The sequence below is a fragment of the Gymnoscopelus braueri genome (genome assembly GCF_963280865.1).
Source record: "Gymnoscopelus braueri genome assembly, chromosome: 6".
Classification (NCBI taxonomy): domain Eukaryota; kingdom Metazoa; phylum Chordata; class Actinopteri; order Myctophiformes; family Myctophidae; genus Gymnoscopelus; species Gymnoscopelus braueri.
Window position 1 is genome coordinate 39,075,799 of NC_137607.1, and position 52,265 is coordinate 39,128,063.

At 41.6% G+C, this 52,265-nt stretch overlaps 2 protein-coding genes across 4 annotated transcripts; one reads left to right on the forward strand and one right to left on the reverse strand.

Annotated features, from left to right (window-relative positions):
- Nucleotides 1–6,008: 6,008 nt before the first annotated feature.
- On the forward strand, nt 6,009–26,894 carry LOC308087080 (guanine nucleotide-binding protein subunit beta-4). 3 transcript variants are annotated; one of them, XM_080430742.1, is made up of 12 exons: nt 6,009–6,256; nt 7,534–7,613; nt 15,685–15,883; nt 16,761–16,799; nt 16,951–17,057; nt 17,707–17,721; nt 19,312–19,375; nt 19,868–20,030; nt 21,074–21,140; nt 22,042–22,243; nt 23,303–23,519; nt 24,734–26,894. In XM_080430742.1, the coding sequence occupies exons 3-12, from the start codon at nt 15,827–15,829 to the stop codon at nt 24,838–24,840; spliced, it is 1,038 nt and encodes a 345-aa protein (XP_080286868.1). In that variant the 5' UTR covers nt 6,009–6,256; nt 7,534–7,613; nt 15,685–15,826; the 3' UTR covers nt 24,841–26,894. The 3 variants fall into 3 exon arrangements, with proteins under 3 accessions (XP_080286868.1, XP_080286867.1, XP_080286869.1); XM_080430741.1 differs by lacking the exon at nt 7,534–7,613; XM_080430743.1 differs by lacking the exons at nt 7,534–7,613; nt 17,707–17,721.
- Nucleotides 26,895–29,937: 3,043 nt separating this feature from the next.
- mfn1b (mitofusin 1b) lies at nt 29,938–51,880 on the reverse strand. The gene is made up of 18 exons (XM_080430744.1): nt 51,723–51,880; nt 50,442–50,599; nt 48,901–49,036; nt 48,229–48,391; nt 45,915–46,039; nt 45,269–45,377; nt 43,195–43,302; nt 42,376–42,529; nt 41,172–41,239; nt 39,118–39,239; nt 38,295–38,421; nt 38,022–38,126; nt 37,231–37,333; nt 35,675–35,901; nt 33,268–33,438; nt 32,641–32,837; nt 31,159–31,293; nt 29,938–30,771 (listed from the first exon to the last, which is right to left on the reverse strand). Exons 2-18 carry the CDS (start codon nt 50,587–50,589, stop codon nt 30,702–30,704), a joined length of 2,268 nt encoding a protein of 755 aa, XP_080286870.1. The 5' UTR covers nt 50,590–50,599; nt 51,723–51,880; the 3' UTR covers nt 29,938–30,701.
- Nucleotides 51,881–52,265: the final 385 nt, after the last annotated feature.

Genomic DNA, 52,265 nt, shown 5'->3' on the forward strand with positions numbered 1-52,265 from the left:
GGACACGTTTCAACCAGTCTTCCTCAGCGTTGTCAACCAACCAAATTATAAGCTAATTTAATTTAATGGCTCATCATTTCTATAATGAGCTGGTAAATTTGTCTTGGTGAAATTGTTTTGTTTTTGTTTTTAGAATCACCAGACTCACCTGAATATAGTGATATATATATATGCAGCATACTATAAATTCAACTCTTGCAGTGAGAGCTAATCAGCTGTATCACTATTCATTCACAGTATGAGTGTATAACAACTGTCATTATCAAAAAGACAATACACTTCAGAAATATTCCTGTCTCTTTAATAGAAATACTCCATCTCCCATCCTCCATGAGGATGGGAGATGGACACACACACACACACACACACACACACACACACACACACACACACACACACAGACACACACACACGCACACACACACGCACACACACACACGCACACACTCACACACAAACACACACATACATACACCCTCCCTCCCTCTTCTCTCCTCTTCTCCCCCTCTCCCCATCAGCCCACTCCCTCATACACCAACTCAACTCTCCACTCTGTCGCTTTCTCTCCATATACAGCTCCTGGCGACTACTCTGAGCTGAGAGTAAGAACAGAAACACATCGCTGTCCATACTACTCACAATCCATGCACTTTAGGAGTAGGACGTCTGCGGAATACGCCCACCTCCTCCCTGATCTGTTTTCACTGGAAAAAGGTAAAAAGAATTGTATAAATAATATGCCTTGCGTTTCTGTGAGTTAATTAAAGTGTCCAGTGGTTTTGTTGTATTTCATTCATGGGTAGCAGCACCATTGCTAGATTGAAAACTGAAATCAAAATAAGGGTAGGCCTACCGTAGTTTAATTTCCCTTTATAATACAGACATGTATTTTATTTTTTTTGAAATACATCCAAAGCAATGTTTTTAGCACTGAAAGCAGTATTAGAAGCTTGGCTCAAAACATGGATGGATGTAGAGGCAAAATCTAAAAGAATCATTAAGTGCTCCTGCTATAGAAATTACAACGTAATGTGACATTTTGGCAATGGGTTGGAAACAGACCTCTGTGTATGCTATAAAGTGTGGGTGGTGGGTGCATTTGATTTTGTTTTGTGCTATCAGACAATTAGGAGGTAATGCCATGATCTTATCTAGTGTTTTGAACGTGGGGCGCCCCAATATGTCAACTCATAAATTATAGTCTAATATCACAGTGATTCAGCTGTGAGGTGAACCATTTGAAGAGGGCAGAATTAGCACACCAATCAAACAAGCCACAGGCATAAAGTCTTCGTGATGACATCACATGCACTGACATTTCCAAAGATTGGGAGTTTTCTATATGCTAGACTTGAATGAGTCAGTCACATTTGAGGACATTTACAGCAAGTTAATTCATGTTCCTTGTTGTTTGTCGCACCCCTGATTTAAGGAAGTCACTGGGATTCCCCTGGACCGATATGCTCTCACTTCTTCTCTTTCCATTTCCTCCGCAACCTCTTCTCTCAAACCAAAGCTGAGCATCAGGCATACTCCTACTGCAGTTACTAATTGATTTATATTTTAAGCAATTTTTGTTGACATTCTTATTCAAAGTGATGTACCAAGAGATTGAGAAGGAATTTGAGCACCATGTGTCTTTAATGATGGGACACACGTTGGCTGTTGTGGGGATCGGTGCTATGACATTGCAGTTAGAAGGCCATGCTACAGCACCACTTGCCCACCACATTTTATTCATTACAATAATTTAACATGAAAAAAAAGAATTTCTCAAATATTTCATTAAACCAGACAAATAGTTTAAAAAAATGGAATCTTGTTTTTAAATGGAAATCGTTCAATTCTTCCATAGTATGTGTGCATGTTTCTGTCCATCTGTATTCATTTGGATAGATACAGTACTTGGCCTTTCACATCGGCAAACTGGGATACACAATCGCTGTCACGCTTCTCGAGAGTGTGACTCCAACACTACATGAGAGGCATTATCACAGAAATGATGAGGAGAGCACTTCAGCAAGCTGCCACTGTGACTGTCTCTCATGGGCCAACAATAGCATAGAGATTAGACAACAACCATATACAGGGACAAAGTAAACGGTATGCAGTTATGCTGTAGTTTCTAGCAGACTTTATCGCCATCCACAGATTCCGCACAGAGCCTGACAGAGGTAGTCTATTCTCAACAGAAACAGAGCTTGAGCGTCAATGTGGATCCATTTTACATTTGCTAATTGGGGATTTTATGGTCTGGGTCATAAAAGATGTGTTGTCTTTTCAATCTTTGTTTAGTTATTGAGCCAGTTAGAGTCTGATTATCAAGTACTGTCATTTGAATACAATAGGGAAAAACATTTGGTCTGGAGAAACAAAAGAACATCTTTGCTATATTGCTATTTGGGACGGCTGTAGCTGAAAAAAGAAAGAAAAAGAAAAAGTAGCTGAGTGTGTAGAGAGGACATCTGGCAAACAGAAGGTCACCGGTTCGCCTCCCAGCTTGCCCAGTATACGTGTCAAAGAAAGTGTCCCTGAGCAAGACACTTAACCCCTAACATCTACCCCTGAGTGCTCATCATGACCATCTGAGCAGCCATCAGCTGGGTGAAGCTGAAACTGAATCCCCCCTCCCCCCCCACCCCCACAGCATTAACAAAGGTCTCCCCTTCTCCCTTCCCTTCTGATCCAATCACAGCAGGTCATATTCCATCTCAGAAGAAGTGCACCTATGATTACAATAATGCATGTAAGAGGAAGCTGCTGCAGCTTCTAAATACCATGAATGATCTAGAATCTCGGAGTCGGGGACCATCATCAGAGTTGGTGGACGAGTGGCTGGTAAACTAGTCCTGTCTGAGCCGTGCCACTCCCAGTCAGCAAGCAAAACCCTGAAATTGTCCACATTTATTTTCCTCATTTGAGAGAGAAAGAGAGAGAGACAGATTGAGAGAGACACACAGATGGACAGAAAGAGGAAGAGAGATGTGGTGATGGCGAGCCCAGCAAGGCATGCATATTTTAAGTCACTTCAGTACTCTTCAAGAGGGGCCTTTTTTTCAATGATCCATTATGCATAGCAGCTCTGGTTCTCCCTGGTATTTCTCCTACCTTCTTGACGTCAGTTGCCATTTGTAAGGGTTGCCCTGGCAACGGCCAGCCTCCCCTGGAGATATGTCTGGCGGATAATACGGCCCTGATAAAGCCTTTTAAGGCTTTACTGTTGCTACATCTTTTAATTGCCTTTGATACACTGGAAGTATTACACGGAGGTCGATGAGGTGCATCGCCACACAAAGAAACAGAATGGGAATGTGTGGATAAAAATAGGTGCAGAGAAGCTGCTTTAGATTGACGTCCCATTATCCCCTCTTGATTCCATCACCCATGTATTGGGACTTGTAGCTGTCCTGTGCAACTGATTTAGATATTATTATAGATAATATTGTATTTACTGTATTTCTTTACATTACATGTGCCATATACATGCATGTTGATAATCTGACACTTGGAAATAATGTTGAGCTCAATGTGAGGTTATAACAATAATCAAATATTATGTCAAGATGATATAACATTCAAGTTATTCCATAGACCCTCACACTCCCAGCTGTTCTAGAGTACATTCAAATCTGTTACCACAACACAGGCCGTAGTATGTTTGCATAATGGACAGAGCAACAAATGAGATACTGTGCACACAAAAAGCCTGTACCTGTTGTGTATACAGGAAAATCTCTACAACGGAATGGAACAGCATACATTCAAATCATTCCACAGAGCTGATTTGAGCGTTACTGTACATTTAGGTCTACAGTAATATTAGTTGACCAGCTAGGTTGAGTTTTCATATATGCAAAAAGAAAAGAAAAAACATTTCATGGAAGGACAGGAGACAGATGAGATGTGCTTAATTTATAGTCCAATACATGAAGCGCACCAAAAATATCAGACCTAAAAGCTTACAACATGTTGCATCGATGAAATATAAATTGGGCTAGACTGTACATTGAAGGATACCTGGTCCAAGCTCCCAGGGGCTATTTATAGAACAGGCAGCATGTGTGTTTTTTTCAAACACCAGGCTATTGATGTGCTATTTTTACAGTGTCAATTCGTTCCCTCCCTCTCCTTTTGGTTGCCAAGCAATGGTGTAAGGGACCCGATTGGCTGCGGATGTGCTCTTGGACACCTTGACTCTGATTCTCAGTTGGCTAATGAATTCTCTCTCTCTGCTGCTCTCTAGAGAGTAATGCACAGCAGCAATGAGAGTTTACTGGTTTATAGACATGAAGGATCATTTAAATCACTTTTCTTCACTAAGCCAAAATATGAATATGACATGGGTTAGTAGTATACAGTACAAAATGTGACAAAATCAAGGAATATGTACCGTAGGTACAGGTGTGATTCAGTTGGAAATGACTGATATGTTCATTGAGCAACCATACAGCTGTGGATTTATGGATTGAGCAACTTCAGACATGAACTGAAAGAAAGCTTGTCTTGATCCATTCCAAAGTGATGTCATCCTCGGGTTATTGTCACATCTTGTTTTATTTTACAATACCTCCTTACTATGTCAGTGTATATCCTTTTAAAACGATGTAAATATAATGAATGCATGGCTACATTTATATCAATCAGCAGATTGATTTTGTTGACCCGGAGACTTTTTTTTAAATAGCTTAAATATGTTATTATTGTGTTCTCAGTTCTCAGCCATGAAAACTGCATGGGTCTAAAGTAGGATGAATTAGGAATAGTAGGGAATGTGCCTCATTTACCACACCTTCTAATTCATCCTATACTGTATGAAACAGCAAATTAAGTTTCTAAATGGGCATTGGTCATCTTCAGAAATACGGATCCAGCTCTCCAAAGTGTTTAATACAATCATAATAGTATATTTATAAGCCAACAAAAGACTAAGCACTACTAAATAGGGCTTTCTGCTATCATCTCTAAATCCTAATCCTCATAAAGCATGTCAGTGGAAGTGGGATTGGCGTGCTTAATCTATTGCTGCCTGTGTGCGAATTCAATTAGGCTTCATCTGACCTCATGCTATTCCAAAAGGAAGCCAGGGAACTTTCATCTGTCCCTCATTGATTATGGCTCGTGCAGAGATAAGGAAAAGCCTATCCCACTGCTCTCTTTCATTGGGCACATTAAAAATTCATCTTTTCCTAATGGAGAGATCTTCTTCAATGAGCCTACTTTCCATTACATAGTGGGGGGGGGGGGGGGGGGGTGAGAGTACATAGTGGGGTGAGTGCACAATCCTCTTTGTTACAATGGAAAAGTTGTACAGCTTTATGTTTTGCGACATACTGACTACAGACTTACTGTAACTGTACTGTGGTGTTGTGACTTGTGATGCATACTGGATGGCCCCTTTTGCCATCTTTTTAATCTACATTGTACAGATATTGGTGTTCTTAGATGTGACTCAGTTTTATATAGTCAGGAACATATTATGTTAGTAAATGATGTTGACAGTTTAAATAAATTCAATACTCTCACAGAGAAGGCAAGACTTCTACACACTTTAATTTTCCCTTATACAATCAAGATATTAAAAAACATCAGTTACACCACTCTTAAGTATATATATATATAGTCTTAACTTAAACGTTTTAGACTAAAGGGGTTGGCTTAATTGGCAAACCCAAGTCCATCTGATTGACCACTACTACAATGTTGCAACTGGGTTTACAATTTGTTTCCTGTGTGTCCCATTCTGTGTTTCTTTTTGTTGAGGGGGCTGACGGGCGATACCATTCTTCGCGTAGGGTGACCCACTCTATCTCAGCGCCTCATTCTTGCACACAGCAGGCGCAATTTAAACACAGCTGTCGTGTGGAATAATACTACTAATAGTATAATAACGGTACATGTATTGTGGTGTTTCAAAAGGCACTATCAGCTTCGAAAAGTAAGCGGTTTATGCGAGCGCACCCCTCGGGCGTAAGCTGTTGCTATGTTCCCACTTTCATGGGTGTGGTGATTAGGCTGCTTTGGTGGTGAAAAAAGAATTACTCAAATCTTCTTCTTGCCCCCGTGGTGTCGCGCGTCCTAGAAGCCTCTGTCTCTTTAATTAACCCCCGTTTTTAATCGTCCTAGAACTAATACAGATAATCCTGCCGTTTCTCTCACAGCTGGAGCCATGATTGTCATTTGAAAAACGGATTATTTGGCAGCGACGAGATTCGGAGCGACGGGCAGCCCGGATAATAAAAGAGCCAGATTGTTTCAGGTAAGAAGAGCCTGGTGTTTATTGCCTAATTTACCACGGTGTCGCTTGCCGACAAGAACCCGGAGGCCTTAAGACCCCTGGCTTCTTGTCGGCAAGCGACATCGTGGTGTGATGGATTTATTAATGGAAGCTTATCTCTCTGGTCTGTCTTGACATTTTCTTTTGCCTTTTATTTCCTGCTTGGCTCACGTCGGAATGAATACCAAAAAGCTCGCCCCAAAACACAGTCGCTCCGGGGCAAATCCGGCGACCTCGGAACGGTCGCCACCAGGTATTCCTGAACGTAACGTAACCTTTGTAAAACTATGCCGGCCCGGCTAACCTTATTCCTAAACGTAACCTCAGTAAAACTATGCTTAGACCTAGCCTTATTCCTAACCTTAACCTCAGTAAAACTATGGCTAACAACACCCTAAACTTATTTCTAACCGTATCCTCAGTCAAACTAATACAAGAATACAAGAACCGCTATGGGCGAGCGGTCCGCGAAAAAAAGGGGGTGAGCGTGTTTTGGGGCGAGTGTTCCGATTACCGTCGGGAATTTGTTATGTATATTTGTAAATATCTGCTGCCAAACCTGTAGGAAAGCATAAGTGCCCGTACTTATAAATGACCGTTGGGAGGGTCTATGGATGCTATATTCTCTCTCTCTATGCTATAGTATACTGTATTTATACATGTTTTTTCTTTCATTTGCTGAAATGTCTCTGTTGTCAAAGCGCGGCCTTGTTGCAGCACGGCTGTCAAATGACTCTCAGACAGGCGGAAATGTACTCTAGTCTCTAACGTTACAATAATCATAATAAGATCACTGCGTGCGACCGGTTCCATTGATTGTTGGTAGGTCTGTTCGTTTATGGAGCAAGAAGATGATCTGGGGCGTTTTAAAAATGTCCCATGTTATCAATAATACATGATTTCTGCCTTCATTCGAGCGGCAACTGTCTGGTACCTCGTTCATGTAGTCTCAGATCAGGAGGCGATGTGTTGCTTAATCTATAATACGAGTTATTTATATTTCTCCAGACATCAAAGATGTAGTGGTATTGTAATTAGGCGCAGTTTAAACACTACAATCTAATGACTTATGTTTAAAAACATTTTTTTTAATTACCAATAAGATTCATTAAAGAAGATTAAAGATGTCCATAAGACTTGGGCTACCTGGGTTCTGACTGTGATGGTCTGGTTTCTGAGGTATTATGGCAGACTTTTATCAAAACGTGGTAATCCAGTTCGTTTGACAAATTTAGATGTTAAACATGTTTTACTTGCAGTTCCGGTAGACTGTCTGTCTGGAAGGGATGCCTGTTAGCCTACATCTGCCAGGATCTTCATTCTCCACATGTTTGGAATAGTGAGTGGACAAGTTTACACCTGGTGGTGCTGCCCTGCCAAGCTACTTTCACTTTCATGCACTTTACCCTAGTTGCTGGACCCCCACCCCTATGCCTTCTCATTCTAGGTGGTGACAGTGACACTAACATTCATGATGACTTAAAAATTAGGGTGACATGGGAAAAATGTATAAAGATAACCATAGGGCACTTTTTTTATCAGTATGTGATGGGAAAATATTCTAACCAAAATCTCATTCCCAGGCGATAGGCTAGTCACTAGACTAGATACACTAGCCGCTTGTAGTCCCATATTACAAAATTGATATACATTTTCAAACTATTGGGGAGTATGATACAAAACGGAAGCTGTATTTTTCAACTATTTCAGTGATTGCATTTTTTAAACTTATTTACTGACTATGTAAGCCTAATTTAGACTACTATATAGTTTATGATAGTTTTCTAACAGTGACACATTGCAATCACACAGATAGTTGATATATTCAATATATTGCTCATGCCTAGCTTAGGAGATATACTATAGAAAGAACAGATGGGGTGAATAGTAGTCTCATGTGGTCAGACCTACCAACTCATGTCATGTGTGTGTGTGTGTGTGTGTGTGTGTGTCCACTGTCCAGTTATGGAGGGTCTGAAGTTATGACTGGGTTTTGCCAGAGAACATCTCAGGTAAAGCCTCTGCTTGGCTGAGCTCTAACGGAAGTCCATGGTTTGTCTAAGGAGATCTGTAGTTAGTTAATCCATACAGTATGTCTGACACACTTGTTGTTTTTGTCTTGAGGGTGGTCCTTAATACACTTTTAATAGTTGTGCCCCAAAAGTTATATATCTCATTATTTGGCTGCTGGGAGACTAGAAAACTTGGTACTTAATAGCCAGATTCAAACCAAAGGCAGCATGATTATGTGGGAAACAAGCTAACTGGTTGAACCAAGGCACCCCTGAAGGGGACAATTATTTATCCAAAGAGGGGCTCGCTCTTTCTCTATCTAGCACCATGCCTTAATGTCTTCTGTATTCTGTTTAGGTCATTCATAAATGTTTAACATTTTCATCAATGACATTTTACTGTAACAGAGGTGTAAAGGTGACTGTAGACCTCAAAGTCAACTGTAATACTGCCATACTGAGAGTATGCTGGGTAGGGCTGAATTTTTATAAATAACAGTAATGCCTATATAATAATTATGTGGGTAATGGCAAATCATAAAACGGCTAGAGCAGTTAGATAAGTTCAGAAAATGACATTGCATTACTGTACTGCAGACTTTAACCCATTAATATCGGGAAAGCATCTGTCATTTTAGATTTTAGAGTTGGCTATTCAAAAATGGAAGATCTACAAGCTCACAGTGCGTCACTTCGTACCACGCTGAGAGCTTGTACATCTGCTATTTTTGGAAGTTTAAAAAAAAATCTTAAGTGTTTGAAAAATGTTAAGAATTCTTAAAGATGTTTGACAACTACTGATTTTAGAAGGCATTTGTAGAATTGGCCTCAGGTCTTAATGGGTTAAAACCAGGAAAAGACGACACTTGGGCCTATGTAATATCACAATATTATGATACCCAAAATCCCAGACGATGGCCTCATATCATGATATTGATTTGATATCGATATATTGCGCAGCCCTAATTCTGGGTTGTGAGTAATGCCCCGACACCAAGAACTTGAATATTTTGGATTCAGTTCATTTACATTGAATCCATGTGTGGAGTATACAGATCCTTCTCAAAAACATTGAATATCGTGGAAAACCTATTCCGTAATATCATTCAAAAAGTGAAACCTTCATATATTCTAGATTCATTCATTGCGCATAAAGTGAAATATTTAAGACCTTTTTTGTTTTTAGCCTGTGGCACTGTTACGGAAGCTCAGGTTTGCTTTGATAGCAGCCGTAAGCTCATTTGTATGGTTGAGTCTAGTGTCTCACACCTTCCTCTTGACAAATGACAATACAACATAGATTCTCTGTGGGGTTCAGGTCAGGCCAGTTGGCTGGTCAGTTAAGCACTTAACACAGTAATACATTACCATGGTCTGTACACCAATTGCAATTACTAATAGTTTTGGCACTGTGGGCAGGTGCCAAGTCCTGCTGGAAAAGGAAATCAGCATCTATATAAAGCTTGTCAACATGCAGAAGCACGAGGTGCTCTAAAATATCCTGATGGATAACTTTATGCGCAATTAATCAAGAATATATGAAAGATTCACTTTTTGAATTATATTATGGAGAAAAAAAAATGTACTTATATATTTTCTTTTGGGAAGGATCTGTAAATTAAGCTTCGGACCTTCTGTTGCTGAACTCAGACTAGCACTGTGACAGGGTCATCAGGGGCAGCGTGTCCTGTGACTAATCTGTACTACTCTTCAGTATGACCAAGGTCCATTATAGCAACCTGAGAGTCTGAGACTACAGTAGGATACTTTGTTATTAGGTTGTTGTATTGCACGACACTCTTGACCTTCCTGGGGAGAGGTCAAGGCTCTGTGTGTGTGTGTGTTGCATAAACATTAACCTAAAGTGTGTATCATGCCGTCATTTCATATTTGTTTTATTCTCATAACTGTACAATTTATAGAAACAATTTATTTCCATTATTGCTATGCTAATTTTCAGCAACACACAGCATATTCATAGTTTTACACGCGCACACGCACACTCTGAGGAACACACTGGGGAACTATCTGGTGTAACACCTGTCTTCCACTGTTTACCAGCGAACAGCCCCAGTTCAGGCTTGAAGAAGTTGGTTGGGTAGTAGGTGGTTGGTAGTAGTGGGTCATGGCAATAGAGCTGCGACTGAGCCTCCCATGGCTAGGCTTAGCCCCACAGAGACCTGCCAGTGGTGGTGCCAAGCAGCGCTAGCTACTGTAGCTGGCTGCCACACTCTAAACAATAGGCATCTCCAATACACACAGCCCCTCCTTTGTCATCCCTGTCACTGTGCCATGCTCTGTGGCTGCATGGGCCTGGCTGGCATGACTGGTGGTTGGTTGATAGGCCGACTGACTGACTGCAGCCTGGAGAAATGATACACATGCACACTATCTGCTCTTAGATTAACGTAATTGCCAGCAAGTAAAAAAAAACCACACACACACACACACACACACACACACACACACACACACTTAAAGCATAGAAAGTACATATCTATGTATGCACCACTTTTATGATTCTGTAGATTCTCGTCATTCTGAGGTGATAATCACATTTTTGATGTAACGTTATCCTAAACTTAATTTATACTCCATCACGCAACTGTTGCTTGACAAATAGAACAAATCTACAAGGTGTACAAATCTACCCTATGTTTGTTATAATATGCTGAGATGATCGGGTAAGCAGACTAAGCACAAAGTTAATTGACCTGAATATGAAGCGATATGCATGTACAGTACAAACGGACAGAGCCCCAGAGCTATTGAGAGAGTCCCATAGACGCTTCGCCAATCCGTTAAGCTGGCGGTTTGAGTTGGCCAATCGGGAAAGCCGATGCATACAATCTCCCAAACACTCTGAGAATGTCTGTTCTCCTTAGACTCGCAGGCTGACGGATACATATATTTGTGATTTTTCTGTTTTTTGAAGAATTGCGTTCAGCACTGTACGGCAAGTTTGAGAGTGAGACTCGGACGCTTTCCGAGTCGCACCGGCCACGGAGTCACACACACACACACACACAGAGATTTGGTTTATTACAGTATAGATTATCTATTTTGTAACGATTTAAGACTGCTTCGTCTTATGCCTTCATGAACAAAACTAACATTATTTTGCGCTACCAGTACGGACGCTTCTTACCCAGGCATTTACATACTTAAGAGGAGAGAAGGGGGCTCCGTCCAGACCCATCTATGACCCGACACCATCACAGTACATAATACATTAACCCTTTTGGCCATGTTTTATGTTAATATTCTCCGTTTGCAACAGAAGTCTACCAGAGAGTGTCATACTAACTGTCTCTCTCAATAACTGAGAATTTGCTGTAGAGAATATTCTATAACTTTGCGCTCATCTGATCATCTCAAGTTACAACAAGCACCGTCCGGGTAGATGTCAACATTGAAGCAAACCAATGCTGATCAGGATTATAATTTGCCAAAGACAAAAAAAAGTCCTGCAACTTCATTCTGGGACAGCATCCCAAAAAGAACAGACAAGCCATCATCGCAATGCAACTTGTTACCTTGTAGATTTGCTCCCCTTGTCAAGCAATCAACACTGTTGCACAATGGAGTTAAGCTTAATGTTTCATTCAACGTAATCATTTGATTAGAATGGGAAATGTAACATCTGTCCGATTAATAATAATATACCCTTGACTTCTCAAATCAAAGAATCTCCCTCAACTGAGGGTTCTGTCAGGACAACTCATAAATAGAAAAAGACAAATCATGAAGGATAATATATATTTATTGAATATAAAATTAGCAATATATTTATTATGGTTTGGCGATTAATTGGATCTGCTTTTAGGTACTCTGATAAAGCGCATTTCCCAACCATAGGGACTCCCCAGTCCCCAGTACATAAACAGCAGATCCAAAAACAACAGGTGGTAGCATGGGGTGGTGGAGGGTGAGCAGCAATTTAGCAACAGCAATGAACAGCAGCGCAGCAGCAACAGTGTGTGTGCAGCAAAACAACAGAATGAGAAGTGCAACCTTCCAGCTTAAATAGAGCGGTCTGAGAATGAAATGAGTGAGTGGATGAGTGGATGTGTAGGTGGAGCTGATGCGGTCCAATAGTAGGCCATCCTCACTGCACTGAGTTCCCTGACAGAACTTGCTCTGCGCATGTCTGTGACAGGCGCGACGCTCATTTCTCCGACTGGCTATTCAAATTGTCAATTTTCAGGGGGCAGTCCTAGTCCAAACCCATTCCCATTAATTTAGATTTCCCTGATGTATCAGTAGGCAGAAGTCAGATCAATACATTGCAACAGATAGCAGAGCAGATAGTTAGAAAACTGAGGAGACGGCATTGGGGGAGCCACTTGAGGCAGACATTGAGGGGGTTTGGTCTCTTGCCTGCTGAAGTACATGTAGGACTTGATTGCATTTGCCACAATGTTGTTTGTTTTTTGCATCATATCTCTCATTCAAGCCTTTTCACCCCTCATCTGTATTGTGTTCTCAGCCATGTTTCATGACACTATCCTTGAATTTTATTGATGCATCTGACATGCTGTTGAAGGTCAAATCGGGTTATTTGCTAGCGCACGAGGCACTCCTTGTGTGACGTAGATGAGTTGGATGCACGTAATGGTCCCGCAACAGTCCAGAGCGTTACCACATCACAGGCAAGCCTATGCCCAGGGAGCCTCTCTTCAGGTTTTTTGCGTCAGCTGGTTGTAGGGGGAGTGACGTCACTCCTAGGCAGCTGAAAGAGTTGCAACACTCTGTCCCTGATGCCTTATTACCATCTGGTAATAAGGCATCAGGGACAGGGTCAGCGCATCACATTGACACGTTGTGAGCTTGTAGATCTGCTATTTTCTGTGTTACACTGGCACACAACGACGAATAATTCAGGCTTAAGACATTATCCCTCTCTGTCTCTGAATTCTCTTCCTTGTTCTCTCTCTCATAACATGGGAACATTAGATAAAACAATGCACTAATTGCTCAGAATTAAAGTAGAAGTGCTTGCCACTTGTTTGACAGCTCAAACCTCACATTCACTCCACTGTTGTGCATTGTGTTGGTGTTGGCTATAGCCTACCTACGTAATGTAGCCTAAATATGTTGGCCTGAGCTTCTGTTGGTGTTTACAGTGTTTTGGCATGAGTTGTCTGTCGTATCAGAATTCAGGACCCATCCAAGGAAACTAAAGGTCATGGTAAAATTTCCATAGAGCAGACAATCCTCCATCTCCACATCAGCCTGATGTCCTGTGGAGAAGATGGTCTAATTGTTGAATTATAGAAATTATAAATGGAACTGAAAAAATCATCTTGGAAGGTTAAGACTGTGGACTGCAGAGTGTAAAACTGCAGGGAAAATGAGGGGGGTGACGGTCCAAACATTTCTTAGGAGTGTGTAAGTGCACTGTGACCCATATTTAGGTTCCCAAAGGTGGAAGAAGCAGTCACGCACACTCACACACACATGATGTTCTTCTAACACACTTCATACATGCGCTCACACACAAGCACACGTCTTCTCTCATTCTCTCTGGCTCTCTCACATATTCTCTCCCTTACTCATATACACATACGCCCTGCAATGATGAATGTAGTCTAATATACCACATCATCCAGCAGCGCCTTGTTGTACATGTTCTGTAATCCAGTGGTTGTCAGGGCTGGGCAATATATCAATATTACATTGATATTGTGATATGAGACTAGAATCCTTTCTGAGGTTTTGGAGATTATAATACTGTGGCATAAGTGTTGTCTGTTCCTAGTTTTAAAGGCTGCATTACAATAAAGCGATGTCATATTCTGAACTTAACTGACTGCTCTAGCTGTTCTATTATTACCTCTTACCCATGTAGCAAATGGGTAGTACTGATCATTTATCAAACATCTCATTCATTGTGTAGATATCTTGTGAAAGCAGTCAAAGCACCAATAGTCATCCCCACAATATCAATGTTGAGGTATTTGGTATCAAAATATCATGAAATTTGATTTTGCCCAGCCCTAGTTGGCAATGGCACCCACATTCTGACTCTTGAGTCCCAGCATTACCATTATGAACCCTAGTGTCCTTTTTCTGGGGGCGAACATTTGGCAAAAAAAGAGAAGATATATAAGCTCCCAACCGTCAACCACAAGCGCCGTAATGCGACACCTGAGCTTGTAGATCTACATTTGGCGAAAAGATTTGTGTAGAGGGGAAAAAAGTAGGGGGCCTAGTATAGACCCCTGTGGGACTCGGGTCAATAAAGTATAATATACTGTAGGTATGGTTTAAGGGGTTAAGTAAGTCAGGGCCTAGAATATAAGTTCCATTATTAAGATAATAACTCCCTACCCTCTACTGACTCCCGACCCACAGGTTGAGAAGTTCGGGTAAAGACTAGAAAATGTGCTCCTCGGAGCACAGGTCTCCGCCAGGTCAGGTAGGTTATTGTGGCCTCCTGGTGGCGCTATAATAGGACAATTTGAAAAGGGTGACATTTCTTTTTAGGCCTTTTCAATCGGACACTGCATTCATGATGTGAGGCATTTTGTTCCAAAAATGTGTTTTGCTAAATTAGACCTGCTGGTGGCGCTTTTTTTCTTCCTCGGCCTAGTGGGAATGTACTTGCAAAATTTCACGGAAATTGCACGCTGCGTTCATGATTTCAGGCATTTTGTTCAAAACAAACCAATCCTGCAAACTTTGGAAGTCAATCAATCTAGAGATACTGTGTACCGATTTGCGTAAGGTTTAGACAAAATCCAAAAATGTGTTTTGCACAAATCGGCCTCCTGGTGGCGCTATAACAGGCCAATCTGAAAAATTCGGGGTAGAGGTTCGGCTTTGGCATCCAGGTAGTGTGTGCAAGCCAATGGTGCCGGAGATTAGCTGTTCACGGACGGACGGACGGACGTACAGGGTGCAAAACATACTCTCGCCATGCCTTTCGGCCTGGTGGAGACATAATGTTACTTAGGCTTCAAAGAACCAGGGGCCCAATTACAGTTGAGAGTCCCTGTTTTGGTGAAGTGTACTGTGCTACTTGCAGTACATCTACTCTCTCCTCCCAACATTCTGCTGGACCTTCCAGTGCGGGCTGAGCAAGCAGCAGCACAATGACAATAACACAAAAGGCCGATTGAGTCAGGAAAGGTCAGCATACGGCTCGGATGGCCTTTTGAACCAGTCTGGGGGTGTTTGAAGAGCCAGGCCACCCTCTGCGGTGCCTTGGCTCAGGGCAGATGAACCCTTGCTTTCTACAGGCCTGAATCATTGTCCCCACCCCCCTTTGGTTCTAGCCAAAACAGCCCACAGGATGCCTCTGTTTGTTTGATGGAAGCCTTCCCTCATGAAGAGCCTCATCCCTCTGTCTAAAAGTATTTTTCTCTCTGTGTTTCTGTGTGTGTTCATGTGCAGGTGTGTCCTGCAGGTGTCAGCTGGTACGAGTGTGTGCGTGTGTGAGTGAGTGAGTGTGTGTGTGTGTGTGTGCGCGTGTGCGTGTGCTTTGCCCAGCCCAGCAGCAGTGTTTGAAGCAACCCAAACGCATCACAGAGGGACAATGAGCGAGCTGGAACAGTTACGACAGGAAGCTGAGCAACTACGCAATCAAATCCGGGTACGGGAGCCTTGTGTTTGTGCATGCATGCGTTTGTTTGCATGTGTCTCTGTTTTTATCTTTGTGTCAGTGACATTCCACAGTACCCTGTGATTCCCATTGTGTTTGACCAAACCGTAACACCATAACCCACTTCATTTAGTGCGCTGAATAAGTACAGCTGAATTCTGAGTTAATTTAAATGACAGAGTACTGAAGTCCTGACGTCACTCCCACTAACCCTGGGTGACGGCGTTAGTTTTTTTATATTGGAAATCCCATAGGCAAATCTTAACAGACCAACCAAAATAACAGCAACATCTCTTTCTGTAATTAGTGAGGTGTCTCACTAAGGAACACAGTTCTTATATGATTCCCTATACAAATTCCAATACAAAGAAATTACGCTGTGACCCAGGGGGATAGCGCCCTCTAGTGCCAGTGATGTCAGACTTTGGTGCTCCATTGGTCAGTGGTAGCAAGTCTTCCATTTTTAATGTCATGGAAAACTAGGACCCAGTCTTATGAAAATTGGCATGTCTTTAATGCTTGAAGTTTCATCAGTAGTTTCATCAGTCTTGGCATGCATAATGTAGTTTCATTTTGACTGGGATTTCCTACTTTTATCCACTATTAAGATTAACAAAGATTCAAAGGTTTTATTTGTCACTCAGTAGTGGTTGATGTAACGTGCTCCACGGACTGTGCCAACAATATATAATATTAATAACACAGGAATGGCCATTGCTGCTCAATGTTGAGATTTAAAAATGTCCTAGCATTTGTGAGACATTCTGCATTGATGGCACTGAAACACTATCAAAAATATTTCCACAAAACCCGTAAAATAACATGAGACAGTGATGCATGTTGTTAACTGGTAATTATTGTGTTGCAGGATGCTAGGAAAGCATGTAGTGACTCCACCCTGTCACAGGTAAGAGAAAACTCAGATGGGAGTTGTGTTAAATTCATTGAAGAACGTGACAAATCATATTAGTCAGCGTGTGTGTGTGTGTGTGTGTGAGAAAATGATGGTGTGTTGGCTGTGAGTGTTCCTGCTGACGTTGCTTCCTGTGTTTTGGCAGATCACAGCTGGTCTGGACTCGGTGGGCCGGATACAGATGAGGACGCGCCGCACTCTCAGGGGCCACCTGGCCAAGATCTATGCAATGCACTGGGGCAGCGACTCGAGGTACAATAGATTGGTCGTACTGTGACTGAAAACTGTCACAGCCGTTTCTATCTGTTACGCAGTAACTCCAGCTACTGTATGATGATGGATTACATTATGAGTGTTAACAAATGACCAATTAATGAATTCACAAACTAACGAACGACTACTTTCACTAACGTCTCTGCAGTGACGGTATGATGGGCCGCAAAAGGTTACCTCAACATTTAGTATTGCAGTATGAATTGTATATTGTATTGGGGGGGTGGGGTGGGGGTATTGCCTTCCAGATCTATGCAATGTCCTAGGGCTGTCTCCGAAGTATGACAGTAGGCTGCTAATTGTGACTGGTATTTTTAACAAGCAGCCACAACATTGCTATCAAGATGAATGCAGTGCACTGGGCCGTGGTGGTACTACTACTACTTATATATGTTACTCCATTAATGTCTATTCAGTACGTTGTGGATAGCCACTACAAAGCAGTGTACCCTCACAGCTCTATTGGCACAGTGTGTCAAGGTCTGTGAGCTAGTCAACTAGTCATAATAATGTGAGTGTTTTGAATCAATTCCGTCTTTGTGTGTAATTATGTGTGTGTACCACTGTTTTTCTCTCCCACCATCTGTCTTCTTATCTGTCTGTCTCCCCACGCAATGCACTGGGGCAGTGACGGCAGTCCCAGGTGTGGGGCTACGTACTATTACTATGCTAGTACTACTTGTTATTGCATTTCTACTAATATGACTAATACCACAATGACAGCTATCACTAGTACTACTGATCAAGGATCAGTAGGCAGCCAGCAAAACACAAAAAGCCAGAGACAACATGCCCAAACAAATGCCTGCGGGAGGCTGCAGTTTTCCATAGCCAACTTACACACTGCTTCTTTAACTGTAGATTTGACTGCCACTTTTGAGTCATTATGAGCACTGATGATCGTCAGTCAAGATCTTGTGTATTTCCCCCCCATGGGAAAATACTATGATAGTATGCATGCAGTATAAACCGCTAGTGGATGGGAAGATCCTTGATTAATATGTGGCCGTTCACCTGTCTGATAAAATGTCATAGGCTCTTAGAAACTGTAAACTAGTACTATGTACATCACAAGTTTAAGCTAATAGAGGAACTGTTGGACTGTGATGAGCTCCATGATTCATTTTAGGATTATTACCTCAATTTAATTAGCTATAAACCATGCATTCCTGAATATTCTCAGCTGTTCCCATAAGTGTGCGTGTGCACACTCTAACTCCCTGATTGTTTGTGTATTCTTCATGCATGAGTATGTTGGTGTGTTGGTGTGTGTGTACGAGGTTGCCCAGTGCCCTCTGTGTGACCCAGTAGGAGGCCAAACACACCCTGTGTTGATTTTGTACACAGCCGTTGACATTTGAGCGTGGCAGCGCTCCCCTTGATTGTAGCCCTGCAGATGGGTACCACATCGCCAAACCACTTCCTGTTCCTGTAGAGATTAGATGCACCCAGCAGAGAGAGGGAGAGAGATAAAGTGGGAGAAAATATAGATTATTTTCTCCCCCCCCAATGACCTTTTCACTCTTCTCTACTTACCCCCTCCATTCCTCACTTTCTCTCCCTTCCCATTTATTTGCGATGCATTTATTTGCATTTATTTGTCTTGCTAACTATCTTCCTCCCAGTACGAGTCATTCAGATCATATCCCTGCATGTCATCTCTCTCTCTCCGTCTTCTCCCCCCTTTGCTGGTTTGTCTCACTTATTTTTCTCCTGCCCGCCTTGGTCTCACCCCGTCTTCCATGTTGATCCCTCCTCCACATAGCCGGGGTGATGAATATTACATGGAATGGCATATTCAAAGTGGTAGCTTCCCTGGATGCTTGTGGCTACATGGCACAAGGACGGCCCCACCAAGAGAAGGGAGATGGAAAGAGAGAGAAGAGAGTTGAAAATGAACGAGTGGTTAGAGGGATCATGCTAAACATGAAATGCCGGGCTGCCAGGTGTAGCTTGTAATTGCAGCGTTCGCATAACTTTAACGTTCCTTGTTCGATTCCTGGCTTTAGACATGTTCTTTACTTTCCTGTCTAAATAAAAGAATGAAGTAATAAAATAAAAAATATATGATTATGCTTTGTGATGGAGTTTCTTGTAATTAATCCCTTAGAAATCTGTCCACTAGCTGGTTGCCATTGCTTTGAATGAGCTTGGTGCATGTTGCTAGACTAGGCCAAATGAAGAAACACGTAAGACAGTTTTATTTTTTAAAGTTCCTTCTCCTTGTCTCCAGGTTACTTGTCAGTGCCTCCCAAGATGGCAAACTGATCATTTGGGACAGCTACACAACGAATAAGGTGAGAGTCCATGATAATCAACCGAATATTTTTTACATTTTCATAAGCACAGTTAAAAATAGGATCTAAGACCGGTGCACACATGCAGCAGTTAAGGGATCACATACGTATACTATATTGATCCCTGTGGGGAAATTGAACCTCTGCATTTGACCCGTCTAAACTTGGGAACAGTGGGAAGCCACTGATCAGGGACCAGCCCCAGCTCTAAGGCCAGTGCCAGTTGGTCAGAGGCACTGGCAGGAGTATGTCCCTAAACATTTTGGTGTAAGAGGATCCCACGTGAACACAGGGAGCTCATAAAAACACAAAGTCAGATTTGAACCCAGGGACCCTCTTGCTGTGAGATCGCAATGATACATCACTCAGGGCTGGAGACCTGTGTTGTTGCATGCCCTTCTCCCTCTTTGCCCTCAATTTCCTGTCTCACTGCTGTTCTGTCTAAATAAAGTAAGAACACACTGATAATTTGACTTGGTTTCCCCTCCCCAGATGCACGCCATCCCCCTGCGTTCCTCTTGGGTGATGACGTGTGCTTACGCCCCCTCTGGGAACTATGTGGCCTGCGGAGGCTTGGACAACATCTGCTCCATCTACAGCCTCAAGACACGCGAGGGCAACGTGCGTGTTACCCGAGAGCTGCCCGGGCACACAGGTATAGACATCTACAATTTAGGCATTTAGCAGACATTCTTATCCAGAGTGACTTACAATGGAAAAATCAGTGTAAATGGCATCAACTCTCGTCAACATACGATAGGGTTAATAGTGGTATAAGTAGACTTAGTGCTTCAAATAAACTAGGATAAAAGGTAAGTTCTTTACGTACAGCCTCATGAGCTATAGATATGAACACACAGCTAGGCAGAAGACCTGTCTATAAGTACAGCCTTGTGAGCTATAGTCAACACACAAGTGGGTAGGACACCTACCTAGAATAAGTGTCCAAAGTGAGCTCCATTCATGCCTTTTACACATCACTTTGTCAGTGTATGAAATGTGCTTTACAGAAACAGCATGCATACATTAAAAAAAGAAATACTACACGTTTGCTCACTTGAAATAATCCAAAAATGTATCTATTCAGAGTATAATAAAATGTAAGCAATTGCACCATCTAGGAGCAACCATCTTGTATTTACCTCAGTCCAGCCAATGTAAGTCACAGCTTTCAAACACGTTATCAGTGGTGTACACATTATTAGCGGTGTATGCATATGTCCGGGTGTTAGCCGACAAGGATCCAAGCTGTTAATTCTTAATTTATCCAGTGGTTGCTGAGCATGCATGCTATTTTTTGCTTCACAAACATTCACACCTGGGACCGGCTCTGTGTGACCTCGATCCTCCAGTGGAAGTGCCACTGAGCAGCTCCGCTGGAGGCTTCAGACGAAGCGTTAATTGGTTTGCACAAGGGCACCTTGCCTGTAGCTCACGAGGGATGGGAATGTATCATGCTTATGCTCCCTCGTGTAACTGTCACACAGCCAAAATAGCCGATCTGCAAGCTTGTCGTGATGCGGCGCGCTGAGAGCATGTCGATCGACTATTTTCGCTGCTTGACACCATGTGCAACTAAGTATAAATCAGGCTTTACTCTTTTTTTCCCCCTCCTTTTTTTTTCTTCTCTAATTTAGAGTTGCCAATTATTTGTACATCCTTTACTCTGTTAATGCAGAACCTTGGTTTTATTTTCAGGTTATTTGTCCTGCTGTCGTTTCTTGGATGACAACCAGATTGTGACTAGCTCTGGAGACACCACCTGGTGAGTATAGTACCAGTCCTGCTCACACCACCACAGAATTAAGAGAAAATTCACAAATACAAATTTAGATTAGTAAACTGAAATTTGTATAGGCTTTACACACACACACCTCCCGCCTCTCTTTCTCACTCTCACATACAGTACATAGAAATGCTTTAAGGACGAGAATGCACACGTGTGCATTTTATTTCACTGCACTCGTCTTTACAGCCTTTCAGCCGTCCTACGATGGGTAATAGCTTAAAGCTGCAATCCATACATTTCTTTGAATAAAACATTATTTTGACCAATCTGTATGGTATGATAGAATGTGTGAATGGAATTTAATTAACACAATTGCAGTGGTTGTTGTTGGCCTCCTTGCTCTGCTATTGAGAAATGTATATCCTTTGACATGGTAGGACCACTTCTGGTTGACAAGATTGGATGAAGATCAAAACGCATTTTATCCTCTGCCCAAACAAGCTTCCTGTCTTAGCTCGGCAGTATACATTTGGGCACTTGTGAGCGGGACCCGGGTTCGAGTCCCAGGCAGGGCATGAAAGTTGACGATTGCAGCTTTAACATGCAGTGTGGAAGAATCTTTGATCCTGAGTGATAAACCCGGAAAGCATCTGTGTCATTTTAGATCTAGCAGATCTATTGTGAGCTTGTACATCTGCTAGTTTTGAATTTTTTTCAAAAATTTAGAAAGTCTTCTCTTCTGGGGGGTCCCTGGCACAAAACATTTTCACATTGGGGAGGGGTTCCATGGCCAAATATCATTTTGGGGGTCTTTGGCACGAAAAAGTTAGAGAACTACAGATTTTTAGAAGACATTTGTAGAGTCGGCCTCAGGTCTTTAATGAGTTAAAGTACCGCGAGAGTGATCCTCACCTCACCTCATCCTCCTCTCTCTAAGTGCGCTGTGGGACATCGAGACAGGCCAGATGGCCACCACCTTCACGGGCCACACAGGCGACGTCATGAGCCTGTCCCTCAGTCCCGACTTTAAGACCTTCGTGTCGGGGGCCTGCGACGCCTCCTCCAAGCTATGGGACGTGCGCGACGGAATGTGCAGGCAGTCTTTCACCGGCCATGTATCTGACATCAACGCCGTCGCTGTGAGTACCACTAACCCTGCGATTGGGAGATGGATGAATGAATGAATTACCTGAACTGGATGATAATGGTTCCTTTGGCTTTATCATAGTGTGCAGCCAAATGTACAGACATGAGTGGAAATGTTATTCCTTTGTCGTCTTCCACCAAAATATGGCATGTTACATTAGTGCCCAGTTTGGGATCATACATTACTGTATGTGTGCCAGATAGACCGTTCGCTAAGCCCCACCCCACAATAGCGATTGCCCAATGCTAGCTTAGCAACCGTTGCTAACCGCCATTGACTAGGTCTAGGAAATGTTCCCATTCATACCATAAGTCAATGTCAATAATCGACATGATAATCAGCAACATTATATAAAAAGAATAAGAATATCATAACACTATGGTGAAACGCTGCTGCTGTGCGATCTGTAACAGTGATTTCAGGTGCCCAGTGCGATTGGAGGGTGCCTTTTGTTTTTACCCCTTTCCCCAAGCTCAAAGTGCACTGACAAATATACAGAACATTGCAACTGTAACTAGTATAACTAAGTGTTTGTTTATTTGTTCGTCCATTTGTTTATTTGTTTGTCTATTTATTAATTGTTACTATTTGTAGTCTTACTTGCCCTGCACTACACAAACACTCCTTGTGATAATGTAGTCAATGTAGTTGATTGATATTCTAGATGAGGTAGATCCATGTTTCCTCCTAGTGATACACATTTGTCTGTATCTGGAGCTTAGCGAACGGTCTATTGTCTTAACTGGTCTTAAGTCATAGTTTACAAAGGAAAGGGCACATAAACTGACAAATTCTGACATGCAGTTTGACCTGACCCTCCCATTCCACTTTAAAGATGCAACAGCTGCTTTCTTTATACATGCTTTTCTCTGTGGGGGACCTGGAGGTCCTAGTGGTTCTAATTAGTGTGCATACCGCATGATCCTAGCGTCCTGGCAGTGAGTGCAGTGTGAAACATGTCCCCTCTCGTTGACCTCTTTGTACTGTCTAATTAAAAAAATAAAAATAATAATTAACCTTATATCCTCCTGGCCCCACCACCACCGTGAAGTTCTTCCCCAATGGGAACGCCTTCTGCACCGGCTCCGACGACGCCACCTGCCGGCTCTTCGATTTGCGTGCGGACCAGGAGCTGATGATGTACAGCCATGACAACATCATCTGCGGCATCACCTCAGTGGCCTTCTCCAAGAGCGGACGCCTGCTGTTGGCCGGCTATGATGACTTCAACTGCAACGTGTGGGACACCCTCAAGGCTGAGAGAGCAGGTAAGCCCAGAAACATATCTAGATACAGTAGCTATTAAGGCTGTACATGTAATATTGCATTTTCAAACCTATATTTGAATATTGAAAATAAACAAACGTTCAAATGTGAAAATGTATCAATTATTGCTGAAAAAGAGCATTCATGCTCAGCAACCTCCCCTGGGTAAATAAAAAGGTTTTATACATTATATTACCTAACCTTACCTTAAAGGGATTCTAGGCAAGTTCAGATATCAAAAAAAGAAAAAAACTGTTGTCAAACAGTTGACTGACAACCCCTTCAGCCAATCAGCAGTTCAATCCCTTTCAGCCAATGAGCAGCTCCTTTTCCCCATCTCCAGCCAATATGACGCAGGGGAACTTTACAAGGGGTCATGCCGAAAATAGGTTGCTTTATTCGGATACATACGTTTCACTGCCCGCCCCTGCCGGTTCTCTGAATTTTTATTTTTAATAGGCTCTGTCATGATAAATTGACCACATGAAGTTAAACAACTAAATTCTATCCAAACGATATCTTAAAAGTAAATTCCGTGCCTCAAAAAAGAAGTTTGAGAGCGTTTTAAAACCGAAAGTAAAAAGTAAAAACTGCCCACAGAAAACAATGGCGGCTCGTTCCATTTTTTTCCCGGCTGCACTCGGTTCCATTCGGTTTTACTCGGAACAGTTCACACGGACGCGCACAGACGCGCACATGCGTGCGTTTCATTTACGTCCCGGACACCCAGATGTCAAAACATACTGTTTCAATGCAGGAAAAAACCCCAGCATCATTATATAGTGGCTGATAGAGGGGGAAAAATGAAAAATAAAAAATAGGCTTAATGTTGCCTAGAATCCCTTTAAATGGGGCTATAATAAAGTATGAATCATTAATTTGATCTTGCTAGAGAGCCCGTTTCTCAGCAGCAACCATGGCATGGAGAAAGAGGTCTGCCGTCTATACAGCATATAATATTTCATATTAAAAATAAATAGGCTAGGTTCTAGCCTGTGTTTTTTAATAATGGATATTTGATGTAATTTTTGCCCTAAGCTATAGTTATCATACTCTTGATGTTAATATTATCGGCAGTATCATGTTACCTGAATGTTATAAAGTTATGTTACAAACAATGACATTTTTCAGTGTCTGGGATCAAAATTGTCCTGTGATTTTTAAGTGACTTCTCAACCTCTCTCTGGCGTTTATCCATCTGTGTTTGTGTGTTCAGGTGTGCTGGCAGGCCATGACAACAGGGTGAGCTGCTTAGGGGTGACAGATGACGGCATGGCTGTAGCCACCGGATCCTGGGACAGTTTCCTTCGCATCTGGAATTAACCATACACCCTGCGCCCCCCCCCCCCCCTGTTTCATTTGATCTCAACACCCCACCCCGTCGTTTCCTCTCCCACCTTCCCAATGATCCTGCCAACCGACCGACCTGCTCCCGACACCCAATACACCCCAACGCAACCCAGCGCCACCTCCCAGCTACTTTACTCCATCTTATCCACCTGCTGGCATGGACTAGAGGGGTTGAACACTGTGTCTACTGAAATCCAACTCTGCCCTCCCCCTCCTGTCCACCCCAAGAACCTTCCAGCCCACCTGTGAGAAAGTACCAACTCTTTCTACCTTTCCAAGTGACGTTTTTTTACCCGCCTATTACACAGCAACAATAACAACAACAACAGAGGAGCTTTTGAGAAGAGTTATCCACTCAGAAGGTAAAAGGGGAGTTCTAGAAATAAGGGGGGTGGGGGAAAGCTAAAAAAAAAAAGCTAAGCGTTTCTGTGTGTCCTCCTGCTGTTTCTCCGCCAGGGCGGTGATAACGAGCGCATGTTACCGAGGTTACCGCTAAAACTAGAGGACAGTCTGTGTAATATGTAATTGTATATAAATACAGTATATATGTATAGCATTATGTGTGTATATATGCATCATATATGCATATATAATGTGTATGTATATATTTTTGTAGTTTTATTTCTCACCCTTGAGGTTTTTCTTTTTTTTGGGGGGGGGTTGTGTATCTCGGTTTAAATGTACATACTATTCACATTGCTACACACGATAACACCAAACCTTGGCGAAATAGCCATTATAGATTAAAACAATCTTTAGTGTTTGTTTTTATCTGCTTCGTGTACCAGATGGGCAGGGTTTGCTGCATCTGGACAATTTTAACAAGTGTAAATGTCAGTCACGTGTAAGTGCAGTATATATGAAACTGACGTAAAAAAAATAAAGAAAAAAAAGAAGAATTTCCCATGGTTGTCTACTAAACTAAATGGCACTCCCTGTATTGTCCTAATCGGTAAATTCCATCTGGTCGCCAAGTATACTAAAACAAAAGTATTGTGGGAAGGCTATTGGACCCAGGTTTGGATAACACATTTGCTGAATTTTAAACTCACTTTTCTCATACGTCAGTGTGTTGATATGCGTGTGTGTGTGACAGTTACAGCACATGCACATACTGTAACCAAATCTATTGTGTACATGTGGACCATAGCTGTGATTGGTGACTTACTTTTATTTTTACATAACCTGTTGGCATTCCTCACCACAATATGGGGTTTTAATTTTCAGAGGACTCTGTCACTCACTATGTTGTTTTGAGTAGAGAAAACGTCTTTTAGCCTGAATGCAGTTTTAGCTCTAAAGGAGAAGCTGGTGACTTCTAGTCTAAGACTGAAAACATCTATTGCATATTTTAATTGGAGGCCCGGTATTTTTCTTTGGCGCAGACTCGTTGGTTTGTGGTTTCAAATCATTGGATGCTGTATATGCCGAGACCACATCCGCTCCTTGCAAATCAACAACTGTGCGATACAGAATACATTACTCAATATCACTCAAAAAAACGAAGAGTCTTGCTTCTTCATAATGTCCCCATGTCAGTATGTCTGGGCTGTCCAAACTACATATTTGTAGTTTCATTTCCTTACAGCTGAGATAAGCATCTCAAAAGTTGCCCTTAAAAAGTGACTGATGGAATAGGGCTCAGCAAGAAAGCAACATAATCTCCTCAGCAGGAGCTGTTATGTAATGTTTTAAGCCTGTAACAATAATGAGGCCTGTATGGACCTTCGGGGAGTGGTCCAATCCGTAAGGACCTACGGGGTCTGTTGTATTAAAGAAGTGAAGGCTTCATGTCAGGCTGATTGATTAAAACAAGAGTTCCTTCTAATGATGACTGAGACGTGGGAGGAGAGCGATGGCTGTCACTGCTGCTCAACATGTTATTATTTTGTTTTTTACATGACATGACAACATTCTTTTCTTGCCAACAAGGGTTTTAACAGAGTGACCACATGGAACTGAAGTCATGTTAGCCACTCAAATCGCCCCCTTGCCGCCAGCTACAAGCCTGTAAAAATCTAGCTTTTTTTTTTAAAGCGTTTAACACTTTCAATGATTTTCTTTTCCCCCTCACTGAAAAACATACTATGAAGAGTTAATTATTGCTAGCGAAGAAAGTACACATGGTAGAAAGAAATATGCACCTAATAGAGAGCTACGAATGCACTCACAAACTGTAGTATAAATGTAAAGCATTGAGCACATATGACTTATGTACCCAATACCATACAGGGAGGTACCGTACCTCTGAGGATTATAATTATCAAATCAACCATCGTCCATGACTATTGAGCTTTTGTTTAGAGTTAATTATTGCTAGCGAAGAAAGTACACATGGTAGAAAGAAATATGCACCTAATAGAGAGCTACGAATGCACTCAAACTGTAGTACAAATGTAAAGCATTGAGCACATATGACTTATGTACCCAATACCATACAGGGAGGTACCGTACCTCTGAGGATTATAATTATCTCATCAACCATCGTCCATGACTATTGAGCTTTTGTTTATTTATTTAAGTTTTTTTTTTTTTTTTTTTAACACCAGTTGGACCTACCATTGGCTACTGCAGGTGCCTATCTCCAATACTCTGACCAAACATGGGTCAGATGAAGAGGGTGTGCTTTGACATAAAGTATGGCACTCTTTGTGTCTCCATTCTGCCTTACCATACAGCTCATACTAGAAAGTGATTTTACTAGCAGCAACGTTTTACTCTCATTTGATTCCTAATACAGATACCAAGAGAGTTTGCCAGCTACTATGCCTATAACAAAGTCTGAAATATTATCCAAAAGAAGTGCTAGCTTTGCCAATACTAGTGAACACTAAAAACGTAATTACAGATGAGCACCATGATTCATACATGGCTCCCCATTGCTTCTGAAGGCAAATGCTCCATTTTTATATGATTCTGCTTTCTACTGCCGTACAGTTTATAGTATTTATTAGCAATTGCAATGAAATCCCTCTTGACATAACAGTGATTCTAGTGATCATTGCATTTTTATGTTTGTTTTAGCTACCTGGCTTTGCATTGGAAGACTTTTTTTTTTTTTTTTAGAGAGAATGTTAAAGAAAACTGTTGTTTTATTTTAGCCTGGAGAACATCCATGGGGTGTCCAGGATGTGAAGTGTGTTGCATATCAGTGTTGGGAGTGTGTGTGTGGGGGAGGGGGTGGGGGGGACTAGAACTAAGTGTTACTTTTCTCATTTGTGCCATTGTTATCCATGGACCCTGAGCTGTGAACTGAAAACTAGTCGAGTTGACAAAATCATTTAAATTTTCGCTTGCGTTACTTTCAATGCCAGCATTTCCCACTGATTCAAATCAAAATATATGTTTGACTTAATCCGTTTCCTATGAAAAGATCAATTGCTAGTCTAAAGATGGGTTTTGTCCTGAAGAAAAAAAAAACATTTGGTCATCAGTGCTTACTATACATCCAAGTTTATTTTTCAATCAATGCAATGAGACTTCAATGAGGTTCATTTGTTGTAAAAAAAAGAAAAGAAAAGGCAACAATGTAATTGACTTTTTTTTTTACTTCAACCTCTCCACCCTCCCCAAATAAATGGGATGCCAGTGTTGTTTCAACCATGAGCTGTGTTAAATTCCAACTACACCATCGCTCTTAATAAAAAGGGAACTCCTGTCCTGTGACGTGGTAATCAGTCATTACATTTGATCGCAATGCAACAGTATTGGCATGTTGACCTTGGAATAGTATAACCACTCTTCAACTGTGCAGTCTACTCCATAGCAGTAGAGTAGTTTGCTTATCAAAAGGTGCTCAACAGTGAATTTCACCATACTGTTCATATTTTGCCTACAGTCTTCTGTTGGGTTTACATTACCCAGTTGAGAATCCACAAGATTTTATAGCCCTCATACCAGCTTGCGCTTTTTCCAGATGTTTTTGGTCAGAAATGGTTAAGTCTGCTGGTTTTTAGTATTCAATGAATTAACTCGCCACCTTTTTATAATTGTACATGTATACAGTTGATGTATACATATTAGTACGCTCAAAAGTGCCGCCGCTGCTGATGGGAAGTTTCCCAGTGGGTAGGTAGGTGTGTTACTTAAGCACTCTTCAGCGGTAACCTCACTCTTGTTTGGCTGTACTTTCAATTGAGAGTTAAAAGTTGGGGTTTGTGGCTATGAGATTAGACCACACTGTGTAGAGTTCAGGTGTTTTGACTTCAAAGAGCTGATGAAACACTGGCACTATTGTATTGTCCATCCCTACGGCGGTATTTTGCTTTTTTTGCACTACCCTCCATATTTGTTAACGAATCTAGAACAAAAAGCCTTATTTTTTTGTTCCAAACAATGAGAAATTACAATCACATGCCACTAATTGAGTTAGAATTTATGGCGTGACTGTGGTCATTAACATGCTGCCATTTGGCTCTACAACCTATAGTTCTGACTTTTCTTCAATTTCTCTTTATTTATTGTTTTAAGCCAGTGAAAACCAGGGACTTGGTGCCATGATAATTATCTTACAGTGCTATTGTGTGAAGTTATAATCACTTGTTATGGAATAATTTTTATAGTCTTTTCACACCAAATTCCTTTTTTTTGTATTTGTACAGTGGCTTGGTGATACTGATATGTTGCCATGAGTTGATATTGTAACCAATAAAAAAAAAAAGCTTTTAACCAAGAACACCTTGTCTTGGTTCATTTTAACATCTGAAGTTAACTCATTCAGTCAGTGCCAGACTTATTTCTGGCTGTGTCCCAGTGCCGGAGCAAAAAATTCATTGTAAAAAAAGTGCTCAGGAGCTGAGATGCAGCCTTTTTCAGTAAGAAGTTAAACAGAGTGAATGGAGCAGCACATTTTCAAATCATATCTTGGGTTCAGAAATTCTTTTCTCCCAGAAATAAAGTAAAAAAAAACTTTAATGACGTCATGTGGCGCTCAGGGCTTAACAATGGCGATAAAACTAGACGTCATGTGGCACTGAATGAGTTAAGTGTCAAAAGAAATGTCTTGACAAATGTTTATGCATATGGAGGCCACAATGTATGCTGCTTTCTAGTGCATCAAGGTAGACAATATTATACACAAAAAATATTTTAATACAGTCTGGGGAATAGGGAGGCATTTCAACTCATTCAAGGAAAGAAAAACATTTACAAAGTGGAGATTACTGAAATGCCTATGACAGATCAGTTCCAATTATAATACAAATGACATGAGGTTATCAAAATATGTCTATACAGTATGGATTGTTCAGTCAATTTATTTTGAGAAATGACAAGTTTTCCCTTTAAATTATTTTCCCCCCTCAGCAAATTAGTTACTAGTTACTGATTATTCAACAAAAATAAGATTTCGGCCTTTTTTTTCCTCCATCTGTGCTATTGCCATACCACGATAAACCACCAAATTACAGATCACATGCCTCAAAAGCTTTCCATGTACACACTTTTATACACACGCACACACATTCACAACAGGGAGTCAAAAAGGCATTCACAGTTAGTCTGGTAGTGGTATCGCACAGCACCTCCTGACCTTCATACCAAATGAGGTTTTACGCTGTTCAACAGCACCTTATCAAACCACCAATCCACGCAATGTTGTGTTCGTATTACAGGCAGCTTTGTTCCATAGTTTGTTCATTGCGGTCCGTTGGTTTAGGTGCAGCCACACAAAACATGATCTGTGTGGGAGGAAGGTTTTCTTATTTTGGAGGAAATACTGTCGAGGCTGGGCATCGTCTTCTCTATCCAATCTTCCCAACGCCAGGGAGGGAGACGAGGGAGGAGGGTCAGACCTTAAGACTGGAGCCAAGGTGAAGAGAGGAACAACCTGCAGATCACTGCTGAGGTTGTAGATACTGATTTGTGAAGGCCTCCAACTGTGTCTCCAGTGCAGTGGCTTTGTGTCTAAAGGGGGAGAAACGTATAATTAGTTTTTGCTATAACCATTATTTTATACTTTGGGCTATTCAAAAATAGATATACAAGCTCATAGCACGGCACAGATCTGCTTTATTTTTATCGAGAACATCTTAGAATATAAATATTAAAGCAAACAAGCTTGTAGATCGACTATTTTCAAATAGCTTAAGTATGCATAGGACTGAAGTGGTTAAGGAATGTTTTTTAATAACAATCCAAATCTACAAAGTAACTAAAGTTTTCAAATAATTGTAGTGGAGTAGAAGTAAAAGTACAGAAAATTGGAAATACTCAACAAATTCCTCAAAGTGTACCGAGTACAGTACTTGAGTAAATGTTCTTAAGTTACTTTACACCACTGGTACCACTGACCGTAGGATCTTGGAGTGACTCTGGACGGTCTCCAGCTGCTCTATGTTGGCCGTCAGCCGGCTGATCTCTGCCTCCAGCTCCTTCTGTGTCTGGTCCACCTGCTGACACAGCCTGGCGAACGTCATGGCCATCTCCCTGGAAACACAGAGGGCAGGGCACCACACACACACGTCATGTTGTTACGTAGCTCCTACACAGAGTGGGCTGAAGGCAGGGCACAGGAGGTGTGTGTGTGTGTGTGTGTGTGTTGGATTCTCACTGTGTGTATTCTGCAGGTTCCAGGGAGTCTGGCTTCAATAGTTAAGTTAAACATTTAACCTATTAACACATTCAGTGCCAGAGGTTTATTAAAACAGGGTACATCTAGTGCTGGCATTCTTACTATTTACGCTGCGCTGTTTACGGCTGTAGACTCCACGACGAAGACGCGGATGTAAACAAAGGCTGCGTGCACGATGGTGGAGGGTCCCATCTATCGCCTGGAACAATAATATTGCTAACGCGATCCGCCATTGCAGAGTGATCGCCCATCGAAAGCGTCTCGTTTCCACCACGTTAAAAAATAAATGGAGATATGAAGCTTTTTCTCAAGGAGTTATAATGGGTGCGGACGGGAGGTCGTTTTTTTGGCATGGATCCACTTCCGTCCTCTCCTTTCCTCACAGAGATCTGTGGTTATGGCACTCAACGAGTGTATTTGCAAAACCGGGAATCGGAAACCGTGTCATTTTCGCTATATAGAGTGTGCCAAAAATCCTGAAGGGGGCGTCAACAAGTGTCTTTTGGTAGCAGCGGACATCTTTGAGGGGTATAAACCAGGTTGACTTAACATTGCCCAAAACAAACATTGCCACGCCCCCCGGTGGTGACGGCGCGTTAGCACGCTATAGCACATTGGTTGGCTATTCAAAAATAGCTGATATACGGGCTTGTAGATCTACTATTTTTGAAAATGTGTGAACACTTATAACCGAAGTGTTTGCATCTGGGGGTCCCTGGCCAAATACATATGATTTGGGGGGTCCTTGACATGAAAATGTTTGAGAACCACTGATATAGCAACACGTTTTTTCAGAAAACTTGTTACGATTTAGAAGACATTTGTAGAATCGGCCTCAGGTCTTAACCAACACTTCTGTGGATATTTTTTTACGTCTACTCAGGCTTTTGTGTGCACCCCAAACAGTTTTTGCTTGGTTTAATATGTAGATATTTGATATTCATTTTATCAGACACCCCCCCCCCCCCCTCCTATATAAACCCACTGAACTTCAGACTCCATGTTAGACTCATTGAAAACACACATCCCTGGTTATGATGACTAATATTGTCCTTCTAATGCATTAGGTGACTGTGCCTTTTTCAATTATGTTCAAAAATAAAAAAAAGTTAAACGCAGCCCCCTCACGCATCAGAAGGGAAATATCCAGTTCAGTGGGTTTATGCAGCGAAGAAAGATTTCTCATTATCACTGTTACTTACTGCTGGACCTGGTGGCTGCAGTTGGCGCTGGTGAAGGTAACAATGAGCTGTAGTTTCTCTGTGGCGTAGTCCACAAACTGGCGCTTCAGGGTGCGCTCCTTGGCCTTGGTGGTCCAGGTGAGCCTCTCGTACAGGTACAGCATGCCGTACAGCGAGGCAGAGAGGGCGATCAGCCTCCAGCCCACAGTTCGCCACACCTGGGACAATGAACATTTTTAGAAATGTCAAATGTTTTCTTGCAAATGTAGTCGTTATGCCAATTTCCCTCGTAGAATGGACTCCATAGCAGTGGTTCTCAAAGTGGGGTCCGGGGACCCCCAGGGGTCCTTGAGGCAGTTTCAGTGGGTCCCCAGCAAAATGATTTCATAGTTAGGAACCAAATGAACCCTTCGAGAGTGTAGAAAACGGTAACTAATGCATACCACACTGGGGTCCTTGAAATGAAAAGGTTTGAAAACCACTGCACTATAGAAACACTCTATCCATCCCAGTTCCACTTTAAATAGAGTCAAATTAGCCCCCTTTAACACGTCACAAAGTGACATGTTGTTATGCAAAAAAAAACTGCGATAATCTCAAATAATTTCGATTAGGCGATGGCGTAATAATCGTGCCAGGCCTACTCACCACTCCTCCTACGATGACCACGCTCATGGAGGTCCGGGAGGTAATGGATGCCAAGTTGGTTGCCATGGCCACCATCATCTCTTCTTGTGTCATGACAGCCGTCTCCTGGTTGGGCGGGGCTGCGATGGAGGCCGGGCCTGAGGACGGCGTGTGGGCCACTGGTTGAGCGCTCTGAGACAAGGATGGATATGGGATCATTATAATGATTATTCTGACAATTTCCTTTTTCCCCTTTTTTCTCCCAATTTAATCCATTAACACATTGACCGCCGGGCCCGTAGTTCTACGGGCCGTTAAATCCAACGGTAAAGCGCCGATCCCGTAGCCTACGGGCTGTGGTGCTTTTTCCTTTTTTTTCGAAAAAAAAAACTTTTCTCAATTTTCTAGTACGGCACATTTCATTGTAACACCACCGGAAACAGAATTATTTGGGATCCGGTTTTGACGATCACGCCGGCTCCCATTCTAAAGCGCACACTGAGACGCCATTTTCTTCGATTGTAGTTTTTCTCCTCGCTGATCACTGTTTAACATAAACCGTTCTAACTACAACATGGATGCCCCGTTTGACACGTGGTTTGGACTGGTAGACGCAGGGAGATGTCCGCGATGTTTACAAACAGTGCACAGATCAATCTTAAGGATTTTAACGAGGTCTATGGCGACGTGAAAAAAACAAAAAACAACAATAAAACGTTGGCACTGGTGAGTACATTATGAGATTAACCTCTGGCGGTCAATGTGTTAAGACCGGGAACGCATCTGTGTGTCATTTTTAGATTTCTTCGGCTATTCAAAAATAGCAGATATACAAGCTCGTAGCGTTACCCTTTGAATACATATATTTTTAAAGCGAACATTTTTAGCTCAAGTATTTGCTTCTGGGGGTCCCTGGAACTGAGCTGGGGGTCCGCGGCCAAATACATATAATTTTATAATTTTTCCTTGACACCACTGACAGCAACATACAGGTTTAAAAAAAAAAAAACTGTTAGGATTTAGAAGACATTTTGTAGAATCGGTCTCAGGTCTTAACACATTCCCTGCCAGAGGGTTTTTTTTATTTTACTTCCCCCAGTGCCAGTGTTAAATTTTTTTTTACACAGGAGTGTAACAAAATGTCAGCCAATCAGGAGAAAGTACCCATTTGTAAGCTTCATTTTTATAGTGTTCCAGTTCTAATTTTGCCTGCTAATTTCTTAGTGTCATCACTTCCAATTTCACTTGTTTAATCTGTATCCTGATTGAGTTCTCTATCCTGATTGGATAAAATTGGAAATGAAACTGAAACTGAAACGAAAATGCATTTTCTGTTTTATAAAGAGCTGGAGAGACATGGAGACTCCTTATATGGACAGGACACTCTATAGTAACGAGCACTATCAGAACATAGACCCATTTTGCAATTATTTGAATCATTGCAAATCACTTACCCTACCTTTAATCATTATGCCAATTCTCCGACTACCTATATGTATTTTAGCCCCTTGTCACTGTTATCTCCTACTGTTGGTCGACGCCCTGATCAGTGATTTTACTCACCCCACCTAGTTGCCCTCCCACAAACACGGGCAATTTTGTGTTTGTTTGAGTGCCTGGCCAAGCGGAAGGATTCGAACCCCTAGCCTCCACGGTGGTGGGCAGGAACTTTACCCCTGCGCCACCAGAGTGCTACATGGGATTATTCTTTGCGAGACATTTTGTAGATTTCCATTTGTTTTGTACAGTGAAATAGGTCAAACCGATTGAAATATGTTAACCCATTAAGACGCATCTGTCATTTTCGATTTGAACTACTTTAACCATTATCTTATACTTTGGCTATTCAAAAATAGCAGATATACAAGCTCATAGTGCGGAACGTGCCGTGCTATGAGCTTGTAGATCTGCTATTAAAAAAAAAAAAAAACATGACAATTTGTGCAAATCTTTGAATATATAAATGTTTTAAAGCGAACGTTTGCAACTCAAATCTTTGCTTCTGGGGATTCTACAAATATCTTCTAAATCAGTTTTTTGAAAACTTATGTTGCTATAATCAGTGGTTCTCAAACTTTTTCATGTCAAGGGCCCCCAAAATGATATGTATTTGGCCGCGGACCGCCGGACCCCCATCTCTAAATATGTTGTTCCAGGGACCCCCCCCCCCCCCCAGAAACAAAGATTTGAGTTAAAAATGTTCGCTTTAAAAAATATGTATATTCAAAGATTTGCACACATTTTCAAGATTTTTCTAAAATAGCAGATCTACAAGCTCATAGTGCACGGCACTCTGTGCCACGCGCTATGAGCTTGTATATCTGCTATTTTTTTATAGCCCAAAGAAACCTCAAAATGACAGATGCTGTTCCCGGTCTTAATGGGTTAAACTGACTGATCCTTGCTCTTCCATGCTCCCAACCTGTACCTGGAAGTTCTGGTCTACCAGTTTGAGGGCCCTCTGTGCGTTGGCAGGCCCCAGGTAGCGGTGGACGAGGGTCTTCCATCCCAGAGAGAACTGGAAGTCAATGTTCTCCTGGAAGTCACTGCAGAGCGTGGCACAGTTCAGGTCATAGCTCAGGTCAAACTTCCTGCTGGGCACCAGCATGTTGATCTGATTCTGGACTGCAGGGGGCAGCAGAGGCTGCATGCTCTCTGAGAGGATGATAGGGAAGGACATTTGGATTTTATTTGTTAGTTCTTGTTTTGAGGTTAAATGTTAAACTGATTAGAATTTTACCTCAACATAATTAGTCGCTCATCTTCAACCATAATTTAATCATTACATTTTCACCACTTTGCGTCCTGTATTTCATCATTGTAAAGTAAGTTGGCCGGGATATGATTCTGTAGTAAATTTAGAATGAAAGAGCCCCATTCTGCTCTCGTTGGCAGTCATGCCACCATGTCTCATAACATTGCCCCTGGCCGGGTTACAAGAGGCTGCATAATGCCTTATCCAACAACACTGTCATCAAGCACAGCATGCATGCTTGCTTGTGTGACATAATGACGTGCGCGTAGCATGATATGACACGCAGCGATGCCATCAGGAGATGGAGTAAATATAGCCGGCTGTTGCAGACGGTGGTGTGCACTCTCAAGTAGGGCTGTCACGATCATGACATTTTACTTGACGACTAATTGTCATACAAATAATTAAATATTATATTATCGGTGATACAGATAAATAAGAACTTAAAAAGTATACTATGTTCGTTCCATTGATCCAAGCCAGAACACAACCGATTGGTTGATAATTAAAATTACAAACTGCCTTGAAAATGCACGCAGACCACCCATCTGTCCATGCCAGCTGCCTTGTTAACACATTCATTGCCAGCTATTAATTCATTCATTAATTCGCCACTGCCAGCGGTTTTACCTTATTTTGAGTGTTTTTGACAATCCACAAAAAAATGTAATCTACCCGGATGTAAAGTTTGTAAACAGACAATATCTCGGTGGAAGGACGAGTCTCTCTTCTTTCCACCAGAACAATTTTTTAACCGCGATCGTCCGTTCTGTAGTTATCGGCAGTTGAATATAGCTCGTTTTCACAAAAAAACACAGTCTGGGAGAAGAAATCCGAGCTAGATGTGTTTTTTTAAATCTGATAACATTGTCGTGGACGAAGTGATTTGTTTTTGGATGACGTCATTTCCGGTTCCATCCTTCTTATCTCTGGAAGTCAAGGCATCATTCATAGGTTGGCGAAGAGCGCCCTCTGGCGTAATCACTAAAAACATGATTTATTTTTACGGGCGCAAAATTGCGTCTTTGGCAGTGAAGCGTTGGATTTGAATGGACGCAATATTGCGTCCTTGGCAGTCAATGTGTTAAGTGGTCAGACGGGTGGGCCGCGAACGCTTTCAAGATTTTCAAGTGGGCTCTGATCAAGAAAAAGTTGCGAACCTAACAGAGACAGAGACAGACCGTGTAAAAAGGGGGGGGGGGGTGCTTTTGTTAGCCAACTGCTGTTACCTATCATGTCTCTCTGTGAGACCTGAACGGACTTGTTGACGGCGTCGGAGCAGCGGAAGGCCAGGTTCTTGCCCATGCCCTCCTCCACGTGGGACAACAGCTCCTGTCAAAGGTCACCAGTCACAGAGGTTAAAGGAACGATTTACCCATTTTCAACCATATAATTGGTCCTCAATGATGCTCATTATAAGATACCGTTTCTGTCTCACTCTGTAACTCAGAGGTGGGCTGTAGATAGTTCGAATATTGGCCTTCAGGTGAGGTGACATCATTGGTGGGGATTACAAGCTAATGGGAACTACAGCCTCTCTCTTCCTGGAAAGTTAGCATGCTGAAATAGAAGCCGCTGATGTTGCGTCAATTTAAAAAAAAAACATCTGCAAACACGTTTTCAAACTATCCACAGTCCACCTCTAAGACACAGAGCGAGTAGACAGAAATGTTACCGTCCTATAGTGAGCATAGGACCCATGATGAAAAGGTGCAAAGTTCCTCTATTAAGAGTCAATGTTCAGAATGAAAGTCTCAGAATAAGAATAGGCAGCATTTCAGATTGACTTCATTTATCTCCCAGGAAACTGCAACATTCGCGCAAAAACAAATCAGGTAAAAACAAAAATCTAAAACCAAATGATGTACAAAGAATGTACGAAAGAAAACAATAGTAACAATAATCATATAAATAATAAAGCCACTGTGGTTATGGCAGATTTAGTTTGCAGTTACTTCAAATGTCACCTTGGGATTTCGTACTCAACATGTCCAACAGTATAGAAGTGGGCTCCACTCACAGATTTGTAGATCTTGAGGACGTGAGTTGAGGGGTGGAAGTCGGCATGGAACTCCTCAATGATGATGTTGAGACGGCATATCTCTTCCCCCATGGCACTGGCCACCTGGACGAGAAAACCAACATGAATCTGCACTTCTGTATACTGTGCACCTATGGTACCAACAACACAATGTAAGCCCTGTTTAACCACTTTAAACCTGCCGTCCCTATTGGGCAAGTCAATTTGTGGGTCCTTGGCATGAAATTGTTGAGCCACTAGTGTTAATGTTACCTTGGCCTCCACCTCCTCGCTGACCAACTTGATTTGCTTCTTAGTGTCGTCGATTAGCAGTCCGAGTTGCTTCCTGACAAACTCCAGACGATCCATCAGGAGGTCTCTCTCCTCTAATGCCGCCACTCTAGAATCCCAGAACCCCAACAGGAAGTGATGTCACAAAAGTTTTTTTTTCTTTCGCATAATACTGACGATTTTAGTATTAGATGCAGCAAGTGAACTAAAATAGTTAATGATTTTGAGACCAATAATCTTACTCCCAGTATTTATTATTGTTTTAGCCATCACCAAACAGCCCTACTTCAAAGCTTACGCCACCAATACAGGAACGATCTCCTGTAGCGTGAGGTAGCTTGATGTAAGTGCACCCCCTGGACATGATACTAGTATGTCGCAGGGACTTACCCCCAGTCCAACCCTTAATGCCGAGTGCCTAACAGGGAGGCATTGGATCCCATTTTTTGATAGTCTTTGGTATGACCCGGCCGGGGAATTGAACGCAGACCTCCCAATCTCAGGGCAGACACTCTAACCACAAGACCACTGAGCTTGTCCAAGGGAGAACGACTGGAGGAGTTTTTAAGAAGTTATACTGCACTTCCTGTAGTCACACTCGGGGATGGAAAGCCCACCCCGAGTGTGACATAAGATCAAAATGCCCACAGTCGGTCGGAATATGGTGGAGGACAGGACTCCAGATGATGAAACTGTGTCGGTTATAAAAAGCATCCAGGAAAACTCATCCCATAATCTGTTGCAACCAGAAGAGCAAATAGTAATGGGAAATAAAAAACATATCTGATGGAAAGAGACCACCTACCTCTTCTCTGCTGCCTTGATGTTGATGGCATCCATGATTCCCTTGACCGTTTCGATGATCAGCTTGGCCCTGATAGTGTGCTGCTCAAACTTTGTTTTCACTGCTGACTGCGAGATACACTCCTGCGAGGCCATAACACACACGTTACTGTGACCATTCAGGGTGTTACTGACGCCATGCCATGTGAGTGTGTGTATATACACATGCACACGGTCAGGGACCTGGACCAAAACACCTCGACAAGATAAGACACCTGCTACTGCAACATGGAGGACAAAACGCCAACAGAAATGAACCTGAAAATGCAGTAGCAGTGTGTGTATCTCGTGTCCCACAGCCACCGAGTTTGTAATGTCACAGTAATGTGTCGGTGAAACAATACATAAATCATATGCAACAAACTCAACAAAGAACAAAATATGAATAAAATACGAATATGTGTATGATGATGACAAACATTTTGTTTTGGGGTACACAGTTACTAGGCATGTTGTAAAATGCTATAGAGTTTTGTTCTTTTAGCTGTGACTGAAGATATAATAAGATATAATACACCGCTGCATGCTGCCTTACAGTGTAATGAAAATTCAATACATGTAGTCATAATGCACAATAATTTACTCTCACTGTACCTCAAAAAGCCCACAGTAGGTAACAGATATGCCAAAGGCATGGTCTCTTCAGTTCTATTTACGTGGTTTTAATAATAACTTCTCTAATGGACGATCCTTAGGGGATCGAAACATTGATCATCAATTAACACAATGGGAGCAAGTTCTAACAGTGTGCGGACTCTATCCATTTTTTTCTCTATTCTTCATCTGCCCTGCACTTGTGCAGGTTGGATGTGTGCGCTCCACTTTTTGATTACATTTACTTGTAACTTTCTCTTAAAATACAGAACATATAGTTATTTAATACACCCCAGTTAAACATAAATGACAACAATGACAAAATAACTTAAAACAACTCATGAAAAACTGAATGAAAATGGAACTGAAAGAAATGGATGTCCTCGCCTAAGTAAATCTAGACTTCAGCAATGAAGACGCAGGTTGATGGAAAATGCACATTGATTTGTCTAAGGGAGGTAGATTCTAGGGTGCAGTTTAGAGGTCCAAGTTGTGGTGAGAGACACAAGGATCAGTCCTGGACAGTATGGAGTAACAGACGGCATACCCACAGTGTGGGGTAGGTAGGTAGGTAGGTCAGTCACTTTCACTGTATACTGTACAGCATGTCTGCTGCCATGATTGGGAAAAACATGACAACCACTTCCTCCTTCCCCTCCAAACCATCTCATACACTTTAGAGCTATAGTGTATACATATATACTGCGCACGCACACACACACACACACACACACACACACAGGTTGATAATTCATTCATATTCTAATTCAACTTCTTTGCTGGGAGCAGTTAGCCATCGAATGAGATTATTATGCGTCTTAATTAGAGCCAGACCAATATATCGGATTGGCCGATATATTGGCCATTATTTGACTTTTTTGATGACATCGACATTATGCACCAGATGTGTAGTTTTCAAATATCTTCCAAAACATTGCACATTTTTTTACAAAATATTGGTCAACATCTGTCCAAAAATCTGTCATTGGTCAGGGCATCGGTTGGTCTTAATGACTTTATGGTTGCTACTCCAGCTTCCCCCACTAGTACCAGTAGCATTAACCAGAGCGTATGGCAGACTGGATTTGCCTACAGCGCTTATCGTGCACCAACCTCAGCATGCATCAGCCTGGTCTTGTCATCTTAGTTTGCATTGATCTGACTACACACCTACTTCATGAGTACACACTGATTTGATTTGATTTGATTTGAACTTTGGTCCATGCTTCATTGAGAAGCCCATTGAATGCATTGAATTCTATGTTCTTATTGAGAAGTAAAGTGGATTTTCAATCAAAGAGTGAAACGGGTTTAGCTTAGTGGACAGAGTGGTAAGAACAATAGACATTTTCACCCACACAAATAAATGCGAAGGTGCGTACATACAGACACAATCTCTCACTCGACCTTGCGCACACTTGCCTTAAAACTTTTTTCAAAGCTCTGGAACTCCTGCAGTCTCTCCTGGAAGCCCTCTGCAAGGGCACCACCTGTTAGACACAACACAACATTACAGAACATCTGCCTCTTCATGTACATCTCTGTCCTAAACCCACTTATACAATAGATTGAAAGCTAAGAAACTTCTTCTAAACTAGGCATGCAGGCCATATTCAGTAATATTCAGTAATATGTTGCAATAAAAGTGGCTCAGCCTGCTGCCGGTACTGCTGGTAGCTGATAACATACTTTGGCCTGACAGTTTCATAGTTTGGCTGTGGTTATGGTTATACAGGGGCTGGCGAGGTACTTAGAATTAAGATTCGAGGATTATTATCCCAAATAAAGGTAAAGGTGTATCCCAAAATACAACATAATTACTATATATGTAACAGATGTCACAAATATGCTGTGTTTCTTCAACCAAAATATTATTTCTATGCCAATTTGTTTTCTACAATAATACTGTACCCTCAAAAGGGTAAATAGTGACACTGTGTGGTCAGAGGAAGTCAACAGCTTTACAGTATCTTTAGAAATCCGATTAGAATAGTATTGCAAACCACCTACATATGTGGTTCAAATCTGATCTGCAAAAATATGTTTCCATGTGTATTACTGCGGTTCAGACTTGAAAACAACTAGGGATGCGACGATAATCGTTATCGTTTATCGTGAAAAGAAAAACGTTAATCGTATCACAGAGATTTTATTCCTCCGTCATACACTAGGATGAATTAGCTTGTTGAGCTTCAAATTCAGTACCACTTAAACCCTCTATATGTGATAAATACGTGGTATGCTCATATTTCACTCTACACAAATCAATTTGCCATAAATAGCCGATCTACAAGCTCACAACACCTTGCAATGCAACGCGTTGTGAGCTTGTAGATCGGCTATTTTTGGCAAACGTTTCCCCCCAGAATAGGGATGCTGGGGGTTCAAGTGGTTAACAAAAGTGGCATTTAAAATGTTAAGCATATTTTGATTATCGTGATAATATCGTTAATCGCAATTCTTTTTTTGCCACAATAATGGTGACCATGGTGGTGGTCATTTTCATATCGTCTCATCCTTAATAACAACCAATCTGATTCCAATCTGGACAGGCCCAAAATAAAAACATCTGTCTTGGGCTGCCAATCTGAACATTGCTTAGGTACGTCTACGTCAGCCGGCTCACCGCCTTCGGGCATGCCCTGTGCACGCTGCATCCGGGAGTTGAGCACTTCCTTGGCAGACACAAAGAAGATGCGGTCAGGCGCCAGATGGCGGTCCACCACCTTCAGCTCCTCCACTAGGAAGTTGACACATCGGTCCGTGTGCTGCTTCCTCACCTGGAAGCAGACATAGTTTTTACATTAACACTGCAATTGCTGTTTCTTTGACAACGGCGTCCACAATGTCTAAGGTTTCAAATGTTTTTGAAAAAGAAAACTTACCAAAGTAACTGCAAAACCCACAGTAGTGATATTTAATCTATAATAACTAATTATAATGAATATTAGCCATTTAGATACTAAAACTGGGATTTTGTGACAACCACACATTATTACCCGGTACTACACAATAAGTTGTTATAAAACTATACAAGAAGTTCAGAATACTTTTTTAAATGTTTTATATCAGTACTTGGTACACACTGACTTCCCAACAGAGAGGCAAAGTCTACCCTAAAAATAAATATATTTTAACCACTTTCAACCTGGTGTCCCCATTTCAGCCTGTCATTCATTATAGGCCAAAACAATGAGACGCAATGATGTGAGCTTGTAGATCTGCTCATTTTCTTGTACAGTGAATGCAGGTGTGCTTTGGCATTTTGACTTTCCCACTGGTGTGCCTTGGTCACTAAAGGTTTTGAAAACCACTGATTTAACAAGCATTGTAAACCATGAGTAATAGATATAACTAATATAAACACACACTAATGGAACATAATGTAATTATTAGTTTTACTCTTCAAACCACAGCTGATCTGATAATTAGAGGGTCGACTCACATCCTCCATGTACTCTGGTTCGTTTGCTGAAGCATCCCAGCGGTTATTGAGGATGAAGATGTTGGGTTTGGACAGACGCTCGTTCACCTTGTGGAAGAAATGTTTCTCCTGAATGACATGAGAGAAAACAAGAAACAAACTGTCTGTCAGCAGCAACCCAAAAAGAGGAAAATTTAAAACAATTAAAAAATGTAACAATTTAAAATGTGGTCTCATTAGACATCAACGTGTAACCAGTAAGCTAAGTCTTGTCTTTCCGGAAGAAGAGCAATTGATTACGCGAGGGAAGGTATTTTTTTTATGTGCCATGGATTTCCTTCTGATCCACATTCAAGCGAGCTGCTGGAGTGGACGTGTGTACAATACATGCATGTATTTGCTCTTCACAGGAAAAGTGGATGTTCATTTGTCACTAGATATGTTATCTGGTTCATTTACAGAGGGAACACAGCCCACGAATGACCTCAAATGACCTCATAGTTCATTTGTATTGAGCAGCAATGTGGGGAATGTGTGTCCTTTCCCTTTAACCACTTTCAAACTGGTGTCCCTTGACAAAAAGTAAAAAGAGAAATCTACAAGCTCACAACATGTCATATCGAGATGCGTTATGAGCTTGTAGATCGGCTATTTAAGTAGAGTTTAAGCGGTTAAGAGCCCTGGCTAGAGGAATGTGTGTCCTTTCCCTTTAAGAACCATAGCTAGGGGAATGCACGTCCTTTCCCTTTAAGAGCCCTGGCCAGGATAAGTAGCTGTGTGAGCATAGCAGGAATGCCTGAGCACAGAGAACAGGGCCAGTGTACCGCTGGGTCATAAACATGGAGCCAGACACATCCCTCCATTCTCAACTAGTTCATAATGCACAAGCGCATACTTTTAACTGAACTCACTCTCTCATGTTTTGCCAACAACAGGACATATTCATACGCAACAGCTGTTCTATAATGGATCCCTCTGAAAACATTCAATGTGTTATAACATTAACTCCAGTAATCCAAGTGCTACATGAAGTTCTTCTCTCAGTGAGAGGGTATATATGACTGAGAGGTACTAAAAACATACCGCTAGATTTTCCATCTAAACATTGCCACAAAAGACAGCGTCATCTACCAACAACAGGAGATTTTATCTTAGACTCAGTGTAATCAGACTGTTGTAATAGACATGAACTTTAAACTGGAGTGGAGCCATTTGAGTTACTTTACTGCAGTCAGTCCGAGTTGTTTCTACAAGACCATTTAACCCATTAAGACCTGAGGCCGTTCCTACAAATGCCTTCTAAACCAGTAGTTCTTTCAAGATTTTTCTAAAATGTAAAAAAATAGCAGATGTACAACCTCGCAGCCCGGCACAAAGTGATGCGGTGTGAGCTTGTATATCCGCTGTTTTTGAATAGCACTAAAATCAAAAATGTACACAGATGCTTTCCTTTTCTTAAATCTTCGCGCCAGTTTGTGTTTTATTGATTGTATGTAATCAATCGGCGGCAGAGGCACAGGTGTAGAGTGGCCGGATGGGAATCGCAAGGTTCCCAGTTCGATCCCAGGCTCCCCCAGAGTTAGTGTCGAAGTGTCCTTGAGCAAGACGCTGAACCCTAATTGCTCCCGATGAGCAGGTTTTCTCCACCATCGGTGTATGAATGTGTGTGTGAATGGGTGAATGTAATGCACAATCTATGTAAAGTGCTTTGGATAAAGCGCTATATAAATGCACCATTTACCATTTATGTATGTCTGCATGTGTCAATTTTACATTTTGTGGTTATTGTGCCATTTTATTCACTGATCTTTTGTTGTAGTTTATCTCTAAAGTTTATCATGTTGCTCTTTTACCCTGTCCTGTAAAGCACTTTGTATGTTCGGAAAAGCGCTAAACAAATTCATTATTATAATTTTGTGTGAGGGGAAAGAACATGAATAACACTGAGACATCCAATTAAGCCTTCCGATCAACGTGACAATCATATTGTCGGTTAAGGCAAACTTCAACAAGCAATGATCACAATGATTTGCACTTGAAAGGCAGGATAAAAAGACATTCTACGGCTAATGGCCTTGCTCTGTAGAAGTGTTACCGTGTTCATAAGCGTGGATTCAGAGTTGGCCACCAGCACAAAGACATCAGCATCCAGGCAAAACTTGTCAATCCAGCTGTCCAGCTCTGATGTGACATCTGTCCCGGGACTGAGGCAAAGAGGAGGGGTCAGGAGGTCAAATAAATGGTCATAGCAACAAGTGGCACACAAACATATGCACACAGAAATGTACATACACACATATGTAACTAGATATACTGTGCAGAGCGCACATAAATATATGGATATAATATTTGAAAGTTGTACCCATGCACACCGCACCTTAAAGCACCTCAAAGTGCATTATGATAACCCACTTAAGCCCCATTTTATACTTCAAACTTGAAAAATGTCTTGCCGCTCAGTGGGAGAGGAGGTCATATCAGCTCAGGGGTTTGAGCATAAGAATTGACCAAACAGAGCAGAAGTTTCTAAACAGTGCAAAATACTGGTCACAGGTATTCTATATCCAATTCTAACGAAAGGCCTATGGAATCCAACGTAGTTTAGCAGATTCCGTGCCATGGATAGTTTTCTATTTGTACACATTTCCAAGTCCTAGAAAGTTCCCAAGACCTGAAAAACTATCACAGCCTACTTTCCCAAACTTTACAGACCGATGGCTATCAAGAATCCCAGCAGTTACCTGTCGACTAGCACCAGGTCATCTCGCAGCAGGGCGCACTTGGTCTTTGGCCAGAAGACTCGGACTAGACAGCCGGCGTCCAGACTCTCATCCATATGAAGTGCATGTGCCAGCTGGTTAACCGTCTGCAGCACAGGGAAGAATGCAATAGAATAGAAACGTTATTAATGTCCACATGTGACTTTTGCTTCACAGATTCAGGACAAAACGACAGACATGCGGGTACAAGTCAGGACATCAGAACAGACTTGATAAGTCCGAATATCACAAGACACCAGTAAAAAACAACATCATCACACCAGAGCTTCAAATTCAGATTCCACTCAGAGAAAAAACTCCACGTTTATGAATGGTATGCGAGTCAACAGAACATTGGTCATTCCCTCACTGGTATGTGCAGAATGTGCAAACTGCAATACCGAATAAATGTAATAATATTAAATGGAAATACAAATAAAGCTGAGTATAGGCACTTGCAGGCACAAAACATTGTTCAAAATGGCTCCGGAGTGCAAAGAATTTCAAGTAATTCACGTGATTAGCTGCAAACAAAAACACTAACCTAAATATTGTCCTACTGCCTATATAATATCTAAGACACCTTGGCTCTCTAACAATGTAGTATTCCCAGTGTCCAACCAATGCTGACTCCAGAGTTCAGCAGGTTAAAGTCTACCCCACATGCCGCTCTACCATTTCAGACACCTGACACCACTGTAAACATCCTGTATTACTGGAGAGCGAGTTCAGCTGGTACTGTATATGTTCAGGTCACACATGCTGGGTATACAGTAACTACATTGTGTGTGTCCCAATTAGGGTGTAAAACAGAACACCTCCCACCTGCCAAATGCTGTTAAATTATGGCTGGAAAGTCAGTCTTTGGCATGTAACCAAGCAAACATCTTTCAATTCTACCCTAAAGGTATAGAGAAAATACTACAACATAAAAAAACTGCACTAGTATATATCAGTGAAGAGACACACAGTGTTGCAACTATTTTGTTGCAAAAGACACTATTAATTAATTCACTTTGGAACCAATCATAGGTTATGTATCAGAGCTGTTCATGTCACTGTATGCTCAAAGCCAATTAATCTAAGACATGGGCTTAGCTCTGTGTTGTCCGGAGGACCTACAGTAAGTTAATTAGCTTCTATCTTATCAAGCAACCAATTGGAGAGTACAGCAATACTTCCTCAACTGCTAAAACCCAGTGAGTACTAGGGCCCTATCTTGTGCGCCGCCTTACGCCTTATCCCTAAACTAATTTGCCATTTTTACTTATTTTATAAACTAATACGTTTAGGGATAAGGGGTAAAGCGACGCGCAAGACAGTCTTTTGCCCTTTGGACCGTTGTTTTCAAAACACATGAACCATGTACATACTGGCAAGTACATACTTGCCATTTCTTTACCTTTCTACTTGTTATTCTTAATAATGTATTTTGTTATTGTTGCTACAATGTTGAGGAACTGATACCAAATAATTTTACTCTTGTGTACTTATTTATAAGATGTAGCAAATAAACATATTTATAACAATCTTGAACCGAGACCAGTCAGTGATAAAGAACGTCTGGTTTTAATTAGCGTATGCATTATTTTTCTGTGCGTGCGTGCGTGTCCATCCTATATCCTCAATCACTCCAACCTGCACCAGTGTGATTGTATTGGGCAATTACTAATTGGTAAATCGACAGCATTATTTTACATAGTGCCAAGGCATCCACTCAAAGCACTTACAGGATGTCTCAAATTCACACCTCACACCCATCCATCCACACACAACACTGACAGAGGCAGCCACCCAAGGCGCCAACCTGCTCATCAAGAGCAGTTAGGAGGTCAGTGTCTTGCTCAGTGACACTTCAATGGCATATCAGAAGTAAATAGCTGGGATTTAACTGAGAATCTTCCGATTGTCAGGCCACCTCTTGCCATCCTCCTGAGCCGCGGCGTGCTCAGAAAAACTCTCCTGGACAAATAATAATACAAACGCTCACACAGCTCAGTGGTTCTCAAACTGGGGTCCGGGGACCCCCATGGGTCCTTGAGAGAGCTCCAGGGGGTCTGCAGCTAAATGAGTTTATAGCATAAAAATCTGTTCAACCATTTTAACCCTATAAAAATTGGCTATTTTCAAATAATGAACATTTTGGACAAATTTTGAATATTTTTGAAACATTTTAACAACACAAATCTTGTATGGGGTCGCTCCCTTGCATAACATTTTTCAGATGGGGGTCCGTGGCCAAATACATATTAATTTGGGGGTCCGACCGCCCTTTTAGAACCACTGACACACACACCTTGATGCTCTGTTCCTCCTCAGAGCCCTCCGTCTTCAGATAGGCCTTGTCTTCATCGGTGCCCTCCACACTCAGGAAACAGTTGGTGGTGTGGCCGATGCCACTGGGAAGAACCCGATCTCTCAGCAAGGCATTGATCACTGTGCTCTTCCCATTACTTGTCCTGCGATCAAATGGAAAAGATTTTAACCACTTTTAAGCTCTGTTTTATACTTTGTCGTACCTTGGTGTTGAACTAAAATAGAGACAACAGCCGATCTACAAGGTCACCATTCAAAAACAGTCAATCAGCAATAATGGCTTTAACTGAAATACACAGCCTTACTTTCACATAATGGAAAACACAGTGTGGCCTGTATCATAAGTCCTGGACTTTATTGTGTTATCCTCGTGAACTTTTTTAACTGTAGGTTGATCCTTTTCGAATAAACTAAACTAAACATTGCAACATCCATTATATAGAACATGACAGGTGTTGAAGAGTCAAAGGCATGGGAAATTGTAATGCTTGTAATACACACAAAGAGAAAATAGAAAATGCAATGAATATGAAACCAAAAGCAAAATAGTTTCTTGAGGATATCACTGCCCGATTTGTCATGCATTTGCAGGAACAAGTGTTCATTCAAAGAGAACATGAAACAAAAGTGCAAGTGAGTTACAATCTTTTACCTGCCAAAGAAGGCCACCTTCATGTTCCTTCGCGCCAGAACCTCCTTAATGACAGTCAGTTTGTCAGTGTAAGCCTTGATCTGCCTCTCTTGGTCCAGACTTGCAATGTTCTCCAGCGCTTTATTCTGACAGGTTTCTATCTCACACACACACACACAGATTAAAACTGCTATCTTTGACATTCAGATGTCAAGGGCCAAATGAAATGACAGACACTCAGTACGCCTGTCACAATTATAACACAATCGTCTAATTGCAAGTATTTGAGATAATCTGAATTATTTAGCAAAATCGTCATAATCGTTTTTGGGCGGTGAAACCGCCCCTATAAGTGAGATTTGGAAAAATGTACAAATATCTTGGGCAGTGAAACCGGCCCTGAAAGTGAGGTTTGGAAATTTGTACAATTATCCTGCGCTGTGATTGGCCAATCACAATCTATTCAGGACTGTGATTGGCCAGTGTCACATGACACATGTGCATAGCCCTATATAAGAACCATAACTTGAAAAAAACCAAAAATTTGTTTTTTTCAAGTTATGGTTTCGTCCATCATAAAGAGTGTTTCAATAAATGTATTTATCTTTTGTACATGATTGGTTGACTCCATTCAGTATTGTGATTAGCTAGCAAGACACCGCCCACTTCACACAGGGTGTGATTTTTTTTTAACATCTGTTATTGTAGTTTTTTCCTCTCACACAGGTATTTTTCAGGTATTGATAACAGGATTTGCACAGATAAAAGAAATACGAGACAAAATATAAATGAAATTAGAAATACAAAAACAACATGAAACAAAACAGAGGTATACATAACAGAACAACAACATACACAACTTAACTAAACAAAACGACATACAAGCAACATGAGGCTGATGATGGGACACACCCAGAGGACAAAACGAACAGCATTACAATCTAGTATAATATAAAGGCATACAACAGGTACTACCCCGGGGGGCAACACAACACTATATTCACTCAATTCATCTCATCGAGCAGCCCAAGAATAGGTGCCCAGATCTTCTGAAATAGGGGCTCCCTATCAGAAAGGGTGAACCTTATCCTCTCCAGGTGCAACACTCCTCCCAGCTCCTTTAGCCACATATTGATTGTCGGGGGTGTCATAATCGTTTCTATGTGGAAAAATGTTCATACATTTTCAAACATTTTCCAAAATTAGCAGCAACTAGACCATACCCGTGGGGGGATATGCGCCCATGATTTGGCAACCCGGGAGCCAGCGAACACAAAAACGCTAATAAACAGCTGACATTTGGGGAAAGCGAAAAACGGGCTTCGGTGTTCCGTGCACATGGTAATGGTCAATGGCTGTGTGCAAATTCAGATCAATTGCTCCAGCCACCGAGGAGAACCGGGCAGAAGAGATTTTGGGCTCACCGCAGACAGAGCTTTGTCGAATTATGGGAGGATAGCTGATCTACAAGCTTACAACACGTTACTTTGTGACATGTTGTAAGCTTGTAGATCAGCTATTTCTGGAGGAAAAAAATGTAATTGTGACAGCCTAACACTCACCTTCAACAAACGCAGAGCTTTCCTTGACATACTCCAACAGTTGTTCAAATACATCACTGATCTTCTTCTTGGCCAAGACAAAGTGCTTCAGAGGTGACAAGTCTCCCTGAGCTGAGTCTGTTCTTCTGAGCGGGGGGGCTGAAGCCATGGCTGTCAATCTATTTGGAAGGAATGTCAATAGATGATCATGGCATCATGGCTCTGACTGACTGTCACCGGCGTAATGTGTTGTTTTAAAGTTAGTTCAAGCCCATTATAACCTCACCTGTCCTAAAAACTAAAATAGCCATTAATAAACTTGTTTAAAGTCATTGTAAGACTAAATGAACCAGCTAAGCTAGCTAAACATCCAAAGTGACCATAATAATAATAATACACTTTAAAAGTCAGGGAGGAGTGGTTAGAGCCGGGTACGATGTGCAGTGGTGTAAAGTACATTTACTCAAGTACTGTACTTAAGTAAAGATTTTGAGGTATTTTAACTTTACTGGAGTAGTTCCAATTTGCTGTACTTTTACTTCTACTCCACTACATCTCAGAGGCAAATATTGTACTTTTACTCCACTACAAGTATTTGAAAACGTTATTTACTAGTTACTTTGTAGATTTATATTATTATTACAAAACACACATTAATCACTTCAGCCCTATATACATTTTGGCCATTTGAAAATAGCAGATCTACAAGCTCACAATGCGACGCGATGCATTGTGTGTGAGCATGTAGGTCTGCTATTTTCTAAAGATTTAATACATTTTGAACTGAAATGGGACATTCTGCACAATGAGTACTTTACCTTTTTAAAAGTATATTTTGATGCCAATACTTTTATATTTTTACTCAAGTACATTTTGAATACAGAACTTTTTCTTGTAACAGAGTATTTCTATATGGCAGTATTGATACTTTTACTTAAGTCAAAAATTCGAGTACTTTTTCCACCACTGCTCACGGGTCCTAAATCAAATAGGCATTAAAGAACTTGTCCTGTGCAGTATTTGAAAGTCATTTTAAGACTAAATGAACCAGCTAAGCTAGCCAGTTAAACATCCACAGTGACCATAATAATAACACACTTTATAAGTCAGGGAGGAGTGGTTAGAGCTGCATCTGCTGTCGATACATATATATTACAACTTCTCTCACTTATATGATGCAAATCCCAGTGGTTTTATAACCAGTGAACGCATGATGCTAGTGTGAAGCTAGCGAAGCTAACATTAAATTAGCAATCCTAATGCTCCCTGTCTGTCAAGCTGAACGGTTTGTTATTTCCTTACCACGTTCTGAAGACGATGGGTGTCTTCTCAACACAACACATGTAAATAATAAGTCGATCGATCGCCGTATCGATGAGTGTCGGTGGTTTGTTGTGAGTTGGATGAGAGGTTAAGTTATTGGTGACAGCCTGGCTAACCTTCTCCACTGGTCATCTCTCTCCTGCAGGGACAGGACAGGACGGGGGGCGGGGTCGAGTGACGCAGCGGACAGTATCCAATCAGTGATGAGCAAACTACAGTTGCCTTCACATAGAGACACACGGGGACTACAAATTTCACGCCCACTTTTGAGACAGCGCCGCTACTCGAGGTCCGTTAGAACGATGAACTGCAGCTGCCAATGCAATCCCTATGAGAGGATATGAGAATTAGCCTACTTTTGAAATATTCGTACATTAACTGGAGACGATATTGATTTAAATAAAAATATGTTTCCAAATGTATGGAGTGTCTTTGTCAACATATCTTCTTGTTTTCTTAATAGTTGATGTGTTTCACATTTAATTTGCCACTTTAACGAGTTACCCATAATGCTAACACAGC

Excerpts from the sequence above, each read along its gene's own strand:
- mfn1b (XM_080430744.1), bottom strand. The coding sequence starts at position 50,589 with ATGGCTTCAGCCCCCCCGCTCAGAAGAACAGACTCAGCTCAGGGAGAC. Across the intron at positions 48,392-48,900 it reads AAGGTGGCCTTCTTTGGCAG|GACAAGTAATGGGAAGAGCA; the intron begins GTAAAAGATTGT and ends ATTTGATCGCAG. Across the intron at positions 31,294-32,640 it reads TGCAGCCACCAGGTCCAGCA|GGAGATGGCCATGACGTTCG; the intron begins GTAAGTAACAGT and ends CTGTGTTTCCAG.
- LOC308087080 (XM_080430742.1), top strand. The coding sequence starts at position 15,827 with ATGAGCGAGCTGGAACAGTTACGACAGGAAGCTGAGCAACTACGCAAT. Across the intron at positions 15,884-16,760 it reads AACTACGCAATCAAATCCGG|GATGCTAGGAAAGCATGTAG; the intron begins GTACGGGAGCCT and ends ATTGTGTTGCAG. Across the intron at positions 16,800-16,950 it reads GTGACTCCACCCTGTCACAG|ATCACAGCTGGTCTGGACTC; the intron begins GTAAGAGAAAAC and ends GTGTTTTGGCAG.